The 72,089-nt window shown below is 38.3% G+C and overlaps 1 long non-coding RNA gene across 1 annotated transcript; it reads right to left on the reverse strand.

Moving 5' to 3' along the window:
- Positions 1–6,619: 6,619 nt before the first annotated feature.
- LOC137018921 (uncharacterized) lies at positions 6,620–39,221 on the reverse strand. Its single transcript, XR_010894951.1, has 4 exons — positions 38,949–39,221; positions 27,379–27,489; positions 23,859–23,954; positions 6,620–6,636 (listed from the first exon to the last, which is right to left on the reverse strand). It is a non-coding gene; the product is annotated as an uncharacterized lncRNA (long non-coding RNA).
- Positions 39,222–72,089: the final 32,868 nt, after the last annotated feature.

Raw genomic sequence — 72,089 nt, forward strand, 5'->3', positions numbered from 1 at the left:
AGGAGAGGAGAGGAGAGGAGGAATGCTCATGTACTAATGTTAACTTCTTAGATTTTTAAGATATGAAAATTAATACATGCCCTTGACATGAAGTGCAGGCGATATGGATCTCCCAAACCATTAATGTACTAAAAGCTTAAAGCTTGAAAATCAAGTTTTTAATGTTGTTTACATGTGGTGTTTTTAATATGCTTTAAGACAAACCATGTGTAAATTCATAAGTCGACAGCATTGCTGAGTATTTCCTCCTTAAAACTGCAGTGAACCAAAGACAGTCTCAAAAACACGCTTTGAAATCGCTGGTGTTTCTGACGTCACAAACTACCTTGTAACCAATCATGTCAATGTGCTGGCGGGCTTTAGCATAGCATTACCTGACCGCGCAAGGGAGTCTCAAAAGAAGGTTATCCTGGTATATTTTTCTGTTGATATGAAAAATTGGGTAGATTTAGAAATATGGTGGGTGTATGATACATATTACGATGTTATGATGAACTATATGCTTTTCTCCATTGATTGTTCAAAGGCAGCTGTCTGTCTCGTGAACATGGTTTGTGTAACATTAGCAACACATTATTAACTGTTTGATAACGTAGTCAAGCAAAATGCTAATCATATTAACCTTTATGTGTCCGATATTGTAAAAAGCGATACCATTGTGAAGCGTTTACCTCAGTAAGTTGACCAAGTGTATCTTGTCTGAGCTTGTGCGAGTGAGTGGAGGCGGGGCTAATTATCATATTCATAGATCTTTGTATATTAAATGAGGCGAGGGTCTAGAGTTACATTCAAGCTATTTTAAGGCTTGAAAAAATTTTTTTCACAGGAACAAATGTTTAAATATGTAATTTTGGTGATAAAAGATGAGTTTTAATGGATACAATTATTGAATACAGGGGGACTTTAAACAAAAATTAGAAATGTTGCCTTCGTAACTAACTGAAATAAAATAATTTTAAGTAAAATTACTAAAAAAAATAAATAAATAAAGAGGAGAGGAGAGGAGAGGAGAGGAGGAATGCTCATGTACTAATGTTAACTTCTTAGATTTTTAAGATATGAAAATTAATACATGCCCTTGACATGAGGTGCAGGCGATATGGATCTCCCAAACCATTAATGTACTAAAAGCTTAAAGCTTGAAAATCAAGTTTTTAATGTTGTTTACATGTGGTGTTTTTAAATTAAGACAAACCATGTGCAAATTCATAAGTCAACACCATTGCTGAGTATTTTCTCCTACTAAAATTACTAAAATTACTAAAAAAAATAAATAAATAAAGCTAAACAGAAATATTTTAAAAAGTCACATATACCAAAATTTTACTTAAACTACACTCTAAAAAATGCTAAGTTAAAAACAACCCAAGTTGGGTTGAAAATGGACAAACTCAGCAATTGGGTTATTTTTAACCCAGCAGTTGGGTTAAATGTTTGCCCAACCTGCTGGGTAGTTTTATTTAAAGCAACTATTGCTGTATTGCTTGCTTAAAATTAACCTAAAATATGTTGGAAATTAACATTTTTTAATACAAGTTAAATAAATGAACATTTATTAATAGTAAATTAAACAATTAACAATTATTTAATTGCTTATTAATAAATGTTCACCTTTTAATTATTATTGTTGCCTCTAGTAATTATATGTCTGATTTTTAATTTCCAAACTCTTTTGGGTTCATTTTAAGCCAACCATATAGTAATTTTTAAACAGTTGGGTTAAATAAAACTGCCCATGTTGGACAAGCATTTAACCCAACCGCTTTGTTTGTCCATTTTCAACCCAACTTGGGTTGTTTTTAACCCAGCATTTTTTTTAGAGTGTAAATGAAAAACTGAAAATTTAAAATATAAAAATAAAAGCTAGAAAAGCTGTGCCGAGGCTTCCGGTCTCATCCATTTCCAGTTATTTTAGCTGTACAAAAACAGTCCGTTAGGACAGACTACATGAACCTGGAATTTCCTTAAAAAATCCCTGCAGTTTTTAAAATCTGCTTAGCCTTTTGGTTAGTGAATGATTTGTATAAGTATAAATTATTCAAGAGCCATATAAAGAGAGAATGTATTATGAAGTACAAGTAGTAATTTGCAGTGATACAAATTGTCCAGCTTCCACTTATAAATGCAAATGCGATTTGAATAATCTTTGACGTTAATAAAATCTCTTTTAGAGCATTGTTTAGAGTGAGTTTGATTGTGGCTCTCTCATTAATTTGGGCTGATTAATGAAGAAGTCTTTTGGCTGTAAAGGTGTTGTGGGGGAATTATGTGTTGGGTTGCAGGATGCTGTAAAGCAAGAGCCATTTAATTAAATATTGAGCACACAGATATAGATGTCTGTGTCAGAGACCCAAACTGAAACCAATGCTAATTAAAATTTCAGCTCTGTCTTGGGAGCCGACACTCTCCCATTGAATGTGTATATCCCACAATACCGTGCGGCATACCTACGAACGCATCAATTCTACCAGATCAACAAAAAACGGCAGACTCAGTCATTTTAGCATTATTCTAAATAATTACTTTCCACTACATGCCATGGAAAGTTTATCTGTCACACTGAGATGGGAATATTGAGAGAACATTTTGACCTAGCGAATCATTATATCATCTGGATGTGACTATCCAAGGCAACTATAAATGCTTGCTACTTGATAAATTAAGCTGTTTGTCATGCTCCAAAGATGAAGAACATCACTAAATTAAATGAATTGACATGCATTGCAACATTTGATAAATGTGTTGCCTTGCTTTCAACCAGCTGTGTATCTTCACTTACGTTAGCTCTGTTCCACAACCTAATGAGTTGCCGCCTCGCTAAGGAAGTATCTTAACCATCATGGAACTTCATAAATGACCACTCTACTTAGGCAGTAAGATTGATTGTTTTGAACACACTACAGTTACATGACTTTTTCCTCTCATCCGCCATCTTTATGACCATCAGTGGAACAAAGTATTGGTGGTGAATAAAAAAACACATGGACAGAGATACCAAGAAAAAACATTCATATTTGGATTTGATCCACACCAGGTACTAGAAAACTAAAAGTTAGCATAGACACCATTCAATATCATTTGCAGACATTTATACATATTTAATCTACAATCCATCTCTATATAATGATGGATCTTAGTCACAGTGGTATACTGAATCGAAACACATTAATAAAACACTCTTCAAAATACCTTCTTAGTATTCTGCAGAAGAAAGTAAGTCATACAGGTTTGAAAAGACATAAGGGTGAGTGAAAAAAAACTCATTTTAAGTGAACTATCCTTTAAAAGTCTTTTGGAACAGATCATTTGTATACCTAATATTTCTAAGTAAGAAACTTGTGTTGATGTTTCTTGAATGTTAAAAGCATTTCTGTCATGACAACTCTCTGAGTGTTTGGCACGGTAATGGATATGACAATGTTGATCTGTTTGGTCTTGGCAGAATAGATCTGCTGTTGCTGCAGAGCAAGTACGGGACTTGCTATTGCCAATACATACATATACACCTTGCATGTAAGACATGCTTCTTCTGTACAATAAAGCATGCATGAATTACCCGTAGCAGATCTAAACAGGTGGAGCTGGGGAAGGTGGAGGGTTTCTGAAAGCATGCTGCAACTGCTACTGAAAATGCTGACCAAGTATTTAAAGTTTGAGCAGTGAACTAATTGGCTACTGATTGAGCAGGAACCAATCAGCTGTGCCCTATAGAGAATGATGTGATTGCAAGAAGATTGAGTTAAAGACCTATCAGTCTGCGCCATCTAGAGTTTCATGACAGAACTTTGTATTTTTGGACTGTCAGCAGTAGTTACCTCACATACACACGTGTGCACTTCCACAGACTCACCTGTGGGTAATGAAGATGTCTCAGGACAAAGCTGGAGAATATGAAGTGGGGATAAAAGGAAGAAGAAAAAGCAGGTATTTTATTTTTGACTCAGGGGAGCCAAAGTGACAATCGTTGTCAGGCTGAAAAAATAATGAGTTGCGAATGGAATGTTTTTCAGCAGTGGCTCGTGTGAGGGTGGGAATGAGGGAACTGAGGAACAAGAGGACGGGAACAAGGGATAAGCACGGCATTGGCTAGTTTAGTGACAGCTTCTTAAATAGTAGAACCGAGTAAAAGTTGCTTTCCGTCTCTCTGCCCTCTTGCCTCCTTTCTGTCTATAAGTAAGCAGTACTTCTGCGAGGGATGCAGAAATCAGTTCGCGCAGGAAAAAAAAAATTGTTGGTTAAAATAAACAAACAAAAAAACCTCTGGAGCTGTTTGAACAACTTTGGCTATATTTGCTTGTTACCTTTTGCTAACTCAATGTAGGGAGTCAGTTGTGTTATTGAGCAAGATTCTCCATGAGAGGTATTTGGAAATTTGACACATGTACTCCAATAACAGAAAACAGTGGGTGCGTCTCAATCAGCTTCCTAGTTCAGCAGTAAGGGCACTGATCAGGGAGTCGGCCATTTTAAAGGTGCCATCGAACGTTTTTTTACAAGATGTAATATAAGTCTAAGGTGTCCCCTGAATGTGTCTGTGAAGTTTCAGCTCAAAATACCCCATATATTTTTCTTAATTAATTTTTTAACTGCCTATTTTGGGGCATAATTAGAAATGCGCCGATTCAGGCTGCGGCCCCTTTAATTGCTCACGCTCTCCACCCCCTCCCGAGCTCTCGACTCTATCATTGCATAAACAAAGTTCACACAGCTAATATAACCCTCAAAATTACAAAGTGTTCGTCATGCATGCTGCATGCATGCATCGGATTATGTGAGTATTGTATTTATTTGGATGTTTACATTTGATTCTGAATGAATTTGAGGCTGTGATCCATGGCTAAAGCTAACACTACACTGTTGGAGAGATTTATAAAGAATGAAGTTGTGTTTATGCATTATACAGACTGCAAGTGTTTAATAATGAAAATAACGACAGCTCTTGTCTCTGTGACCGTGAATACAGTAAGAAACAATGGTAACTTTAACCACATTTAACAGTACATTAGCCACATGCTAACGAAACATTTAGAAAGAGTTTACAAATATCACTAAAAATATCATGTTATCATGGATCATGTCAGTTATTATTGCTCCATTTGCCATTTTTCGCTATTGTCCTTGCTTGCTTACCTAGTCTGATGATTCAGCTGTGCACAGATCCAGACATTAATACTGGCTGCCCTTGTCTAATGCCTGGAACATGGGCTGGCGTATGCAAATATTGGGGTCATACATATTAATGATCCCGAGATTCGCCTGTTCTTCTGAGGTCTTTTTAACAAATGAGATTTATATAAGAAGGAGAAAACAATGGAGTTTGAGACTCACTGTATGTCATTTCCATGTACTGAACTCTTGTTATTTAACTATGCCGAGGTAAATTCAATTTTTAATTCTAAGGCACCTTTAAGAGCTTAGAAATCTTACTGAAACGTTCACTCCCTAAAAAAAATCCCACAATGAACAGTGAGGGAGCATCGATGCTAACTATGTTCCCTTATGAACCAACTCAAAACACATGTTTTAAACACGAATAGATTTTTTTAATTTTTTTTTTTATGCAAACCATTATTTAATTATATTTCAGCATAAAGATACATCACTAGACGGGTAATGAACATAATCTAGCTAACATTTATAATTTATTTACGGCTGAAACGTTGCGCGTATATGTAACAAGTCATAATGTACTTTAAATTACATTAAAAAATAATGTCAGAAAGATATCAGTTCTGCATGCTGTTGATCATAAATAGCAGTAGTGATTTTGTACAAAGAGGATGATGTCATGTCGCCGGAAATAGTCATCAGTGTCCCATTTTGTAGTGAGCCAGGTTCCTTACCAGTGCCCAAATTCATGTACTCAAAACTGATGACATAGGAAGCTAGTGAGCTGATTGAGATGTACCCAATGTTCATATATATGAACATATGCAACTGAATGCAAGTCTAGTTGCTTATAGTTACCATGTGTACTGTTTTCCTCCATTAAATTGCACTTTTTTATTCAGATTACAGTGTGTATAATAATTCAATATTAATATAGGGGTTTTCCATCTACGGAAAGGGGGTGTTAGGGATCTGTGGACAAAAAAAAGATTGATAGATAGAGAGAGAGAGATAGTTTAATTAACCTCTTTAATTGATTAGCTGCTACTATTTTGAGATTGTGTTTAACGCATATGCCAAATCAATTGCCCAACACCAGAAATAAAACATGCAAATGCATGCAAGCATTGTTAATAGACCTTAAACAGCTTCCGTTTCTATAACTTTAATGCATCACACAGCCCTGTAAAAGGCCACTTGAGAACACCTCCTCATTCCATATGCAAAAGGCACCAGGGAAACAGATCCTAGATTAATGGCACTTAGGTGTTTGCATAAATTCTTTATTAAGCTTGAGTGCTTCAATTTACAATGTGCCTAGAATAGTCACTTTATTCATGTTCCAAACAGCGAGAGTCACACCTGGACCCGTGGCTCCATCTTAAACTCGGGTGCTGAAGATCTGCTCCTCTGGAACGGGCTGATTAATTCAGTGCGGCGCCGGTAGTTTCCGTGAGAGAAGTCAGAAGCAGAGACGCCTCAGAGTGAAGGGCAGCCTTTGCCCCCAGCAGTCGGCATTGCTAAAGACTGAGATTGAGAGGGAGAACAAGAAAGAGTTGCAGTGGCTTTTCTCAGAATGTCATTCAAGTCTTCACCTTCAAATAAAGTAGAGGTCATTAGTAGAGAATTATCTCATTAACAACCCCGCTTGCCGGTTCTCCAGGGACCAGTTTCAGTAGAGGCCAGGCCTGATATATGGATGGAGTTTTAATGTGCTCTATAAAAACGAAAGGGCCAAGCCGTAGACTGGGCTGTAAAATTCAGTCTGTGACAATGCCACCACGGCTTAGTAGATAAAAGGCGTTGGCAGGCTCTTGGAGCTGATTTAGGATTTGTTTCCTGTATCTAAATCAAGCTGAATCATTAAGGATGAAAGCTCAGGTCACAAAACAGTTAGCAAAGCTGATTGGCGCTTTCTTGGACGGCTCACGGTCCTGAGCAGCTGTTTGAGCGGAGGGGAGTTAACTTCCTCACTGTGGCTCACGACTCAGTGCGAGTAAATAATTAAACATGGATAAACACAATCTAAAAAGCATAATGAATATTTTGTGAGGGAGACAGTTTGTGAGTAAAGCTAGCTGGGAAATGACTACTGAAATGCTTTTTTTTTTTTTCGAGTGGCTACGAAAGTGCAGCCAAATAACTGAGGAATCAACATTCTTATCAAGTAACTTCACTCTAGCAGTTTTTATCCATTCTAGTCACTTTTATTCAGTGCATCTCAGTGGATTTGATTCATTCACTCAAGGCTAAAGTAAATTCAGTCATCGTTTACTCATTATTTCATTACCTGCAGATCCAAAAATTACAAAAGCACAATTAAATGATTGTAAAAGAGGTCCATATGACTCTTTTGCTATATTTCAAGCCTTTTGATGCCATATGATAACATTATGTGAAGAATATTAATTATTTACAACAGTAATCAATTAGATCTTGAACCGATTAATTAGCAGAAGTTATTAGTTCAACACCTGTGTGAAGTCATTAATGACAGTTCCTATATGGTTGAACCAGTGTGGTTCGAATGACTAATAATGGTTATGACGGCTCCAGGGGGTTAATAAAGGTCTTCTGAAGCTAAGTGATGCGTTTTTCTAATAAAAACATCCATATTTAAAACTTTATAAATTAAAAAAACTAGCTTCCGGTGGACGACTTTATGCAAAATGTGCAAATCGATTTGCGGTGGAAGAGTACCTGACACACACCGTAATGACGAACACGGAGGCGCAGAGGATAGAGCAAAACAAATCACCGGTCATGGATTATAAGTCTAAAATGATAATTTTTAAAGAGAAATATTGGAGGATTTCGATATAAGAGAAGAGGAGCTTAAATTTTTTGCACAGCCCTATTTTTTTGAACCGCGAGAGGCGTCTAAGCTTGCAATACTCCTAAATCCTGTGTCATATATCGCGTCAGAGGATTACTCATTTGCCGCAAGTCGACTTGCGCATTCTGTGTGCGGTTGTCCACCAGAAGCTAGTTATCTGAATTTAAAAAGTAGTAAATATGGATATTTTTCTTACAAAAATGCATAATTTAGCTTCAGAAGACCTTTATTGAAGGGTTAGTTCACTTCCAAATAAAATTTTCCTGATAATTTTACTCACCCCCATGTCATCCAAGATGTTCATGCCTTTCTTTCTTCAGTCGAAAAGAAATTAAGGTTTTTGATGAAAACATTCCAGGATTATTCTCTTTATAGTGGACTTCAATGGCCTGCAAACAGTTGAAGGTCAAATTGACAGTTTCAGTGCAGCTTCAAAGGGGTTTAAATGATACCAGACAAGGAATAAGGGTCTTATAGCGAAACAATCGGTCATTTTCTAACAAAATGCAAATGTATATGCTTTATATAAACAAAACCGCACTTTCGTATTCTTCAAAAAGCTTACGCTGCATGTCCTACACCTTTGCTATTCAACTTACGAAACGAACGCTGCGCCAATTCCATTTTTTCCGTAAGTAGAATAGGGAAGTCGTAGGACATACAGCGTAAGCTTTTTGAAGAATATGAAAGTGCGGTTTTGGCGGAAGCACTTGGTCATTTGTTTATATAAAGCATATACATTTACATTTTTTTCCGAAAATGACCGATCGTTTCTCTAGATAAGACTTTTATTCCTCGTCTGGTATCGTTTAAAGCCCTTTGAAGTTGCACTAAAACTGTAATTTTGACCTTCAACCGTTTGGTGCCCATTGAAGTCCACTATATGGAGAATAATCCTGAAATGTTTTCATTAAAAACCTTAATTTCTTTTCGACTGAAGAAAGAAGGACATGGACATCTTGGATGACATGGGGGTGTATAAATTATCAGGAAATTTTTATTTGAAAGTGAACTAATCCTTTAACCCCCTGGAGCCATATGGATTACTGTTTTTATGGATGGATGCATTCTTTTTGGCTTCAAAACGCAGGCCCTCATTCACAACCTTTATAATCCTTGGAGGACTAAGGATATTTTAAAATATATATATTTTTAATATCTCCAATTGTGTTTGTCTGAAAGAAGATAGTCATACACACCTAGGATGGCTTGAGGGTGAGTAAATCATTTATAAAATCATTTTCATCACATTAAAATGGCATGATCATTTAATCATGCCATTTTAAGGGAAATGCATCCTCTGCCTTTGGCCAAGCACTTACATTAGCATTTATGTACTGGTGTAAAATATGTTTCTGGTCTTAAAAATTAAAAAGAAGTGTTCCAAGTTTGATGGTTGTGATGTCAAATGTCATTTGGATTTTCACACTTTCATCTGCTCAAGTAAATAAAAATTCAGCACCTAGAAACAACATACCCACTGACTTGTGCTGTTTATTTTTAACACCTAATCATTTCCATGCTTGAGTTACTGCAATGATAGTGTGAAAAAAGTCTATTTTAAGTGTTGTAAAATCACTGTATTGCACCACCCTGCAAACTCATCACTCCTCACCAGCTGTGGAGGGAACATTTCTGTCGGATTGGACAGCTGTTTAACACAAACACACCATCCCACCATCTGCAGGGAGAAACCTGTTGGCCAATTATACCCGTCGAGTGTGCAGTTATTGGTAGGTTGACAATTAGGAACTGATGCCATTCGTACTTGAGCATTAGGCACAGACAGTGATACTGCAATGCAGCGTGGGAAGCGTGTTGATTACAACCATCAATTAAGAGTTTCTTTTCTTACAGTCACTCATCATGGTTATTCCAGACATGTGCTTTTAGCCTTATAATAGTGAAATGATATTTTAAATAGCATGGCTCGGAAAAGTGCAGACAATTTGGGAAACATGTAGGCTATTTGTCAGCCACTATTTGTCAAAAAAAGGGTTAGCTCCGAGGTAGCAAATATATAATTATTAGTCACCTCTATTATGTTTTGTGTTGAAAATAACAGATAAACATTCCTTTAATTAAAAAGCATGATACCATGCCGCAAGTCCATGTTTTGAGACTAATTGGGCAAGCTGCTCAAAATATGGAGCTGAGCCACAAGCTTCTCTAAAAAAGTATTAGTGTAAGTTCACCCAAAAATGAAAATTCTGTCATTAATTACTCACCTTCATGTCATTCCAAATCCTATTCCAAATCAAATGCTATAAAAAATTATCTGTGGGTTATTTTGAACTAAAACTTCACATACACACTCTGGGGACATCAGAGACTTATTTTACATCTTGTACAAATGGCATAATACCACCCCTTTAAAGTGTTCTTTTGGCATGATTGTTTCAGTATGAGATTGGAGATTTCTCTGTAGAATCATGGGTAATGTAGTTTTTCACCAGGAATTCCACCGTCCAATGTGATTATTTAAAAAAAAATTTGATATTATTTGTGCTGGTGGCTTCAATTAAATACCATCAATTAACAACCTCGTAGCTCACAATAGGTCTGTCTTTAAAGGTTTATAAATTATCGTAAAAAAATAAATACCCCTATGGAGAAAAATAATGGGATTTTTACTTCCAGAACTCAACTGTTGCACTCTATGTGATACTCCACAGCATGTAATCAAGTAAATTGCCTCAGATTAGAATAAGAAAACCTGCTAAACCAAATAAGACCACATGGGGATGTTTATAAAGGAACGTAGACTAAGTGAAGACAACAATGTGCAAGCTGTTTCTGATAACTTCAATGTCTCTCAGAGATACGCTTGTAGTGTTTTACCACAGTGCATGCACAACATATTCACTAAAGCTCCCCGCAGCTCTTTATCCCGATAACATATACCACTAGCAGCACACATTGCTGCTATGAACCTTTTGAAGTCTGGTTTTGGATGCACTAGACAGGCTGAGGTTCACCCTCTCTTTTTTTTTTTTTTCTTCGAACCTTGACTTTGATTCCAAGTTATTTCCTTTTTTTTTTTTAGAGAGGTCAATAGTGGTAGAGGGGTGGAAAAGTTTTTCTATGTCTTTTTATTCAAGGGGTGTACTAGACATGGCTAGAGGGTCCAAATGATAATCAATATACAAACAGCAGGTCTTTTTCAGTAAGAAGACCCTTAAGTAGACCCTTCAATAGTGCAAACCGAGAACATTTGTTCACATAGAAACAACAAAATGGTGTGTAAGAGAAACATGCCCCAATTACAGTAAATACAGGATTTGACAGAGTTACCATTTTGAATTGTTGGAGATGGATCACATGATCTCCACTGTCTTCCCATTGGTAGTCCCTACTTTGCTCCACATTTGCATACAGTCAAACTTTTCTCAACTTTGATGCATCATTGGACACACCCACATCCTGTTGCCAACGGTCACTGTCGCTCATGTTGCTGGAAGTTGCTAGCTTTCATTGAAAATTAATGAGCTTAGCTCATATTGTCACTGCAACTTGGCAGGATCCCGACAGGAAGAGATGCTTTTCTGTTTGAATGTAAGCAGATGGAGGAGATGCCTCAGTATGCTGTCATATTATTGACTACCTTGATTAGTTGTTTTAAAAGTGAAGTCAAGACGTTTGCAACAGGCGCTGTAGGACTGCACATTCAATTCTCCGCCAACCATTACTGACTGTCGTAAAACTCAGAAAACATTTCCATGACAGCAGGGTCTTTATGTGTCATGAAAGTGAGTGGCAAGAAGTGGTTTTATGACATGAACCTCCCACCTTGGGAGTAACACCCAGAGAACTACTTTTACACCACCTTAAAATGTCATGTAGGGTCGCTTGCGCCAAAAATAGTATGAAATAGACATTCTATCAAAGCAGTCTTTAACCCTATATGATACAGTGTATAGTCATCTGACAGCATAATGCATTTTTGAAAATAAAAGGGTGTCTTTATACAGTAACCAGTAATTTATTGTTTTTAAGCCACATTTACTTACACCTAAAGATGAGACACCTGCTGAAGTTCTCCACAAAATGCTTTATTAAAGGTGCCCTCGAATCAAAAATAGAATTTTCCTTAGCATAGTTAAATAACAAGAGTTCAGTGCATGGAAAAGACATGCACTGCGTTTCAAACTCCATTGTTTCCTCCTTCTTATATAAATCTCATTTGTTTAAAATACAGGCGAATCTCAACATAACACCGACTGTTACGTAACAGTCGGGGACTCCGCCCCCAATATTTGCATATGCTCATGATCCAGGCCAGGCGGAACCGCCCAGCGGAATCATCGGAAGTTCTGCAGGCAGAGTGAAGAAACAAGCCAAGCGAGGATAACAGCGAAAATGGCAGATCATGAAAATAAATGTTATGTTCCAGGCTGTGCAGGGGATGTGAAAACTTTTCATAGTCTTCCTCAAGAAAAAAAAAAAAACAGTCAAAAGGCATGGCTGATTTTTATCTATAACCGGATACCGGAACAATTTAACTCAAAGTTGTTAGTTTGCTCTGCCCATTTCACCGCGGACAGCTTTTCTAACCTGGGACAATATCAAGCAGGCTTCGCTCAGCGTTTGACACTGAAGAAAGGGGCAATTCCAACTATATTCCCGCAAGCAGTAAGTAGTGCTTTTATCCACATCTTGGCTGTAGAAACTATTTCTGATTAAATGTAAAGTTTCTTAGTGAACTAACAACATAAACGACCATGTACCCAGTGTTGTCTAGATCCAATGCAAGATGCTAGTACAGTAATTACTATTAACGGTGAGGTTAAAATGTAGTACTGTCTTTGTTATATAAATCTATAACATAACCGTAGATACATATGCCGATTCTCTTTTGTCGGATATAATTATAATTTGACCTATATTTAACCAACAGCACATTACACCGAAGCTAACTATGTTAGTTTATTTGCTTACAGATAGCTACTCGATCCTTCTAGCTAACTTTCTACACCGTTCAAGCTGAAACGATAGTCATTTGACAAGAGATTTAGTCACTTTTTTCAAATATTTTTATTTTTGAGAACTTGTATGACAATTTTGCACGCTTGTATTTCAGACTCAGTGTACATCACCGCGTACAAAGGATGTAGGCTATAATACATAATACATAATGGCACTGTTATTTACAGAAACCTTCCATACTACTGAAGTAGCAGAAATCCCACACATAGGTTTAAAAAATTACTATCCAGTGTGGTTTTAAAATACCTGTGGTATTTCCCTGCAACATATTCTCTCTCTCAAGGGCCATACGTGCACAATTTCCACATGTACACCTGTGGAAAAAGATATTTATAGACGATGTAAGTTTTTGTTACTAATAGCTAAATCGTAATCACACTACAGCAGCTGAGTAGTAAACATGACACTGCTTTTTTTGAATGTCTTCTATGCTTTACTTTGGTTGGCTAAATAAATCAAATTTAAAATCATATCGGTAATGTCAATATATTATAAACAAATTTTTCGCGCTACACAGTTCGTTGTTTAGAGTTGTTATTGCAAAGTGAAGAAGCTATCATTGTAAAACCATACAGCGACACATTATTACAATTATTTTTTTTTACAATGCTAATGCAAATACTGACGTTATGAGTTATAGTGTAAAGTTAACGCTATATGCTAGTTCCATTGACGTAACAGTTACGTTTTGCAGGTTCATACTGAAAATGAAGACTAACTTACCACTCAGAAACGTCCATGGCCAATCGCAACAAAATTGGTTGTTCCTCTACATCTGCATCTTCGTCAGAAACAGGCTCAAACATATAAGGTTGAATACCAAAACTCTCCATCGTTCACGTCGTACAGTACAGATTTGTTCACTATCAGTGTGAGCTACTGGAAGGAGCCGAACAGTGAAACAGCCAATCAGAGCGGAGCACCATATTACTATTCATGAGCCTTCCAAATAAGGCAAAAACAGACCTTTTCATTAGGGATGTCCAGATCCGATCATGTGATCGGAAATCGGGCCCGATCACGTGGTTTCAGACTCGATCGGAATCGGACGTTACCTCCCGATCAGGACTCGGATATATATGTATTAGGGGTGCAACGGTTCTCGGTAAAAAAATCAAACCGTACCGTATGGTTAAAATAGCAACGTGGAAAACAGACAGAGTTCAAATAATGTACGTTTCAGTCGATGGATGCGCAAAACGTTACAACAACGATAATCAAAAAGCGTGGACAAAACTCGTAAACTTAACTGCGAGTGCCGTCTGCTCTCATGTCCAGTCATTTATGCCGTCATCACCCGGGTGTTGATACAGGTGAGACCTGAACAGCACACGTTGTTATCTGTGTTTAAACTAACTCATTTAAGCCTTGCTGATTTAAACCTTCAAGAACAAGACGCGAAAGAGAACTCGCACGCGCTGTGAGAAGATTTGTGTGCGCTCATCCGAAGCGCGCACACGCTTATTCCAGTCAGCGCGCAAATACTGAGTTCTCTTTCACGTATTGCGCTTCAGCGGACAAATTCATACAAAATTATTTAAAAATGCCCGTCCTAGCGAGTATCCTAGCAAACATAGTCGGTTATGTCTTAAGTGAACGTATATTAGTCGAGAAAGACAGCGCATGTGGAACAGTATAGGTATGTAGCCTACTGGATTGTGCATGTCTTAAAGGGAGAAAAACTATTCCTGCTGCCTGTTTTTAATGTTAAATAAAACAACAAATAACAAAGAAATCACTTACTGCTCTTGACGGAATAGTATTTGTAACTTCAATAATTATTCATCTTTATTTATTTTATACAGTAAAGATAATATGCTGTGATATTTTATATTTGATTACTTTATCCATTTTCTGTACGTGAAAACGACTGTTAGATACCTGAAAAACCTGAAAAGCACTGTTCCTGGATCTGTTTTTTCGCTCTTCTTTATTCTTTTTCATGTATAATAGAAGTATCGGATCGGGACTCGGTATCGGTAGATACTCAAAATCAAATGACTCGGACTCGGACTGGAGGGCAAAAAAACGTGATCGGGACATCCCTACTTTTCATTCTAGGGGCTATTTGTGGGGTTATAAATGGAGCTGTAAAACCATATCTGGACAATTTTCGACCATAAAAAAGCCACATACCCTCTATGTAGATATCAGGGAACAATTTAAAATGTTTTTTCAAATCACTCAAGGGCACCTTTAAACACATTTAGCTATTTATTTTTCTTTATCATTATTCTGTTTCTGCAACTTTGGTGAGTTAAAGTAGTTTTTCCAAAACGCTGTTGGACATTGTTGTTATTTGAAATCAACCCAAACAAACCCACACCTCTCTTCATTGCTCTGCCTCCAAAACTCACCCTCCAATCCTAACCTCCCTGCTCCGAGTCGATCTCGAACCCCGGCCCGATTGCTGCTGGCAGGCGAGGCGAGTGCACTAACAATGACGCTAAACACCACATTCTCTAACAGCCGTCACTTTGCAGTGGTTTACCTGAACAACTCTCACTAGCTGGCCTCTCTTACACACTCAATGTGAGAGTGGATGTCTGTTTATCACAGCTGATGTGCAACAAAATAATGCTTCACGAAAAATATAGTGCAGATGATGAATGAACAACAAGGAAGCACAAAAAATGAAGGTACAGTACACGAGGGTAAATACAAATAAGAGTTCGTTTTTAGTCACCAACAGCACAGCAGCTCCAGACCATCAATGACACTCAAACCCAGTGTTACTCACATGTGAAGCGGAATCAAAGCAGCCTCCACATCTATTTTCAGGTTTTCCTGTTTATCTCTCTCCAGCGCTGGGAAGCTTTTCTAATAAAAACGCATGTCCTAAAGCACTTGCCCAGTCATAAACCTTCATTCCAGTGATTTTTTTTTTTGAGCTCTTTTGTAATGTGTCTCATCTCTCTTTCTGCAGTTTTTTTTTTTTCTTTTTCAAATCTCCCTCTTGCTTGTTCTGTCTCTTTGACCGTCATACACCCTCTAATGCTGATTGGTTACACGTTTGTTGTTGGTGTCGGCCCGACTAACTTCCAAACAGTGTTTTTGAAAAACTACTCACCCCACCTTTAATTAGATGTTGTTAACTTATCCACTTTTTCTATAGTTGTACATAAAAGTGAGAAAATATGAATGCTTCCATATGACAACAAAGTACCAAAATGGGGAAAAATGGCGGTGATGCCATATAGAAACTTTTTAATTGCATTAGTCCATGTCCTCATTACCTTTTATTAAATTATTTACTTATGTTTATTATTTGTGTGTTTTCCATCATAAAATTGCATTTATGCATTTTATTTTCAGTTTTTCTTCTCATACAAAAATGAACTAGAAATTTGCAAGATGGAAAGGGCAAGAGTTATGCTTTTATAAACAACATTGAAGAACTCATTATAATGATTTATGAAAAAAAGAAAATATTTAAAGATGCTGCCCATAACTTTTTTGTGTTCAAAATGCACAAAAATTATATAATGAGTGAATACATCATGAATCCAATGCAATTTAATTTTGCTATATTAAAGCAATTTTATGTCAGAAAAAACAAATGTGTAAAATATTCAAGTGCTAGAATATAATGAACATGCAGGGTTAATAAAAAATAAAAAAGTAGGAAAACTAGGAAAATAATAACTTTAAAAAAAAAGCATATGCCTCAAGCAAATAAACCAAAAAAAAAAAAAAAAAAAAGTTAGACCAAATGATAATATTCATAGTTGGCACTGAAACAAATATACTAACAGTAATAAAGAAAGTTTCACAAAATAAAATCAAATAAATAAACTCATTAGCAACAATATAGCTGCCCAGCAGAAAGAAAGAAATCTATCATAGATCCTGCCCCTTTAAGAGATCAGAAACTCTTTGGTAATACATCAGAGTGCATTAGTTTGTTAATATATTCAAAGTACCTGCTATTTTCATAAGCTCACAGAGAAACTTGGCCATGCTGCAACCACAGGACTGTAAAAATGTGCGGGTGCAGGTGCCAATTGGGCAGGGATGAGGCAGTACTAAAATAATTCATCTCTTTAACAGGGCCAGAATTATGACTACCGTCATCAGTGGCTGGCACCCGTTATAACATTTTCAGTGGTGTTATGCATTTAATCGTGTCTTATTGCAGTAAAGCAACACTAAATTTAGAGTTTTCCTTTCCATCTTTTCTCCGGTCATTTTAAGATTCAGCAACCAACTGCATCCTGTTAATTAGTTTATTTTCCATTGCATTTTGGTTCTCCATCACCCTGCCCATGTGAAAAGCTTAACTTTTTGTTTGAGATGAGGCTATTCTCTACCCACTGATCTCTTAGGGAGCAGCTTCATAAATGTATTAAAAAAAATCCATGTTCAACTCCGGCCCGCTATATAGATATCATTTCAGAGAGGCTCTCTCAGCAGGGTTCTGCGGTCCTCTGCGGTCCTCTTCACCTGAAGCTGCTTTTCTACCGCTGAGAGGGAGAGAAGCAATCTCCCAGCTGTCCTTTGGCAGGGTGATTCTGGACTGTGCTATCATAGGTGTCATTGATTCCCTGTGCTTGATGGTGTTGAATAGACAGAGAATGTAGATGGAGTGTGGCTGAGTTGAGAGGGGCCATCTATGTCCTTTTAGTCCCATCCACTCAAGTCTTCACTCATTCCGCTGAATTTAGATTCCTACGGACTGCGGTGAATTTAAAGCACTCCCGGACGGATGTCGTGGTTCTTGTTCTCATGCGCTCACCCCGTCTTTCAGTTGCTTTTTCTCTCACGGCCCTTTGTTTCACCCACTTCTTCCTTTCATTTTCTTTGTGCAATGTCTGTTTCATCTTCCTCTTCTAGTTCTTCTTGTACTTTGTGCTTTTCTTCTCCTTCAGCATACTTCTTCTTTTTTTTTTTTTTAAAGCGATAGTTCACTCAAAATTGAAAATCTGACATTATTTATTCACTCTCTTTTCAATTTAGATTCTGCCGTTTCATTTTTTTATTTTTTTTTCATGTAATGAAGGAAGACAAAAGCATTATAAAAGTGGTCCATATAACTCATTTGTTACATTCTGAAGTCTTACAATAGGTTTGTGTAAGAAATAGACAATCACTGAAGTCAGGGCTTGACATTAACTTTTTTGCTCACCAGCCACTGTGGCTAGTGGTTTTCCAAAGTTACTAGCCACACAGCATTTTCACTGGAAACAGTTTTGATTTGTCAATCAATACCATGGAGAAAACCTGCCATAAAGATATTTTTAATATTATCTCATAATTTGGCAGCAGGTATTATATAGGTTGCTGTCACTTTAAGATCTGTCGCACGGATCCATTACACTGTTACATATGCGTTTTCTTTCTCAATTGTTTATGTCCACTTAAAGGATTAGTTCACTTTATAATGAAAATTACCCCAAGATTTACTCACCCTCAAGCCATCCTAGGTGTATATGACTTTCTACTTTCTGATGAACACAATCTGAGTTATATTAATAATATCCTGACATATCCAAGCTTTATAATGGCAGTGAGCGGGGGCAAGTTTAAAGCTAAAAAAAAAGTGCATCCATTCATCATAAACATACTCCACATTCTGGGGGGTAAATAAAGGCCTTCTGAAGCAAAGTGATACATTTGTGTAAGAAAAATACCCATATTTAAAGGTGCCCTAGATTCAAAAATTGAATTTGAATTGAATTTACGGCATAGTTAAATAACAAGAGTTCAGTACATGGAAATGACATACAGTGAGTCTCAAACTCCATTGTTTCCTCCTTCTTATATAAATCTCATTTGTTTAAAAGACCTCCGAAGAACAGGCGAATCTCAACATAACAATGATAATAAATGTTGCGTAACAGTCGGGGTGTACGCCCCAATATTTGCATATGCCAGCCCATGATCCCAACATTATGAAAGGCATTAGACAAGGGCAGAACGTCTGGATGAGCACAGCTGAATCATCAGACTAGGTAAGCAAGCAAGGACAATAGCGAAAAATGGCAGATGGAGCAATAATAACTGACATGATCCATGATAACATGATATTTTTAGTGATGTTTATAAATTGTCTGTCTAAATGTTTCGTAGCATGTTGCTAATGTACTGTTAAATGTGGTTAAAGTTACTGTGACGAGCAGGGCGGGCAAGAGCCATGAGGGAACGGCGCGAGGCCGGTGACGCGAGTGATAATATGCATCACCTGCGAGGCGCGCCGGCCTCGAGTCTCTCATGGAGGAGCTCCGGAAGCATAAAAGGAGGAGCGATGTCAGTGAAGGAGAGAGAGGACCAGGCCTGGACTTTATTTTATGTTTTATTATGTTTGTGTGGCCGGCAGACTTCCGCGAGGGTCTGCCGGCATTACTTTCGTTTTGTTCTTTGTTCATTTTATATTAAAGTTACATTGAACATTCGCAGGTTCCCGCCTCCTTCTTCCCGTATATACGAACTGTGTTACATTGGTGCCGAAACCTGGGAGGAAGAAGGGACATGCTGTCGGAGAGCTCTCGCTGCTGAGGGGGATCGTGGTGCTGCGGAGTTCGGGCAGCGCGGGAGTGGGAAGACCAGAAGAGGCTGCCTGAGGTGGTGGTACTGGAGCCTAGTGAAAGGTGGGACGGAGACCCGGATGCCATGCTCCTGGGACGAGGTGGGGTGGCTGCCATCCAGAAGGGAGCGGAGGAGTCACCGCCGTCCGCCGTGGGCCGGAGCCTGCTACCGTCCGCCATGAAGGGGAGGAGCAGGGGACGGGGGAGGAGCTGCCGGATGCCCTCAGCCGGAGGGGCCATCGCCGGCCGCCAGGAGGCGGTCGAGGATCAGGCCGTCCACTGAACATCCAGTGCCACCGCATGGCACCGCGAAGAAGAGCCTCTTGGCAAGCTGAGGACCGAGCGGCAGTGTGTCTGGGAACCGGACCAAGAATTTTTTTTTTCTCTTTTTCCTGTCTCCCCTCTCTCGTTCTGTCGCTCCCCTTGCTTTAGTCTCCTTTTTTTTTTTTTTGCTTTAGTCGATGTCAGTGAAGGAGAGAGAGGACCAGGCCTGGACTTTATTTTATGTTTTATTATGTTTGTGTGGCCGGCAGATTTCCGCGAGGGTCTGCCGGCATTACTTTCGTTTTGTTCTTTGTTCATTTTATATTAAAGTTACATTGAACATTCGCAGGTTCCCGCCTCCTTCTTCCCGTATATACGAACTGTGTTACATTGGTGCTGAAACCTGGGAGGAAGAAGGGACATGCTGTCGGAGAGCTCTCGCTGCTGAGGGGGATCGTGGTGCTGCGGAGTTCGGGCAGCGCGGGAGTGGGAAGACCAGAAGAGGCTGCCTGAGGTGGTGGTACTGGAGCCTAGTGAAAGGTGGGACGGAGACCCGGATGCCATGCTCCTGGGACGAGGTGGGGTGGCTGCCGTCCAGAAGGGAGCGGAGGAGTCACCGCCGTCCGCCGTGGGCCGGAGCCTGCTACCGTCCGCCATGAAGGGGAGGAGCAGGGGATGGGGGAGGAGCTGCCGGATGCCCTCAGCCGGAGGGGCCATCGCCGGCTGCCAGGAGGCGGTCGAGGATCAGGCCGTCCACTGAACATCCAGTGCCACCGCATAGCACCGCGAAGAAGAGCCTCTTGGCAAGCTGAGGACCGAGCGGCAGTGTGTCTGGGAACCGGACCAAGAATTTTTTTTTTCTCTTTTTCCTGTCTCCCCTCTCTCGTTCTGTCGCTCCCCTTGCTTTAGTCTCCTTTTTTTTTTTTTTTGCTTTAGTCGACGTCAGTGAAGGAGAGAGAGGACCAGGCCTGGACTTTATTTTATGTTTTATTATGTTTGTGTGGCCGGCAGATTTCCGCGAGGGTCTGCCGGCATTACTTTCGTTTTGTTCTTTGTTCATTTTATATTAAAGTTACATTGAACATTCGCAGGTTCCCGCCTCCTTCTTCCCGTATATACGAACTGTGTTACATTGGTGCCGAAACCTGGGAGGAAGAAGGGACATGCTGTCGGAGAGCTCTCGCTGCTGAGGGGGATCGTGGTGCTGCGGAGTTCGGGCAGCGCGGGAGTGGGAAGACCAGAAGAGGCTGCCTGAGGTGGTGGTACTGGAGCCTAGTGAAAGGTGGGACGGAGACCCGGATGCCATGCTCCTGGGACGAGGTGGGGTGGCTGCCGTCCAGAAGGGAGCGGAGGAGTCACCGCCGTCCGCCGTGGGCCGGAGCCTGCTACCGTCCGCCATGAAGGGGAGGAGCAGGGGACGGGGGAGGAGCTGCCGGATGCCCTCAGCCGGAGGGGCCATCGCCGGCCGCCAGGAGGCGGTCGAGGATCAGGCCGTCCACTGAACATCCAGTGCCACCGCATGGCACCGCGAAGAAGAGCCTCTTGGCAAGCTGAGGACCGAGCGGCAGTGTGTCTGGGAACCGGACCAAGAATTTTTTTTTTTCTCTTTTTCCTGTCTCCCCTCTCTCGTTCTGTCGCTCCCCTTGCTTTAGTCTCCTTTTTTTTTTTTGCTTTAGTCGACGTCAGTAAAGGAGAGAGAGGACCAGGCCTGGACTTTATTTTATGTTTTATTATGTTTGTGTGGCCGGCAGACTTCCGCGAGGGTCTGCCGGCATTACTTTCGTTTTGTTCTTTGTTTATTTTATATTAAAGTTTTGTTGAATGTTCGCCGGTTCCCGCCTCCTTCTTCCTGTATATACGAACTGTGTTACAGTTACCATGATTTCTTACTGTTTTCACGGAGACAAGACTGTCGTTATTTTCATTTATTAAACATTTGCAGTCTGTATAATTCATAAACACCTCTTCATTCTTTATAAATCTCTCCAACAGTGTGTAATGTTAGCTTTAGCCACGGAGCACTATCAAACTCATTCAGAATCAAATGTAAACATCCAAATAAATACTATACGTGATTAGACATGTTGCATGATGAACACTTTGTAAAGATCCATTTTGAGGGTTATATTAGCTGGGTGAAATTTGTTTATGGTGTTGAATCAACACATTTATAATGATAGACAGTTAAAAAAAAATTAATAAAAAAAAAAAAAAAACTATGGGGTATTTTGAGCTGAAACTTCACAGACACATTCAGGGGACACTTAAGACTTATATTACATCTTTTGAAAACATGTTCTTCGACACCTTTAACACGCTATAAAGTAAAATATCTAGCTTCCGCCAGACCGCCTTCCGTATTCAACTTACGAAGAAAGCTATTTTCGTAAGTTGAATACGGAAGGCGGCCTGGCAGCTGTTGTCAACAAAAGAGAAACTTAAAGGACTCCCTGCGGTTTTCCGATTAAATAAAATCTGGTTTAACATTTAACAAAATAAAAATTATATACTTTTTAACCACAAATGCTCACTCTGCGATGTGCCATGCATTAAGTAATCACATTGAAAAGGTCATGCGTGATGTAGGCGGAAGTACCAAGTAAGCATTTACAAAGCGAACATGCAAAGACTCAAACTGCCTTTACAAAAAGAAGGTAAAACAATGATGTCAGGCGATTTTGAAGCTTGATTTTGATGAAAGTTTTTCACCTTACCGCAGTACTTCCGCATATGTCATGTATGACTTTCCAATGTGATTACGTAATGCGTGCCGTATCTCAGAGCTAGTGCAAGATGTGTGTTTGTGTTAAAAAGTATATCATTTTAATTTTTTTTTAGAAAATGACCGATCGTTTCGCTGTATAAGACACTTATTCCTCGGTTGGGATCATGTATTCTTTAACTTTCCACTCCCATCAGCGCTTTTTGGAATTGCACTCTCAAGCTAATTTGCCCTATTTAAAAAATCTGCCCCTAAATTCTCTAGAGCCCCTAAAGGGACATAGAGAAGGAAAACATATGAGATGGCGGAAAAATTATTTGTTAATGCTTTCGCGTTCTCGCAAATGTTTTGCGTTTCGCTTGAGAAACTTTGCATCCACTTGCAAAGAACACAAACGGAACGCAAAGTTTCTCTGGGGAACACAAAGCTTTTGTGAGTGAACGTAAAAGCATATGAAAATATATTTTTTCCTCCCATCTCATATTTTTTCCATCACCATGTCCCTTTAGGGGCTCCGTGCAAAACAGGCCTAGCAGGTTTATGGTGTTTTTTTGTCTGTTCTCTTCAAAATGTAATTTTGTGTTGGACGCATAACAAAGAAAGTGATACTGGTCTGTTACAACATGAGGATGAGTAAATAATGAGATCAATTTAATTTTTGGGTGTACTATCTCTTTAAATATCTTCTCTGGCCTTCATCCAAGTCTTTGCTACTGGACTCCAGCATGTCAGGGTGCAGTTACATATGGTAACCGTGCCATGTGAATTGGTTTAAATAGGTTCTGACAGGTCGACCGCATTGTCCCAGTGGCTGCACAGCTTGGACACGCTCACGTCTGAAACCCAGCGGTACAAATGTGGTCCGAATCTCCCAAGCTTTCCCCCTTCCCAGAATCTAGTAGTTCTGGCCATCTGCTGCCAGCACTGTAATGCTGATGAATAATGTTGCCTTGATAAACTACAACAATATAAAGCACTAACATCATAAGAAAGAAGAATTTCCTCCCAGTTTCCATCTGCTTGTGTGTGTGCATTCATCATTTAGATTCTCATTAGCACCAAATTAACGTTAATTTCCTTATCGCTATGATTTAAATTGAATTTCATAATAGATCCGACAGCAAGCAAATGAACAATGTGATGCAATCAAATTATGCTGCTGTTTCAGTTCCCGTAGTTACGGTGTCCAAGGCCAACACTTCCTGATCCAATCAGAAGTGGGGCGCTGATCATGCACGCTCATTTAGAATGGATGCAGGAGGGAGAAGAATTCAATTGGCTGTCAGCAGGAGGCTGTTGCAGTCTATTTTTGTGAGTAGTATGGGACAAATCATTGTTCTCTTTTGATGAGAGATATTATGGAGAACCGCTGGAAGTTATTGTCAGGGGGCAAATTAATAACACATTTCCGACTGACCTTGACTAGTGGCTCACATTTTGAAACAGGATTAAGCAAGGCCCTGCTGAGGTTATTGTTCGCCATTCTGAAATGTCAGACCACGGTATCCTTTTGCTGGAAAATAATTAAGGGGAAAATTTAATAACGTGTATAGAGCATATTGATGATTAACATGCATTGCCTCTAATGGTAGAAAGCACTTATTTGACTAAAAAAAAAAAATAATACAACAAAGAAAAATCAAGAAGGCAGGTTTTCTAGTAAACCTTCCAATTATTATAGTTATTTTCAAATTCACAAATTAAAGGATTAGTTCACTTCTGGGTTCACTGGGTTGAAGGTCCAAATGTCAGTCAAAGCGCTCTACACTGCTAAGTGTATTACTGCCCCCCACAGGTCAAAGTTTGAACTAATTCTTATATACTTGCACTAGCATATTGTATAGGACAATTTAGTTTAAATTTTGACCTGTGGAGGGCAGTAAAGGCCCCGGTATACTTCAAACAAAGTTCTTTTTCATTCTTCGTTTAGGGGTAAAACGAAGTTCGAAATGCGTCACCAGTGATATACTGTAAACGGACATCTGATGCCACCGATTAGATGAATATGTAAATATGTGCTGTACATTTTCTTCTCAGTAACAAAATAAACACAAAAAAATGAGAAAACAGCAAGCATTATTATAGAAAGCATAAGAAAAGCGTCTGATCATAACAACATGGGTATGTTACATGAGCTCTGCAAATTAGCGCTCCAGTCACGTTTATTTATATAGCACTTTATTCAACAGATTGCTTAAAATCAAGCAGCTTTACAGTATCAAACATGAAAAACAGTGTAAGTGCCTCATTTTTTTTCTACAAGCTCAACTTCATTTTGTACTATAAAGCGGCTTCAGTCGTTAATGAAGTTTTTGAGGAAAACATTCCAGGGTTTTTCTCCATATAATGGACTTCAACGGCTACCAATGGGTTGAAGGTCCAAATTGCAGTTTCAGCGCAGCTTCAAAGCGCTCTACACAATATCAGCTGAGGAATAAGTGTGTTATCTAGCGAAACGATTGGTCATTTTCTAGAAAAAATAAAAATGTATATACTTTTTAACAACGAATGCTCATCTTGCACTAGCTCTATGATGCACCACACGTTACGTAATCACGTTGGAAAGGTGACATAGGCAGAAGTACCAAGCAAGTGTTTACAAAGTGAACGGCAAAGACTAAGTAAAACAACAATGTGTTCATGTTTTCACCCGCGGAGCTCTTACCTCAACAAACTCAAACACACGAAATGAGTCAAAGACGCGGTCCACGCGAGTGAAGGCGGAGCCTCGGCGCACTCCTCCTATTACGTTATCGTCCCTGACCAATGGTAGTACGAAGGTGTTTTGCAGCTGGAGCAAACTTTTCCTGAAAGTTCGCTTTGGCAAGCCGTTTCGAACTTCCAAAACGAACTTCATTTTGGCCTGATTTTGTTCAAAATTATGTCACATCAGTTTGTTCTTCGATTTCGTTTGAAGTATACCGGGGCCTTATTACACTTAGCAGCATCTATACTGCTGGAATTCTACAAGAAGAAGAGTGCAAGAGGTAGTGCAAGATGAGCGTTTGTGATTAAAACATATATAATTTTTCATTTTATTTTAGAAAAAGACCGATCATTTTGCTAGATAAGACCCTTATTCCTCATCTAGTATTGTGTATAGTGCTTTGAAGCTGCACTGAAACTAACATTTGGACCTTCAACCCAGTGAACCCCTCTGAAGTCCACTATACAGACAAAAATCCTGGAATGTTTTCCTCAAAAACCTTAATTTCTTTTCAACTGAAGAAAGAAAGACATGAACATCTTGGATGACATGGGGGTGAGTAAATTATCAGGAAATTTTAATTCAGAAGTGAACTAATCCTTTAAGGGGAATGGCCAAACATGAGAGCTCCAGAATTAAAAAAATAAATAAAATATAATCAAGCACACTGTCTTTGTATTTCAAAATATTGCAGAACTATCACCAGCATATCTATAACATAGGGAAAACCAAAATTATAATTACTAATTACTCAAAGAAAATATTAAAGGATAAGTTCACTTCAGAATTAAAATTTCCTGATAATTTAATCACCCCCATGTCATCCAAGATGTTTATATCTTTCTTTCTTCAGTCGAAATGAAGTTAAGGTTTTTGAGGAAAACATTCCAGGGTTTTTCTCCATATAATGGACTTCAACGGCTACCAATGGGTTGAAGGTCCAAATTGCAGTTTCAGCGCAGCTTCAAAGCGCTCTACACGATATCAGCTGAGGAATAAGTGTGTTATCTAGCGAAACGATTGGTCATTTTCTAGAAAAAATAAAAATTTATATACTTTTTAACCACGAATGCTCATCTTGCACTAGCTCTATATGCACCACATGTTACGTAATCACGTTGGAAAGGTGACATAGGCAAAAGTACAGAGCAAGTGTTTACAAAGTGAACGGCAAAGACTAAGTAAAACAACAATGTTGGATGATTTTGAAGTTGGAGGAGAAAAAAGTTTTTCACCCTTTTCAAAGGAGTTTTTCACCCTACCGTGACACGTGTGACCTTTCCAATGTGATTATATAATGCGTGGCACATCGCAGAACTAGTGCAAAATGAGCATTTGTGGTTAAAAAGTATATTTTTTTAGAAAATGACCAATCGTTTCGCTAGATAAGTCCCTTATTCCTCGGCTTGGATAATGTAGAGCCCTTTGAAGCTGCACTGAAACTGCAGTTTGGACCTTCAACCCATCGCCGTTGAAGTCCACTATATGGAGAAAAATCCTGGAATGTTTTCCTCAAAAACCTTACTTTCTTTTCGACTGAAGAAAGAAAGACATAAACATCTTGGATGACATGGGGGGTGAGTAAATTATCAGGAAATTTTCATTCAGAAGTGAACTAATTCTTAATATTATTCTTTTCTAAGTATTAATCATGTTTTTGTTCTTGTATTTCTTCATATAGTAATACATATCATACTTTAGTGAAATTATAACATAATAGTTTGGCAGTTGCTCAGTAACCTTCTGTGAAACTTTCACTATGAAATTAAAGCAAACTGTTCTTGTGAAACTAAACGCATCCAAGAAAGTATGTCAAAGCTCTCACAGCTTGACTCCAAACCAGATTTAGTTTCAGGCAACATGTGAATTACACACACTGAAAAACAAAGGCAAAATTCAGTGAAGTCTTTGTCTATAACACCATAAAGCAGGGTTCAACGATTCAAAGCTATCACGCCTCTTAGATAAGCTCACAATAGATGTATGACAGTTGACGCTTCTCTTTTTCTCTTCAAACTTGAAAGTGCAAAATGTCAAATATACTCATCAACTTTGCTAAATTAGACAAAGCTAAAGTTTTAAGACTAATGTTTTTCTTAAATTTCATCAGACATTTTGCATGAAACAGAAGTTGTGATAGTATTTTCTTATTGTGACGTATATCTGAGTGAAACTCAAAAAAAGCTTCTTGAATAATAATAATAATAATAAAAAAAAAGTAGGTTAGTACTTGATTTTGTCCATCTGGAATTGATTGGATTGTTGGATCATTGGTTTGCTATTTCTGTGATGTCATTTGAGAGACAGGTTGTCCCATCCTCAGAGAAGAGAAGAGATGTCGCTGCAAGAGTAAGGGAAAGTTTTTTGATTAAAGAATACCATAAAAAAATAATTATGTGCACAAATATATCATTTCTAAATGTGTACTGCAATATTCCATAAAATATAAGACATGAATTTTGATTTTGTGGTGACTTTAAAATGAACTTCTCTCTGTATCTGTCAGACACAAAAAGCTTGAGAAGTTTTGCTGATGTAAATATATATGTTCATATTTTTACCTCACATCATATTGAAATGTAAAACCGAGAGTAGCACTTTGACAGAAAATTACTTCAACCAAGTTGAAATGTAAACAGCTAGACCAGGCGAATGCTTCAGCAACAGGCCCACACACACAAACAAACTCATACTTTTCAGACTGTAACAGCTTAACAAAATTGCCTTTGCAGAGGCGACTGTGGCGGTATATGATGTCGTCCCTCTGCTTATTTGCTTGTGGACTTGTCGCTTAAAATTGCTGAGAACATAAACTTGTCACCAAACAGTCCTAACTCTGAGAGCGGCAGTATGTATATTGGAGATTCACAAACTCATAAACAGGTCTTTTTTATATATAGAAATAACATGCAATTAAGTGACTAAAAAGCCTCCAAAATCTTGCACTGCTGTCTCACCATTAATCCACATCAAGCTGCTGAAAACTAGAGTGACACATACGTTATTGTGTAATAACTGTGAGAAAACACAAGAAAGCAGATTTGATTTATTCGCTCTGGCTGCGGTAGATCGGCACATACAGCATGAGCTCCACAATAAGATCAAGTCAGTCAAAATGAGCATCAGCATCACCGCAATTTACCCTGCCAGAGTCAAAGAAAGAGACTCACAGTTCAGCTGCCATCCTACGGGGGGCGCAATATGCACAAACTGCACGAGGTAAAAAAGCACAGTACATTTATCTAACTTGCACGGTCACCTGTCACCCGGTGCTATTTAGCTGGTTTCACCCCATCTGAGGGGGTCGTAGTTTGGGGTACGTATATGGGGAGATGGAAAATGAAAGGTAAACTAGACCTCAACCCATTAAGTCATTTGCAGGTCTGAAAAAATGGACCAGACGACCATGAGCTAATGACGTCTTTCTGTTATCTCTAAGGGCTGGTGTGTGTTTGCAAGAGTGCGTTTGTGTCGCTTGCAGATTGAGTGAGTGCACGAGAGAGAGAGAGAGAGGGAATGAGAAAGCGTACCTACTGTAGGGATAAATTATGTAAAAAGAGTAAAAACATGTTTGAATGACACAAAGTCAGCCCTTTGCTCGTCAAACCCGCCTTCAACAATTTGCCAATTTGCATAAACCCCTCTAATATTTGACCTAAAAGAGCTGTGGCGGCTCCGCTTGAGTGGTAATGCTGTCTGTGCATCCACACCACTGACCACGTCTGAGGGAACAGAGAGAGCTCTGCCCGCGGCGGTCAACGCGCCTGTCCTTTTTTCACAGGTAATTTGCTTCACATCTCCATATTTGGATTACTGCTGTGGGGCTGTGCTGGTGGCATTTTGCAGGTTTTTATTTGAAATATAGCCACTTCCGTTTCCCCAGCAGGAGGCTTCTCATAGAGCTCCTCGATTACTTATAATTATCAGACAGTTCAAATCTCTCCCTGCAGTCGCAGTTCCAAAAGGAATCGAATTTGTTCTCTCTCTCTCTTTTTTTTTTAGGAGGGGACTGTACTAATTTCATTTGATGTATGTAAAGGTGTATAAATAATAATAGCATTCATTCATCGTTTTTATTTGCCTGTTTACCCTGCTGAAAATTAAGCTAAAATATTAGGTAGCTGTTAAGCTATTAGTTGTATGAATAATCCTTCTTTCTTTCTTTCTTGTTTTTGTTTGCCTGTTTTTGCTGGGAAATTGGGTGTATAAAAAATAATTTCATTATTTAATTTCACTAACTGTTTTTATAAAGGCTAAATGTTAAAGGTGGGGTAAGGGATATTTCAAAAATGCTGTTGGACATTGTTGATGTTTTATGACGCGTTTTTGTAGGCCAATCCAGAAGTTAGCGGTGCATGGGTTCCCTCGATCGAAAGCCTATGCATTTTTCCCATAGACTTTTGGAAAAATCGCAGAAAATAAGCTCTGTGTTTAACAAAGGGTTATGACACTTACACGTTTTGTCTATCAAGATAATCTTTACAAGTTAACACAACATTTATAGATTTTGAAGCCTAAATAAAGTCGTCAGATATAAAAGGCTAACAGTAGGCTATAAACGGACTACAGCACACTCAAGTTATCACCACCAAACTTCCTCAAGCTGTATTTAAAAAACAACTTTATTTAAAAACATGCTCGCTGATTATGATCTGTGCTGTTATGAATACTTATCCACTTTTTTTATGACAAATGCTGTCCAAATGTCCCGTTTTTAATGATGACGTCTAAAGTCCCCGCCAAAGGAAGTAGTCCCTTTTAGCAATTTGTTAGCAACCGCCGATTTTAAGACACAGTAAAAGTTTAAAAAATCACAAGTGGGTTATAACTGGTGTGTTTTATGTCATAGATCAAAACGTGAAAGTATTTTGTTAACCACAGACCTTATTTCAGGCGATTTAGCAAAAACCCATAGTCTTGACGGCGTTGGAACCGGAAGTCCTAAAATGCTAAATCGCTTCCGGATTTTGCCTACAAAAATGCGTCATCCCTGAGGCACTCTATACACCCCTCTTTTCATTGCTCCACCTCCAAAACTCACCCTCCAATCCTAATCACCGAGTCTCGAACCCCGCTTGGCGAGTGCACTGACAATTCCATCCAAAGCTGTGAATTTAACCTATAAATTGCAATATTGCATAAAACATTTGCGAATAAAGCATTGTTTCCATCCAGTAAGTAAAAGAGAACAAAATAGTCACTTTTTGGTTAACTGGCACTAAATATCACTAAGAAACACAGGAGAAGCCACTGTATATAATCATTTTCATATATAATAAATTATTTGGGTCTCACAGCGCGCAGACGAAATGAAATAAACGTGTTATCTTGCTTTCAGAGGAGGGTGGTGCTGTTTAGAAACGTGGTCATGTTAGACAGTTCTGGGAGGAATTATACAGAACCACACTGACGACAGTCTTTTCAGATGCTTTGCAACAATTTTTCCACTGATTAGTACAGTTATGCCGTCCCATAGCGCAAAGTCACATGATTTTTTTTGATGCAGATCGAGGAATTTATTCAGTAAATGTGTTTCCATCGTAGTTTATGCGCATGTTTTCTTATCGGATAGAAAATTTATCCAACTCAAACGAGCGCATACGTTTTTTTATGCACATTTTTAGAATTTATGCGCATCTTGGCATTTCCATCCAGCAGTTTTTGATGCGATATCCCAAATTGCGCATAAAAATAGGTGGATGGAAACATAGCTACTGCATTCTCTAGCAGTTGTCAGTGCACCTCTTGACACATCTCTTATAGCTGGCCTCTCTTCCACAAGCAAGCGAGAGTGGGTGGCTGTGTACAGGGGCGCCACCAGGAATTTTGGGCCCCATGACAAAAAAAATTTAATTGGGCCACCTCTGCGCAGCTGTTGTCACCACATCTCTAGGACCTAACTGTCCCATCAAAAGCTTTACATAACTCTAATCAAAGGCTTGCAACTGTCTTGCTTCTTGTAGTTCAATACTAGTACCAGGGCTGGACTGAGGCTAAAATTCGGCCCTGGAAAAACCCAGCCCATGCGGCCTACGAGTTCCCCTGTGAATGTTTTTGCTGGGGTTAGGGCCTTAAATTGGAGTAAATAAATGAATAAATAAAACAAGGACAGTGACAAATAATGATGGATATTGATTGAATTTACTACAAATGCAGTTAACAAATTTAATATTGCACTTTTGTCACATAGAAATTCACTTTGGCAGTTAAGCACTGATTTTCATGCCGTTAAGTAAATTTAATGCTATTAAATCCTGTCATCATTTACTCACTCTCATGTTGTTCCAAACCTGTATGACTTTCTCTCTTCTGAACACAAAAGAAGATATTCTGAAGAATGCTGTCAACCAAACTATTTTGGTTAAGCTACCCTTGACTCCAATTATTTTATTTTTTATGTTATACAGAAAGTAATTCATGTTTATAATGACATTAGGGTGAGTAATTTAAGACATTTTGGGTTGAACTTCTCCTTTAAAACAATAACATTTTTAAAGAGTTAACACCTAATATAAGTAAGACACTGATATCTATCTTTCATGATGCTCTCATTGAAATAACATTTTACTTCAATTAAAATTCATAAGAACTATTAAAAATGTCATAAAACATATTTAAAGAAATAAAAAATAAAGCTTTGTCCGCTTTAGAGCTGTTTTGTTAATTATCCTTTAATTGCCCTTTACTATGGTTTAACTGTAAGATCATGGTAGACAGAGCACAGGTAAAACCATGGTTCTTATTACCTTGGGTATATGATTTCTAAAATAAATAATAAACTATAGATTGTGTAATAAAGTATTGTAAGCATAGAAAATACGAAAACAGTCTTTATGAAAGAAAGTGATTTATATTCCGCAATATTAAACATAAGTAGGCCTAATAATAGCATAATTTTTAATAAATACATTTCTGCCAAAACGCCATATTTCTTCACTGTTAGTAGCTGCAAGGTAAATTACTATAAAGGTGGTGGTGTTGGATTGACAAGCTTGTAGTTGTGTGTATTAGCGTTTTACAATTTACCTTGTCATGTCTTTACATGTTCGCGGCTGTTTTCAGCTAGATTCATCACCGAACCTATGTTCCCATGATATCACACGACTGTTTTAAACTAAATTCTGAGACAAATCTGAAAGGATCAAGGCATCAAGCGACTTGCGTTGTTTATTACTTCATAGGGCGGCAGTGGTGAGCAGGTATATTTGCCTTTTGCAGTTTCTCATGCGCTCCAATTAAAAACAAAAAAACTGCACGGGAGGGGGAGGTCTCTCTCACTTTTGGCCTCTCAGTTCAGAAGACAAACCAATGGGCCAGTCCTTGGCAAAAAAATAAAAAATAAAATAAATAAATTAATTAAAAAAATATATATAAACTTTTATCGGCCCCAAAGTGCGTCGGCCTACCGGGAAAATGCCTGGTATGCCAGATTACCTGTCCAGCCCTGGTCTCTGTATTTCTTGCGCGCTGTGCATTGATTGACTGTCTGCAACTAGCTAACTAAACACTGTCACTGATGAGTGCGCTAAGGCAGGACCAAACCATTTCATGCAGATACAGGGGGGTGGTCGGTCAATATGGATGTTTTATTTTTTGGTCAATGGTGATATTTAACTTTTATTGCCAAATTAAGTAAAATCAAAGACATCATTCATTTTATTATTATTTGAAATATACTCAATGATGATGGTTTATATAGTGTATAATAAAATAAAAATTTTAAATTAGTTTTTACCTATTTGTTAGGGCCCCTAACTCCAACACCCACCCCCCACCCCCCCATACGGCGCCCATGGCTGTGTATCACAGATGATGTGCAACAAAATAATGCTTCATGAAAAATAAAGCGCAGATGATGAACGAACTACAAGGAAGCACAAAAAATGAATGTACAATACACAATAGTAAATACAAACAAGAGTTTGTTGTTAGTCTCCAACAGCACAGCAGCTCCAGTCAATCGATGACACTCAAACCCAGTGTTACTCACGTGTGAAGCGGAATCAAAGCAGCCTTCGTGTCTGTTTTCAGGCCTTCCCAGTTAGCTCTTTCCAGCGTTGGAAAGCTTTTGTAATATTAACACGGGTCCTAAAGATCTTGCCCAGTCATAACCCTTCATTCCACTAATATTCTTCTGAGCTTTTCTCTTTTGTATTGTGTCTAATCTCTCTTTCTGCAGTCTTTCTTCAGATCTCCCTCTTGCTCGTTCTCTCTCCTCAACCGCCATATGCCCCTAATGCTGATTGGCTACATTTGTTGTTTGCTGGTGTGTTGGTCTGACTAACTTCCAAACAGAGTTTTTCAAATATCGCTTACCCCACCCTTAATTACATTACACCTTTAACCTTTTTTGTTCTTTTGTATGTTTTTGTTTACAACAGGGAAGAGAACGCAGGGAAAAAATTAGGAAAAGAGAGGAGAAACCAGATCAGGAAACGCTGCAAACCAAGCTTAAACCCACATGAAGGCCATGGCTCAATGAGTGAACCATCACGCAACGGCTCTCACCTGAACAGACTTGTATTTCTATGCCACTGAGCGGTTTGAACAGGCAGTAAGATGAAATGATGGTTGGAACGGACCGATACAGTAGCTCCAATGATGTAATGCTGTGAATGACCTTCTGTCAACCCTCAGCCTGTTCCATCAGCCAACAGCATCTTCCCTACAGACAAATATTAAAGGTCTAGACAGGAATGACAGAGACTGAGGAGAACCTTACAGCCAGAGCAGAAAGAAAGGTAATAGAATAGGTAATCAAAAACATGGCCTATCTATCAAATCCCATTCTCTCCAATACAATCACTTTTGTTGGACCTAATCATAAAGAAAAAAGCAGATAAGTCTGATGGTGGAGAAGCAAAGCTTTAAAAAATTTTTTATTCAGGCAGGATTAAAATAAGAGGCGCAAACACTCAACAAGCAGTTATCTTCCTTCAGGGCAAGCCTGCAGTCGTTTCCAAGTATCATTTTGCAAGTTTGAACCGGTAACCAAAGTAGTATAAAGGATAGTTTACCCAAAAGGTAACCATTCGCCTTCATGTAATGTTGTTCCAAACCCATATTTTCTTTTTTAACAGTTCACACTGCTTTGTTCTGTATAATGACTTGGAGCTGTCATGCTTCAAAAATGCTGAAAAAGCTCCATAAAAGTAACATTAAAGTAGTCCATTTGTCTTTGTGTGCTAAATTACAAGTATTCTGAAGTAATTCAACAGGTTTGTTTTCAGAAGAGAGCAAAATTTAAGTTTCTCCCTACACCAGCTCTCAACTATTTAAAAAAAATATATTTTGATATGGTTAATAATGAATAATTAAATAAATTTCTTTGTTTGGGCAATATTTCGTATAATTTACATTTTGACATAAAGTAAACAGACAGAAGTAAAAAGACATGGATGGAGACCCTATAGCAAGCGACCCTTATTTATTTATTTTTTATTCATTTATTTATTTTCAGATTGGTATTATTTTGTGATTGGTATGTATACAGTGTGGTTAGGAAGATCTCTTTCTCCCCTTTTTTTTTGAAAAAACAAACAAACTTGGAATTACATCAAAGTATAGAAGTACAGTAAATAATAACAAAAAAGGGGAAAAAATGTGTCTACGAATACAGAAAGTTATGTGAATTGTTTTGAATTTTAAGACAAGAAAGAGCAAAAAAAAACAGTTTTTATTTCAGTTAAAGCTACAGTTTGTAACTTTTTTTAGGTTAAAAATGATCCAAAATCAATTTTTGAGCAAGTACATAATCAGCTAGTGTTCAAAACTATCTCCTTACCTTAGCCCAATTTACAATGGTGAGCTTGTAATAATGTTTTTTAATCCGAGTGGTACCGGTGGGTTTCCAAAGGAAATTCGAGCATACCGCCATTCATCTTTGCGTCATTACATCACGTCTGTTTACATAAAGGAGTCCCAGCTAATAGGCTATATCGAATGTGAGGATGCTGCAGATGACAAATAATTTATAGCCTTTTCTCACAGCAGCTGAAATAATTAAATGTATAATTTTGATGCCGGATTGTATGGTATGACAAATTAACGTTAGAGATTAGACTGTAGAGACAGCGTTTCCAACAGGTAATGCTAATACCAGCACAGTCTCATTAGAAAAACGTACCTGTGGGAAAATACGTAGCGCCATGTACGTTTCGTGACAGTTTAAATGTGAAATGTCCACTGAGTGGCACTAAAAGCATGTTCAGTTTTTTCTGAAGCAGATGAACGTGAATATGGTACGATTTTATTATGTTGGTTTTATACTTATCACCTCAGTTCTGATTTTAAATGTCCAATGATTGGCACTAATGCTCCATTACATTTAAAAATAACGTACCTAGGGCTGGGGGATATATCGCATGTGTTTGTCACGCACAATTCGTCAGTAAAGCCGGTTCCCTGATTACCGCTAAATCGGCATCACCTGCTTTCAAATGGAGCGACATTTAATAGACAGAGCCGTAGATCACTGACAAGCCACGCAATATCGCGTTCATTATCGAAGGCGATTCATCTGGGATATGAACGCGATATTGCGTGGCTTGTCAATGAACTACGGCTCTGTCTATTAAATGCCGCTCCATTTGAAAGCAGGTGATGGCGATTTAGCGGTAATCAGGGAACCAGCTTTACTGACGAAATGCGCGTGACAATCACATGCGATATATCCCCCAAACGTACCACAAACACTACACCTAAACCTACCCAATAGTGGTAACAAAAGCAAACATGATCCGTTTGATCTCTTATCTTTGAGCTCTTTTACCATGACTCATCTTTCACGGGATTCATACCCAAGCCTTCCGCATCCTAAGTACAACTTCGTATCAGCTGAGCTAGCGAGCAAACTTATTATGTCAGAAAAGTGAAACCTATGGAGCTGGTTAAGCAAAGCGAAGTCCAAAATATATTTGTTTACAAATTGTGCACTTCGGTAAAAGCATTTTGAGATCATAATATAATATTGTGCAAGGAGATGTGAAAACAAGTCTTTATTAATCCATTATCTGACCCTGTAATCATAGCTGTGTATAAAAACGATTTAAATTGCTTGCTGTTTTACTGCCTCTAGTGTTCATTTCTGTTGGAATCTGCAGTGATATGTACATATTGGTATGTGTTTTATGACTTGCAAACATGTTCCCACAAGTACATCTTTCCATGAGACCAGGTTGGCTAATACACACTAAATACACGTAGTTATGCAATGCTGTTGTTGTTAACATTAACTATTTGAGAACAAAGTATAACAATAATAATAATTTGCATGGTTTGATGTGATATGAGCTCGAAGTGATCATTAGATTTAAACTTCATTCGTAGCACAATTTGTTTAATGCTTTTTTTTTTCTCAGTTGGTCAGAAAAAAAGCAGCAGACATGTTACGTACTTGTTCAGATGACATTTTCTGGTGAAAATTCTTATTTTGGTCATACTTCCAAGACTACAATCTGTGATTCTGAAGTACAGTATAAACCAATGACAGCGGTGACTGACAGCAAACATTCTCAAAACATTAGATGCACAACCCACATAAAGATGATAATTCCGCAAATATCTTCAATTGCAGGTTTCAAACAGAGATGGCGACAAAGAGGCAAAACTTACAGACTGCAGCTTTAAATTTCAGCCTGAAAAAAGCAGTATCAACATTCTGCAACAAATCTTTTGATCTGTTGTGTTCCACAGAAGAAAGAACATTCAGATTTGGATTGCATTGAGGGTGAATAAATAATGAGAGCTTTTTCATTTTATGGGTGAACTACAGGCATCCTTTTAAAACTGTGCAAACACAGCCTTGCACAACTGTAATCTGTGAGCTGTAATTCTGTTTTTGCCTTCAATTCTCTCTTAAAAAGCTGTGATCATCTACCACATCCACAACAGATAAGGAAAGGCAGCAAATGTTTGACTGGAATAAATAGCTTTGGACCTCCTGTGAGGAAAAGAGAGCCATTTGAGCCACACGTTCATTTCCGAGAGCAAAAAAAGAAACGGGAATTGCAACTCTTTCAGATGATACACCAGACGAGGTGTATGAGTGGAGCTTTTGTACGGAAACCTGCTTGCGATTATTGGCTGTGGGTGGAAATATGATTAAGTGCACTCAGAGTTCAGAGGCAATAAGCACCCACATTTGTGTTGCTTCAAGAATATGGTCTCACAACCGCTCTGAAGGCAATGTGATTTACTGTATGAAAGGTCAAGTTCAGACTGAAGAGAAGGAATATATTATACAAGTAAAGTAACCTTATTAAGTATGAGTAATGAGCGTACACACACCTACTGACATTCATTCTTTTAAAGGGGCACAGCTATACAGATTGTGGGACCATTAAAAGTCAAATGCACAATTCAGGAAGACTTCAATTCTCTAATTATCTATTATGCATGATTATATCATACTTAGTTCTCATTTATAATGATACTAGTGCATCTAAGCCCTATATATTTATGAATCTTTATGACCATCATGAGGGGATTTAAAAAGCTGGTCACTCAATGTAGAGAATGTGCTTTTGTTTCAGTTGAGGAAAAACAGGATATAATCAGACCAGATGATCTCATTATGTCATTGATTTGGATAAGCCTTGAAATTACACTGCTTGAGAAAAGGGTATTGACACATAGTGTAATTATGAGGGTTTTTAGCTTGATGACCGAATTGATTATCGCATGGATTTTGGCACTGCATTAGCAAGCTCTGGCAAAACTTCATAAACAATTTCCTTTGCTGTCGCACTGGAAGTCAGACTCCAGAATCCCCTTGAAAATAACAGAATATTAAAGTAAACATATCAAATGTCATTACTTTCAAATAAAACGGCATTCAAATTAGATGAATTACCCTTCTTAATTCAAATCTTGCAAAGTTGTGTTCATACTCGGTCAATGTCTGAATCCCTCCTCGCATACTTTGATGCTTTAAACATTGTAATTGATCCTCAAATTGCCCCTTAACTCACAAAATTTGTTCTCCAGGCTTTCAGTTTCATGGGGCTGGTGCTCATATTATTTATTACTGCAGATCTTGGTCTCTGATTAATTCCAAGCTAATTGCAACCTGTGCATGAGCTATTGATTTTTGAGACATAACTTTGCCCCTGGCTGCAATTTAGTAATTGTGCAAAGACAAATGTGCCTAAAACCTAATCTGAAACTCAGAAAAATTATGACCATCATCGCCTAATATTTTAGAGGCTGGTAAACACAGTGACTCTGACAAAAAGCTGCCCTGCTTTCATAATCCATAAACCCACCATTACTGTAAATAAATAAAATGAAATTAATACATAAAATAAAATAGGGCATCAACTGATTTTACAAGCCTGGGGCCTTAGAGATGCGAAGAGATATTAAACAGAAATACTGAAATTCTCACACATAGCCATGCGAAACACTTCCTATCCAGAGAGGAATCAACTGTATATTAAAACACTCCGATGCATATTGGCTGTTACATAAAATCACCTTATATAGGCATGCAAATATGGCTCCTAATGAATTAATGGAATTACGGAATCTAGCTTCCAGCTCTCAAGTTGGTTCTAATAATAATATGTGACAAGGAATATTCACAGCCTCCTTATTAGTGATATATTTGGCTTTAATTAGATGTTGTTTTTGCTCTTCAGAAATGAAGATATGGAAATTGCTAATAAAACAGCAGTGAACATTTTGTGCCTTTCATTTAAGACATAATTTACATCTAATTTTTATACATTTTAACTAGCAAAGAAATAAATAATTAAATAAATGATTTGTGCTTGTTTCTGCACAATATATGCTGCTTACCTGCACACATGGATTTAATGAAGACGTCAGGCAGTAGTCTAAAACTGTCACCGGTCACAATGATCCTGGCAGACCTGATGGATGAATTAATAGGAAGTGTCGTCTTCTTTGACCTGGACCTGGCAACCTCTCCTTACTCCCGTGGGACAAAGCTGGCAGCCTACTTAGTGTCAGGAATGGAGCTGCCAGATATACAGTAATTCTCATTCATTTCCCTGAAAATGTGCCGGCATATGACAGTACAGTCCTGAAACGGAGCCATTCCCATGGAAACATCTTTCGGCTGTGTCTATCAGGCTTGACGTTTGTTTGAGTCTGATGTCATTGTTTGCTATATGCTTGAGTCAGCTACTAGCATGACCTCACCAAAAGAGTGGATCAGATCTCCAAAACATTGCGTCTGGGTAGAATGAAATTAAAAGTAAAAGAAGGGAAGCATTTAGCCCATACATAGACATCTAATCGGATATAAGTTTCTTATTACAGTCAGTAAGCAATGCAACAATGACAAATAAAAAATACAGGAAGCGATGCACACACACACACAAAACATACAGGAAGCGAAAAAGCAAATACATAAAAGGTACAAAAAAAAAAAATCCTATTCCAAATTTTCATTATTTTGACTGGATGTATACAATATGTACGGAAGAGGATTAGGGCCAAGCAATAATAAAAAAATAAAACCATCTCGAGATTAAAGTTGTTAAATTTCGAGAAAAAACTCGTTAAATTTCGAGAAAAAAGTCGAAATAAAATGTTGAGAATAAACTCATTAAATTACGAGAAAAAACTTGTTAAATAAAAAAAAAGTCTAGATAAAATGTTGAGAATAAACTCGTTAAATTTCAAGAAAAAAGTCGAGATAATTAAAAAAAAAAGTCATTAAATTACATTTAATGACTTTATTCTCAACATTTTATCTCGACTTTTTTTCACAAAATTTAACAACTTTTTTCTCATAATTTAACGAATTTGTTCTCATAATTTAACGACTTTTTCTCGTAATTGAATGACTTTATTCTTAACATTTTATTTCGACTTTTTTCTCGAAATTTAACGAGTTTTTTCTCGAAATTTAACACCTTTAATCTCGAGATGGTTTTATTTTTTTATTATTGCTTGGCCCTAATCCTCTTCCGTAAATATATATATAACTTAAAGTGCTGTGAATTTATTGCATTACTTTAGTAAAGAATACAAATGATTACATTGTTACAGTTAGCAGGGATGTGGAGAGGTGAGAATCTGTAGGCAATCAGTGTTTTGTTTGAATAATCCACTTGAACAATAAAAGTCCAAACAGTGAAGATAATAATAATACAAACAGAGAAATATAATCAAAACGAGAAACAGAAAACACAACAGCTTTACAAAGGGATATGTAAAGACAACGACTGATAAACAAGGACTGAAACACAGAGGTATAAATAGAGTAACTACAGAAACTAAGGTTGAGTTCTAAATCGCTCCCTATACCCTCATTCACTGTTACCTACATTAGTCCACTAATATAGTACACTTGAAGGAGTGAATGTTGTTAGGGGCAGTTGTGGCCACAACTGAGGTGCCATTACCCCAATCACTCCTGGGCTCAAAAGCAAAAATGGCTGCACACTGCTTTGGGTGTGTTTTCACTACTCTCTGCTGTGTGTGCACTTGAATGGGTGAGCGAGTGAGCAACTTTGGACACTGAGGGTGTTTTCACACCTATGGATCATTTGTTTTGTTCCAAAACAGGTATAAATTTGTTACAATGTTGCATTTTCTTCTTGGTTCGGTTTGCTTTCACACAGCAACATTTCAAAGCGTACCAAAATGCGTTTATGCAAGTCACATGCGAGTACAGTGTGTCGAGACCATATATAAATGTTAAAATGAAGCAGAGCAAGAAAAAGGCTTTGTCGGGATAGCATTCTCGAACAGAGAAGTGCAATTACACAGCATTTAAGATAAAGAGGCGTTCGTTGGTTTTCAACTATAATAATGTGCTCACTCACAGAATCGGACACTACTGCTTGATATCGTTTGGTTCGTTGGTCCGTTAACTGGGTTGGATTGCTTTCACATCTTCAGCGAACCACTCCAGAGTTCATTTGGAGTTCTTCAAGGAGGTCTCGGTATGCTTGTTTGGTCCCCTTTTGGTGCGCACCCGAGTGCGATTGCTGCTTTCACACCTGCCCAAACGAACCGCTCCAAAGGGGAAAATGAACTCTAGTATGATTCATCTGAACTAAATGAGGCAGGTGTGAAAGCACCCTGAGTGTTAATTTTGCATAGTTTGTGCTGGCTTTTTAATAATAATTTGAAACTGGTAGCAGACTGGTAGCTTCAGTAATAATAAAAACATTTATCTTGAACTCTGTCATGGAAACTATGTACAAATAAAAAGGAATTCATAACTGTATGATATTATGCTGTACCCACATTGGACCAGCAGTTTGTAAAATGGATGGATGGATGATTCAGCTGTGGGCGCCATCTTCTGGCGAGATGGAAGAATCAGTTTGGTGTGACCCTTACATTGCATGAGTATTGAGTGAGTATTCTCTAGCCATTGAGTACATCGATGTACACTCGTTATTGTGGTGCATTGTGGGATTGAATGAGTGCACTCAATAATGGTTTCGGAAACCACTACAAATGGTGGTTCTCTCAAAAAGTTAGGCAATTTAGGGGGTGATACAGTATAGGGGGCTATATTCAATTAAAGCCTAAGAGTAACTATGGGAACAAAGGCTGTGTCTGAAATTGCCCCGATACCATTGAACAGGGGACTATTTGAGGGGATAGCCATTTGTAGTGGTGTCCGAAACCATAATGGACATTAACGAGTGCACTCATTCAATTCCACAATGTACCGCAAAAATGAGTATATAACCAATGTACGCTCAGTGGCTAGAGAATACCCATAATGCACTGTGAGAGTCACGCGCCAAATGAATTCCGGTGTCTCGCCAGAACATTTGCACTCGCAGCTGAATAATCCATCCAATTTTTTAAAACCGCTGGTCCAATGTGACTACAGAGTAATATCATACAGGTATAAATTCCTTTTGAATTGATTATTGAATTGTTTAATTAAGGTTTATACTGTACATAGTTTCCATGATAGAGTTCAAGATAAATCTTTTCATCTTACTACTGGAGCTGCCAGTTTGCTAAGTTTCAAATAATTATTAAATGGTTAGTTCACCCAAATGAAATTTGATCTTTGGAACACAATTAAGATATTTTTGATGAAATCAGAGAGGTATATGACTCGTCCATAGACAGCAATATAATCAATACTTTCAAGGTCCAGAAAGGTAGTAAAGACATAATTAAAACAGTCAACGTGACTGCAGTGGTTCTACCTTAATTTTATGAAGCGGCGAGAATACTTTTTGTGCGCAAAAACAAAAATAATGACTTTATTTAACAATCTCTATGGGGACAACATGAGAGTGAGTAATTAATGACAGAATTTTCATTTTTGGGTGAACTAACCCTTTAAAAAGTAAGCACAAACTATGCAAAAGTGGCAGCCTTTCCAGAGCACTAGTGTCCGAATTCACTCTCTTGTTTTCATTCACTCCTTCAAGTGAACTATATTAGTGGAGTAATGTAGGGAATAGTGAATGAGGGTATAGGGGGTGATTTCGGATATTCGGATATTAGTCCAGATATTAAAACCAAGAAACTCAAAACTAGTGAACATGTAATGGACATGTTTTTTATTTATTTATTTTTATTTGACATACCATACATTTCATACAATTAACTTTTAATTCAATTAACAGCCCTATAAAATGAATAAAATCTTATGTCAAGGTCATGGTATACTGGTTAGTGCATATGTTCAGACACACTGAGCCATGGTGCTCATGTCCCACACTGAAATATATATATCTATATATATCGATTATATATATATATATATTATCGATTGTCCAAAGTAGTCTTATGCCCCCTTAACATATGCAGATAGCAGCATGCATCATCTTCTGTAGGTGCTCTCTCAGCTCTTATTTTCCCCTGACCTTTTGCTGAACTTTCTGCCATTAGTCTGAGTCGAATTTGAGCAGAGTGCATATTTAAAAGTGTATACTCTTCCCTTTTCATCTTGCACTGAAGTTTCCTGACAAGCCAGAGGGAATGCGAATCAACGTGATATCTGGAAAAGTGCATTAAAGTGATAAGTTTATTCTACAGGCATGAAAGGGAATGGCAAAATAAGGCATCTGGCTCAGAGTGCTGCACTACTGGTGAAGCAGGGAGACTAATCAGACGCAAGCCTTCACAGAGAGAGAGAGAACTTGCATCACAGTGCAGACTGCAAAGACGACAAATCATAGACATACTGTGAATCAATATTTCATTTTAACGTGGACTGTAAATTATGAAGGGCTAACAAGGAGTGATAAGTTAATTCTGAGGCTGTGATTATATGTAAAAAGCCACAATGGTAGATATTCTGTGAGTTAATGTTGAGACAAACAGTTTGGGCCTGACAATCATAGTTATCTATACGTACCGTAAATACCCCATTTGATTGCTCCAGACACATCAGTGTGCCTGGCATCTTGGAACGGTCCACATTTCTGCTTATCACCTACACTTAAAAGTCAAATGGATTTTCTCTGAAAATGCCACAACATTGTGCATCATGGAAGAAAAAAATTACAGACAAAATTGTATAATCTTTCAAGTAGATAATAATGTTCTGTTTTTGTGTGTAATATACATATGATTTTAATTATTAACTGAAAAAACTATAGATTTTTATAATCAGTTCACTGCTCAAGTTTATGAAATTAAAAAAAATATATGGATTTTATAAATTTGTAGACATTTAATGACACATTTGTATAATTAAAAGAAAGAGTTGTAGTTAAAAGTCTCATATTGGTCTGATTAACCAATCTCTACATAAAACAAATAAAAGAAGCCCTACAAAATCAATAAAAATAACAGATTGCCTATTATAAAGATGCTAAATATATGGTATTTAATGGTTAAAGGGATAGGGTTTTTTTTTATTTATTTTTTTTTTATTTCTCTGTTCTGCTGAATACAAAGGAAGATATTCTGAAGAATGTCAGATCTCGCCCCCCATTGACTACCATAGTATTTCTTTTTCCCTACTATGGTAGGAAATGGAGGGCGAGATCTGTTTGGTTACTGACATTCTTCCAAATATCTTCCTTCATGAAATTAAGCATACACCATTTATCTTGTTTAACACATCCATTTTGACATTATTGCCTATATTCAGCAAAGTAAACCATCAGATTGAAGTGTGATTTTCACAAAACTGTATTTTTCAGCTTTTTTTAAAGGTAAATTTAGGTGTCTTTCCAAAAAAGCACACTTGCAGACTCCAAAAGGACACCAAATAACCAAATGATATGAGTTCATAAAATTCATACATTTATGTACACCAAAGCCACGGTCCCTAAAACAGGACTGACAACCATATTCTTCACCTGTGTGAACCTGGCCATGGTTGTCAGATTACTTAGGTTGCACATAAGTATCACATAAAAAGCTGCAACTCAAAAAAACAAAAAAAAACAATAAGCTAATGCAGACACGTTACCCCACTATACTAAGCAGTGAAGAAGAATAACATCTTGTTTACCTTCTAAAACCACCTTGATTGCTTTAATAATTCTGTTTGCAGCTTAAACCATGTATTGAGTGTACTAACTGGAAGTTTTGTGAGTTTCTTTGTGTGTGGTATTTTTGTGGTATGAAGATGAGATGTGTATCGATTGTTTTGAATCCGAAATATGTAGAGCGGATGCACTCTGTGATCCCCCATCGTGTTTTTAAGATCAGCTTTTCTCTGATGAGGATCCAACACAGCCACAGGCACACCAAGAGCTGCTCTCTCACTCTCTAAATGGAACAGTACACCATCACGCTAAAGCCAGTAAGTTTACTCCCCTCTGAGCAATTGACTAGATACACTTCCTCTCTTCTGCCATCATTTGTAACAATGTTCACAATTTTGCACTTTACCATGCTACTAGATGCAATTACGATGTGATGTTTGGTCAATAGAAGCTCTAACACAATTGTTTTGACAAATAGGAACGAATGTTTACGACAAACTGTGATCAAAATGAGCTACTGAACAAATTTTGGATCAGTGGAGTTGTATTTACCTCTAAACACCCTGAGAATCCACCTAAGGATCAGCAAGAGGTCCATTTTATAATCTTTAGTGGTCGTGGTGATTGTGCATTAGCCTGAGGCTGATTAAATTTAAGGGATTTGCGAATCAGGAGCTGATTTGGCTGAAAGGGCAGGCTATAGCATGATTAATGGCCTTATCCAGAGCTGATTCTTGCCCATCGGTGATTAGATAATCAGTCATCTCTGTGTCACACTTGACTGCAGAAATGAGAGGATAAGGGAAGGAAGAGGTGTCATAGAATATGAAAATGAGGTGACACAGGGCCATTATGAGCTGTAAAACCAAGAAGAGCGTTTCACAGACATGAACCAAATGTGATCAGACCTATCAAGGTTCTTTAAAACTCTCCAGAGCGTTCAGTATACTGATTTTCTCTAATGTAAGCATTAGTTAATGCAGTAATGTGGTTATTCATTAGTTACTGACCTTGATTGTGATTGGTCAATTATAGATATGTTTTATTACCAATACCTGCATTCAGATTTAGCATTTTCCTTCAGGTCAGTCATATGTTCGTAATAAAAAATCTGTTTAAATGTCTGATGTATTATCTTGTCCTTTTAACAATTAAGGGGTTTTCCCATGACTGACAGCGCTGGTCAAAGCATTTGTCAGTTGCATCTTGTTCCGTGTTCACAACAATATAAGTCTTCGCTACTGACTGACACACTCATCTGCCATCTAAATAATGTAACTTATGTTGCTATTCACAGTCAGGGACTATTTTTTCTGGTGGAAGGAAGGGTTTTAGTAAGAGTTTACTTCATGAAAGTTGCATTGTTACATATTTTTGGCTTTAATATTGTGCTGTTCTATTAACATTTTGCATTCAGTCTATTAACAAGCTGTAGTACAGTGACCCCTTCTGTTCAAAGTAAGTCCTTATGGGTACGTTCACACTTGTCATGTTTGGTTCGATTAAAATGAACCCTGGTGCGATTGCTCGGTTAGTGCGGTTCATTTGAACATATGTGAACACTGCCATCCGGACCCTGGTGCGCACCAAACAAACGGACCGAGACCGTTAAGGGTGCTTTCACACCTGCTTCATTTAGTTCGGTTGAATCGTACCAGAGTTCGTTTGCCCCTTTGGTGCGGTTCGTTTGGGCAGGTGGGAAAGCAGCAATCGCACTCGGGTGCGCACCAAATGAGGACCAAACAAGCGTACCGAGACCAGCTTGAAGAGGTGGTCTCGGTCCGCTTCCAAACGAACTCTGGTGCGGTTCGAATGATATATGAACTCAACATGGACCAAAGACATGTAAACAAACCAAAAACAGGAAGACGAGACCCTAAAAAGGACAGAATCCTCATGCATGTCGGTTTTTCTTGTCATAGTCGCGAGTTTGCCCATTATAGGCATCAGACGCGCATCTCCACGCAGCAGATTGTTTGTGTGTGTGACGGATGGATTCCCGCCGCACTTTTGACTACTTTACACATTTTATAAGCTCTTCACGAGTTCCCATCTGGCCAAAATACAATCATATGCAGGCTACACACACACAACAAGCGCATTTAACTCAGCACACAGCATTGTTTTGGATGTTCGGTAAGTTCCGTCTCAAAACAGGCTATACATCATAAAATCCAACCAATCACGTTATGAATGTTTCCCTTATGCCTTAAGGCTCGGTATCTTTTGGTTCGGTGATAAAATTGCCAATCTGAATGCTAATCGGACCAGAACTAAATGTTTTTTTTTTTCTTCTTCTTTGGTCCGGACCAAATCAACCAAACGAACCAAACTACAAGTGTGAACGCACTGCTATGATGGCATTACAAATGTGAGCCTAGTTTCAGCAGCAGCAGGGAAGAGCATGTGGTCATGGCTATTGCTCCTTACTTTAAGTTTATTTGAAGGCACTTTCGGTATATAAATATTGCTACATTATAATTCCTGTGCATATTTACTTTAAATTGTTATTTCTTATATGCCAGATGTTAATTTATTTTCCCTTTACTTTGTGAACTGCCCAATCTATTTCTGATATAGTTGATGCTAACTATATGGAATGTAAAGAGCCTTTGTTGTGCTTAATGTGAACATGTTATTGATTCTTTACACTTATCTTGAAAACCATTCCTGCGTCTGTTGTCTTTGGGAGGTGTTATCTGACTGCATACTCATGCAAGGCGTTTGAGATAAAGAGCAGAACAAATATTTGTATTGTGTGGTAACCGTTTTATAAAAGCAATAAGGTACTCGAGGCTAGTGCTGGATCGTGAATAAGTCACAGCTGAAGGGGTTGCAGACAACGCCCTTCAGCCGTAACTTATTTACGATACATCACAGCCTCGAGTACCTTATTGCTTACATATATGTGTGTGTGTTTTCATATACTTTTCATATAAATGTACATTTGGAATAAAATTAAATATTAATTTGACATTATATTTCTATCATGACAACTACTGGAAGATTTTAGCATGTTAATGGATATGACAATGTTAATGTATTTGGTCTTGGCGGATTAGATCTGCTGAATTGCTGCTGCTGTGTTGTATATTATTGCTCTTGCTGCTGCAGAGCAAGTACAAGAACTTGCTACTGCCAATACTTACGCAGATACACTGCTGCGAGTAAGACATACTGCTGCTGCACAAATAGCATATATCCATTACCAATAGCAGATCTATACAGGTGGAGCTGGGGAAGGTGGAGGGATTTAGACGAACTCTAAAAGTGCGCTGCAAACTGCTGTAGTGAATGATAACCAGCCATTTAAATGTTGTGAGCCGTGAGCTTATTGGCTGCAGATGTGACATGAACCAATCAGGTTGTGCCAGTACTTAATGCTGTAATCATTAGCTTGCATTAAGGACCCGTCAGCCTGCGCCATCTAGAGTTTCATGACAGAACTCGGCATATGTCTTTTTTACATTTATGTAATTATATTTAAAATCTACACTGTTTTTAACTTTACCAGCTTTGGCCAGGATTGGACTTTGTGCAATGTCACTTCTGTTTAGCAGGTGCTGGTACTGGGCTGCATAAGTGACAGTGCTCCAGGAGAGAAGCGTGATAAAGATAAATAACTGCTACTCGGGAACATTTTTTGCATCATTAAACATGGCAAACATATTAGCTTGCATAGAGTGAAGGAGAATCCCTGAGGAGGTAGGGCTGAATCATGCAGCCCACGGTGATCATAAAGAGGTATAGACTCTTGCCAATCCCTGTAACATCAAAGACAAGTGAGGAATTCGCTTCACGCCATCTGAATAACTAAACAGAGAGGAGTTCTTTGCATATAGGCAGAGAACTGAGGAACAGCACTTGTTGAAAATCCCTTTGAAATTCCTCAGATCACCTTGAGCTGACCTAAGTGCTAAATGATAACTGTTTTAAAAGTACTTTATGAACAGTGAGACATTTTGTCTCATTGGCACGTAATCTGTATAGGGGCAATTTGGCAAAATCATAACTTCATCAATAATCCGATTAAGCACTTCATACTGATATGTGCAGAGAGTAACGTCCTCAGGCCATATTTTTATATTAATTATGTGACTTGCTGCATATTTTATAGGATTTGATATACTTTACAATTTAATTTGGGTGCAAAATAATATGTCTATACTGGGCATTTGGACTTGCACATTGAACATTATTCTGATTTATTATAATATGTTTCAATTTTGCAAGGTAAAATCAACAACAGAACATGTCTTGAGTCTACTGCATCTGCAAATTGAAATACCAGGTATATAGGATAATTTTACTATACTAAAATTTACTGAAATAATAATTAATAATGTTAAACTAATATAGTAATTTTAGTCATTTTTATATTATATGGATGGATGTATAAAATAATACTGAGTAAACTAAGTTTTCAGTTGAATTTGTTCAATAATATAATCACATTTCATAATAGTAACAAAATTCCAAAGATATTTCAGGTAAAATATGGGGTTATTATTGAAAAAACATCACTGGAGATGTGGAGCATCATTCTCACATGCACACATGACCACCCAGTATGTATAACACACAGAAGTTGATTTGTTCCTATACATCAAGAAAATCTAAAACCAATTTGTTCAGTATACTAGAATGAGGAAGTAAAACAGGCATTATGTTAATGATCGGTGAAAAAGTTAATGAAAGGTCATTGTAGGTGTTATGTCTGAAATATATGTCCACAACCGATAACCGCACATGAATTTCAGCAGCCCTTAAGGTCTCACCTCTGCCCTGCTGCCCTTCTGAATCTCTGCCTTTAATAAACAGGACTGTTAGCACTTTCATCAGCCAGGTCAAGCGTCACCCAGAACCTGTTCATCTGGGACTGCACTGACAGAAACTCACCTCATTGTGAGCCAATATGGCCACTTAGGTCTTCCTTCAGAGCTTATATCTCTCAAAGATAGAAAACAGGTGCCCAAAACAACAAAAGTAATGGGATTTAAGCTGCACTTTTTTTTTTTTTTTTTTTTACGCCATAGTTTCTGCACTGGATGGGAGACCACCCAGGCCTGGTCGTGCAGCTGAATACCATTGTTTTGAGTATATATTGACATTTCACAGGCTGGTAAATGAGGGAGACCTGGCCCCTGGACCTCAGTGTGAGTTCAATGCCACCAAGCAAATTAAACGCTGGACTGGGGGGTTGATGGGAAATTGATGTTCCTGTGTGTCCCTCAGCACTGTTTGTTTTTTCAGCAAAGGCAATAAGTAGGTATATGGTGGGTGCAAACTCACTCTTTATACACATTGTGTAAAACAGGTGGACATTGTCCTGACCATTTACAAAAAATAAATATATAAATAAATAAATAAATATAAATATATATATAAATATATATATATATATATATATATATATATATATATATATATAATGAAATATCATTTTACATTTTTTTTTTACATTTTGTCATAAAAGGTCAAATTGTTAATTAAAATGATTAATATTTTACTTCTTGTCTGACCTTGACATTGGTCTGCGGGTATCCTCTCTATGATATAATTTATGTTGGTCACACACCACATGACTAATTGGTAGACACAAATTTCTTTTATATATTAATAAGTAAAATGTTTTATTTTATTTTTTCTAAGAAATAATGCACGATTATTGCAAACTACATATGTTTTTTAAGAATTTACAATTTTTATTAATGTGGCTTTTTCTTCATTTTGTTATCAAGACAGTTGTAACACTGACAGTTTTTACTTTATGCACTAAAAAATATCAAAATGAATTTTGAATTCAAAAATTAAAGCTGCAAGCAACAATGAAAGGGCCCTCGCACCCGGGTTCACCACCACTGCCACCCATCGGTCTTATGAAAACGGTGAAAAGTGGGCGACATGCATGTAAGCCAGTAAATACAGGAGAATTATTGCAAAGTTATTTCGACGTGTCACACTTGACTGTGACTGAATATTTCCATGTAGATGTCTTTAGGCTATGATTTTTATCAAACGTGAAGTTTGGAGCAGATCGTACATTGTATGCCTGAGTTACAACAACTACCTGTTTCGTGGCGTTAATCTCATAACTTAGCACTTAGCCAAGTGTTGTATGATTTAATGTTTTTCTAACATGTTTGTTACTTCATGGCATATTTAAATGTGTTTCTGGGAGTGAATTACAGTGTAAAGCATGCCATTTCCTGCTGCCAGCAGGTGGCACTATGACTAACTGAATATTGGCATATAGATGTCTTTAGGCCAGGACTCTTATCACACATGTGAAGTTTGGGGCAGATTGGACACTGTATGCCTGTATGAGTTACAACAGCTTTTTCTTTCATGGCAAAACATCAGACTTTGTCAGGCTGCCACGGACACGTCCTTCAACGAAAACTCAAGACGAAAAACTCACCTACAAAAATTCAATCAAGCGGCCTTCGTGCCACGTTTCACATACAAGTAAGAAATTTAGCAATTTAACACCTTCACGATGTTAAATTGCAAAATTTCATACCTGTATGTGAAACGTGGCGCGAAGGCCGCTTAATTGAAATTTTGTAGGTGGCGCTATCGAGCCATTTTGCCACACCTAATTCTGAATCCCATATCACCACTTATGACACGTGTGCCAAGTTTCATGAGTTTTCAAGCATGTTTAAGCCCTCAAAAATGCAATTCATTTTGGAGAAGAAGAATAATTGGCTGAGCAATTACAATAGGGTCCTCACACTATCGATGCTCAGGCCCTAACAAGCTCATAATTGAAAATGTGGATTTAAAGGGTTAGTTCATCCAAAAATTAGACTAATCAACAGGGAAAAACTACAAAGGGCTACAAACATGGCACACAAGACAGGAAATATAACAAAAGTCCCAAAACACGCACAAGGAGTATATGACAGTAGTGTAACTTTTTTTAATTAAATTATTTAATATATTTTTGAATAAATTAATAGATCTGAACCAAAAAGATGAATGTCATGTCATTGACCCTAATGCCATTCCTCTCAATAAAAATTACATTTTATAAATCTAAGTAGAGATGAAATATAATTTGCGAACATATTGCAATCACATTGAGGCAGGACCGGAGCCAAGAGAATGTGATTTATCTCACCTCTGAGTGAAAGAAAATTGGAGAGTTGTACTGTGTCTTTGTCTCGTGTGATTGGGTTTCCTGGAGCATGAAGTGTGTAGGTACGTATGACGTGTTAGAGTAGCTGATGTTATTGTAGGTGTCAGGAAGATGGAAGTTGGCAGACACATACAGGAGTTGGGCAGAGTTTATGAATCGGAGCTTGTGATCTACAGCTCTTTTGTCCTTGAGAAGTCAAAGTGCGTGTTTGCGCTTGAGCGTGCACGTACATGTCTGTTTGTGAGCGCGAAAGTGGGTGAATATACTCGTTCTTTGATAGAAAGGCAGTGCGGTGTCTGCCCAGTTCTTTATTGTCTCAATCTATTAAATGCACTGTCAGTTATCTTAAGTCTGCATCTCTCTCCAGGACAAAAAGTTGTAAAAGTGAGTCAATGGAGAGGTTGCTTCAAAGACACACTCCTATAAAACACTATGTAACCAGACATCATCAACAGCAACCAAACATAACAGCAATTCTAACTAAATGAGTGATGACCGTTAAGTATTTTGAAATAGTTCTGCAGTCCCTCTTTTCTCCACCGAAGTACCATTTATTATACAACACCTGCATAGCTGTAAAATCATCTACGGCAAACAGCTTTAAGGCAAGTGAAGAACAATGAGAGCAATTAATCAGCTAACTGAGCACTTCGAGCTGTCTGGGTCACTAGGTGGGCCACCACACCTGTGCTGCCGACATGCTTGATGTCTTTCTACAGTCTAATGAGCAATTTGATGAGTGAAACCCATCACAATTCCAAATGTGGCATATAAAGGTGCAAGGTCCAATCTGTCACAGGTCCACCACTCAAACAGAGGTGAAACCAGCCCAAGTCAGATTTTCAGCCATGTCTTAAACACAATTCACTGCTGTTACTGGCTGAAATGAGCACTAGTGGCACAAAAAATGCCAACAACTTGTAACGATCAGCCAAATTGTTTGGTTTACAAGATTTAAAATGGGGTCAGATTTTACTGTGTGAGATCTTTAGGTGTTAAAAGAATGAGACATAAAACAAAAATAAGTTTAATTAGAAATGATGTATTTACAATGCTCACACGAGACTTAAAAACAACACAATAAAACCAGGAAAACTCAGGCTGTTAAAAGCATAGAGTCCACTCAAAGAGTATAGAACGTCTGACAATTCCACCAAGTGGTTAAAATGTATAATTTGTATTCATTACAATGACTTTGTTTAACATTTAAAAAGACACATGTTCAAATTCCAAAGCTTGTTTCTTCCTGTTGGTAAGACTGACAAGCTTTGTAATTTGAACATGTCTGTTTTTAAATGTTAAAAGTAATTTTAATGGATACAGATTATAGGTTTTAACCACTTGGTGGAATTGTCAGACGTTTCCTTCATCATTCACCGTGGTAGCGTGTCAAATCATTCACAGGTATAAATATGAAGCTATTGTGCACTCAAGTGATTTTGAATTAATATTTCATGTATACAGTGGTTATATACTGTTGAAACTAATCGTGGTATTCATATCACTGCCAACTCTATAAAACACTGGTAAGGAATACTAACAATACCGAACTCTGAGAGCTCCCTAGTGGTCGGGAGCATTTACGTTGTGTTGTGGCTTTATTCCGTTGTGTTGTGGCTTTATTCCGTTGTGTTGTGGCTTTATTCCGTTGTGTTGTGGCTTTATTCCATTGTGTTGTGGCTTTATTCCGTTGTGTTGTGGCTTTATTCCGTTGTGTTGTGGCTTTATCCCATTGTGTTGTGGCTTTATTCTGTTGTGTTGTAGCTTTATTCCGTTGTGTTGTGGCTTTATTCCGTTGTGTTGTGGCTTTATTCCGTTGCGTTGTGACTTTATTCCGTTGTGTTGTGGCTTTATTCCATTGTGTTGTGGCTTTATTCCGTTGTGTTGTGGCTTTATCCCATTGTGTTGTGACTTTATTCCTTTGTGTTGTGGCTTTATTCCGTTGTGTTGTGGCTTTATTCCGTTGTGTTGTGGCTTTATTCCGTTGTGTTGTGGCTTTATTCCGTTGCGTTGTGGCTTTATTCCGTTGTGTTGTGGCTTTATTCCGTTGCGTTGTGACTTTATTCCGTTGCGTTGTGGCTTTATTCCATTGTGTTGTGGCTTTATTCCGTTGTGTTGTGGCTTTATTCCGTTGTGTTGTGGCTTTATTCCGTTGTGTTGTGGCTTTATCCCATTGTGTTGTGGCTTTATTTCTTTGTGTTGTGGCTTTATTCCGTTGTGTTGTGGCTTTATTCTGTTGCGTTGTGGCTTTATTCCGTTGTGTTGTGGCTTTATTCCGTTGCGTTGTGGCTTTATTCCGTTGCGTTGTGGCTTTATTCCGTTGCGTTGTGGCTTTATTCCTTTGTGTTGTGGCTTTATTCCGTTGTGTTGTGGCTTTATTCTGTTGTGTTGTGGCTTTATTCCGTTGTGTTGTGGCTTTATTCCATTGTGTTGTGGCTTTATTCCATTGTGTTGTGGCTTTATTCCGTTGTGTTGTGGCTTTATTCCGTTGTGTTGTGGCTTTATCCCATTGTGTTGTGGCTTTATTTCGTTGTGTTGTGGCTTTATTCCGTTGTGTTGTGGCTTTATCCCATTGTGTTGTGGCTTTATCCCATTGTGTTGTGGCTTTATTCCGTTGTGTTGTGGCTTTATTCTGTTGTGTTGTGGCTTTATTCTGTTGTGTTGTGGCTTTATTCCGTTGTGTTGTGGCTTTATTCTGTTGCGTTGTGGCTTTATTCCGTTGCGTTGTGGCTTTATTCCGTTGCGTTGTGGCTTTATTCCTTTGTGTTGTGGCTTTATTCTGTTGTGTTGTGGCTTTATTCCGTTGTGTTGTGGCTTTATTCCGTTGCGTTGTGGCTTTATTCCATTGTGTTGTGGCTTTATTCCGTTGTGTTGTGGCTTTATTCCGTTGTGTTGTGGCTTTATCCCATTGTGTTGTGGCTTTATTTCGTTGTGTTGTGGCTTTATTCCGTTGTGTTGTGGCTTTATTCCGTTGTGTTGTGGCTTTATTCCGTTGCGTTGTGGCTTTATTCCGTTGCGTTGTGGCTTTATTCCGTTGCGTTGTGGCTTTATTCCTTTGTGTTGTGGCTTTATTCCGTTGTGTTGTGGCTTTATTCTGTTGTGTTGTGGCTTTATTCCGTTGTGTTGTGGCTTTATTCCATTGTGTTGTGGCTTTATTCCATTGTGTTGTGGCTTTATTCCGTTGTGTTGTGGCTTTATTCCGTTGTGTTGTGGCTTTATCCCATTGTGTTGTGGCTTTATTTCGTTGTGTTGTGGCTTTATTCCGTTGTGTTGTGGCTTTATCCCATTGTGTTGTGGCTTTATTCCGTTGTGTTGTGGCTTTATTCTGTTGTGTTGTGGCTTTATTCCATTGTGTTGTGGCTTTATTCCGTTGCGTTGTGGCTTTATTCCGTTGTGTTGTGGCTTTATTCCATTGTGTTGTGGCTTTATTCCGTTGTGTTGTGGCTTTATTCCGTTGTGTTGTGGCTTTATTCCTTTGTGTTGTGGCTTTATTCCGTTGTGTTGTGGCTTTATTCCGTTGTGTTGTGGCTTTATTCCGTTGTGTTGTGGCTTTATTCCGTTGTGTTGTGGCTTTATTCCGTTGTGTTGTGGCTTTATTCCTTTGTGTTGTGGCTTTATTCCGTTGTGTTGTGGCTTTATTTCGTTGTGTTGTGGCTTTATTCCGTTGTGTTGTGGCTTTATTCCGTTGTGTTGTGGCTTTATTCCGTTGTGTTGTGGCTTTATTCCTTTGTGTTGTGGCTTTATTCCGTTGTGTTGTGGCTTTATTTCGTTGTGTTGTGGCTTTATTCCGTTGTGTTGTGGCTTTATTCCGTTGTGTTGTGAACTCATGTTTGCTTTTTTAATTTTGTTGTGTTGTGCACTACTGGGCCACCGTATTAATGTTTTTTTTTTTTTTTTTCAAACAAAGCAGCTGATATTACCATAGCGACAGGGACAGCAAGAAGCTGGTGGACTGCCGAGTCGCTTTCACCCCAAAATGGCGGAAGTGTAGGGCTGCTGCTATGGTACTGGTGTCGCAATGGAACGTTCTATTGGCTTTCACTTCTTGTTAATATAAATTCTTTGGTCCAATGCATCATACCCTAAAACAGTCCAAGAATCCTAGTGTGCTGATAAGTCCTAAAATCAGACCTTCAATCATCTAATTCAACCATACTAATAAGCAAAAAGGACTTTAGATTAGATTTAGAAATAAGAGTGTTGAACTTCCTTCTCCTGTATCCTATTCTACTGTACAGGCATAAATATGCAGTTCCTTCAGCCTGAGGCTTATTCGTTTCACTATTGGTGTGAAAGGGCCTTAACATTTACCAAAAACTTTTTTTGTTGTTATTAAAAATTCACTTTGAGCATTCAAGTAAAACATGTAAGAACGCATTTCAGAGACAAACTTTTATTTTTCTTTAAGATGCTGGCAGTGTTTACGCAATCAGATTGCGATGTTCACAACAATTTTCAATCAGTCAAGCATATAAATGGACGCAAGGTCACATACCAACTACTTTGTAAGTAATTTTCTATCATCATTTCTCTCTCATTTCTCTTATTTGCAGTATACAGCAGTGCACACTGGATGAGATATGTCCCATAATGAAATTTGATTTGACCTTCTATTTCCTGCTTGATTCATCATTTGATTGGACTGCCAAAAGGTAAGACAGTTTTATTCAAAATTGGATTTTTTTTGAGCATTTCAGAAGAGCCTTTTAGTTTTTAGTCCTAAAACCTGTAATGTGAAATTTGCTAAAAGTAGCTAATTAAGGACTACAACTACCACAAGGATGTAAGTTGTTCTAGTAATTTATGTTAGCAACATGTGTTTTTAAAGCACTCAGTGGTTTCAAAGCTCATATTTGACTGTGTGAGATTTATGTTGTAGAACAAAACAGGAAATTCTCTTGAAGTAATATCAACCACAGATCAGAAATCACTCATCATAAATTCTAAAACCAATTAGCTTCTCCTGAGGGAGTCCATGGTGAATTAGCATTTCGGGTTAGCCTACAAATTGACATCATGACTGAACAGCTCTATTAGACATGCAGCATAATGAGGTCATATGACAATGCAATGTTTCTCATTGCATAATATGTACTGTCTGATATTTTTAATAAATAAATCAACAGTAAGCAGTGCGCTAGTATTCAATTCCGCACAGCAACGTTGAGTCAGTGGCTTAAACTGTGACTCTCTGGTTGTGAGTGAAAAAGAGGAGGCACAAATCCTCCTGAACATGTAAACATCCCTCTTATCTCCTTTAGCGACGCTTCTAATGACAAAAGCTGAACTTGTGACTGTCTGAAAATTATAATCATAAAGTAAACAACCAGCATCAAGAGCATGGAACAGGCTTTACTCCTACTGAATTCGGAAGCCTGCATTCATACCAGCCCAATTTATGAGTGAAAAACGCTAATCTTCAATAGCATTTTAGTTCGGTTTAGCTGCTTTTGTGGTGCAAAGATAATTTATGCATTTTTTTTTATTTATTTTTTTATTTATCATGATTCACAAACGTTGAAACTCTAGAGACCAGGTTTACATCTTCTAAAGAAGGTGAACAAAAGATGAGAGCGAAAGCGCTGAGGGAACCCTGTCATCCACACAGACTCTCTCAGCACCAACACCAATCACACAATTCACCCAAATGTGTTTATTAACAAAGGGTACCCATGGCGTTCATATTTGCTCTCCCTGCATGTCTGGTTGGTCTGGTGAGGAAAAAGGCAGCAGCTTCTTCCATTAACCAAGCATTGTAATCGGATTAGAGCTTAAAGAAATGTAAGATGGCAGACCATCTTCCTTTAGACTCCTCTGGCTATGGAGATTGACGCTGGTGAGCGGATTATGGTTTGTAGAAGATGAAAGCAATTATTTAATGTCTGCGGGAGTCAAAAGTGTAATGGGAACAAGTTAGTGCAATGCGTTGGAATGCCTGCGCTGTAAGCATCGTTGTTAGCTTAGTAAAGACTGTGACAGGTTTGCATATATAACCCTTTACAAGTAACTAATGAAGTATATATTTCATTATTTAATTTAAGTGATTGCTGAGAAATTTGCATTTCCATTCCTCAAAGCAGACAACAACTAAAAAGCAGTTGTAACACAGCTAGTTTGTGTTCAGTGATGAAATCAGGATTATACATGACCACTACCACCCTAAGGTGACCGTAGACTCAATTCTGAGGGTGGACACTTCACTCTTCTTCAAAGCTTTATCAATCTTTTGTTTCAAATCAGTGGTTGGGAGCACTTATCAAACTGCCAAAGTCACGTGATTTCAGTAAACAAGGCTTCGTTACGTCATAAGTGTTTCAAAATTTCAGTGGTTCACCTCTGGGGGGCGTGACTTTGGCAGTTTGATACGCGCTCCGAACCACTGATTCTAAACAAAAGATTTGTAAATCTTCGAAGCTTCATGAAGCAGTTTTGAAATTGCCCTTCATTAGATATTGTTGAATAAAGTCGTTATTTAGTTTTTTTGGCGCACAAAAAGAATTCTCGTCGCTTCATAGAGTACCTCAGAGATGACGCGTTTTTGTAGGCCAACCCTGAAGTTAGTGGCGCACGGGTTCTCTCGATCGAAAGCCTATGCATTTTTTCCCATAGACTTTTGGACAATCACAAAAAATAAGCTCTGTGTTTAACAAAGGGTTATGACACTTACACATTTTGTCTATCAAGAAAATCTTTACAAGTTAACACAACATTTATACATTTTGAAGACTAAATTAAGTCGTCAGATATAAAAGGCTAACAGTAGGCTATAAACGGACTACAGCATACCATGGTCACGGAACAACGTCACCACCACCAAGCTTCCTCAAACTTTATTTAAAAAACAACGTTATTTAAAAACATGCTCGCTGATTATGATCTGCACTGTGTATTATCCACTTTTTTATGAGAAATGCTGTCCAAATGTCCCGTTTTTAATGATGACGTCTAAAGTCCCAGCCAAAGGAAGTAGTTTTAGCAATTTGTTAGCAACCACCATTTTTAAGACACAATAAAGGTTTAAAAAAAATCACAAGCGGGTTATAACTGGTGTGTTTTATGTCATAGATCAAAACGTAAAAATATTTAGAGGCTTGGTTAACCGCAGACCTTATTTCAGGCGATTTAGCAAAAACCCATAGATGGAACCGGAAGTCCTAAAATTGTAAAATGGATAACTATATTGTATGGCGAATACCACAGCAAGTGCTCGGGACTTTGCACTTTGACTTGGCGCAGTAATATCTTCACTCGTGAAAAGTCCTCTCACCGGCCCCCGCTCTCTCTCCTCCTCCCTCTCATTTCCGTCAATAGAACCAACGTGACATTTACAGGAGAGGGAGCGGGGTGAAGATATTACTGCGCCAAGTCAAAGTGTTAAGGGAATAACATAGTTTAATATGAAAAAACGGTGGAGTATCCCTTTAAGGTTGAACCAGGTTGAACCACATGAACTGTTTAAATACGTCTGTAGTACCTTTCTGGGCATTGAAAGTGTTAATTGTCTTGCTGGAAATGCAGGCCTCACTGAGCCATCGGATTTTATGAAAAATATCTTAGTTTTACTTTTTAAGGAAAGGTTTAGTTGCAGATTTCAAAACAGCTTCAAATTGTAACAAATACATGTTGTGAAGTTTGAGATATACTGTAGTGCAAAAAACAAACAAACAAAAAAACACTAAGATACAGAGATTAAAGCAAAACGTGTTACAGCCATCCTCGGTCACTTCTATTCTTTGAGAAAGTAATGTAAGATTTTATAGACCGTTTGTCATGATTGATACTGACGGGAAACAATATCACATGATGACAAACTTTCAAGAGATAAGATGATATCTTGCAGTAAATTTATTGGTAATTACGAAAAAACACGCATGGAAATTCCAAATGTGGCAGGACATAAATTCCAGTGCATTTCTGGATGGGATCCCAGGGTCCGCTTTTAATCTCACATTTGATTTATATTTTGTGATGAATTGGTACAGTAGAAAGCACCTGAGAACAAAAAAGCATTGGTTCTCCAGAAAGATGTCAGCAATAAGCCCCAACTCATCTGGAAAAGCTTGTTCTGGCAATGTATATCAGATTTAAAGATGTTAAAAAAAAAAGATGTTATCAAATTCACATCAGAGCAGCCTGTGCATGGTCTTGTCATGGGAGAGTGAAACGCAAGAACAATGAGCCCATCAATTCTCTTAATTAATCTAAACTGGGGATTAGTCAAAAGCACTGCATTTTCAACCCATAAACCTCCCGTCTCCTGAAGCTTTTGCAACCAGAGTTTTTCACCTTCTCACAACATATGTAATCTCATCTTTTCATTTGCCTTTTTTTTTTTTTTTTTAGAATTGCATGATGAACTTGAGGAACCACATCAGCTTTCTGCTTATGTCCTCTTGTCCTTCCGCAATAATGAGCCCCTCCAAGTGAAAAACATGTCCCTAGTGTCATTGAAGTCGCCTAAACTTTAGTTCCTGATGATTCGTGGTGTTACTCCCTTGCTGCACTTTGCCAAGGTTGCACTATATCTGGTGCCGAATGACAAATCGCTGGCCTTCTCTGCGCCTCCTCTCCTCAGGGGAGAGGGACTCAGTGTGATTCGTTCTCTGCTTTTAGCTCTCTGGGACATTGTTTCAAATTAAAGTGGTACAGAATAGGGGTTCTTCATGTAGAGGCAGAATATGTCACCACTGCCAACCAGTTTTCGTCGCTACTACTTGGGTGCCTTAACAGTTCACCCAAAAATCAAGATAATGTCATTATTTACTCACCTTCATGAGATTCAGAGAAACAAACAGTATTTAATAATAAATACACAAGGCTTAAATACACAAGGAATGCTAATCAACAGAAACTGACACAGGTGTGTAACTCAATCAGTAACCAAGAAAACTAACTAGTGGCAGGAAAATGAAAACAGGTACAGGAACTAAAACTAAACCAAAACAGAACATACACAAGGAGGGAGGGGGTTCACGTAGAGGACATGGTGCTGGAGAGGGATGTAACCAAGGATGGGCAGGCACAACAGTCCATGGGGGAGTCGAGGGAGAGGAGAGCCAGGGAGTAGAAGATGGAGGGATGGGCCAGGTATGGATCCAGAGCACAGCCAGGACAAATGCCCAATGCGTCGAGGGAGGGAAGAGCCATGGTGGAGACTTGGAAGGCAGAACCAGGGGGATGATAGACTGAGACGTAGCTGATGGAGGTGGCCACCCAGGTGGAGCCGGTGAGACTGGATGATACTGTAGGTCCTGGAGGACAAGCTGGAGCCATGGTGACAAGCGGCCAAGGTGGAACCAGGGTGGTAGAGGACTGAGTCAGAGCCAGTGGGACTGAGCACCAAGGCGGAGCCGGAGAGAATGCGGAGCCCAACAGAACCGAAGGGGTGTAGGAACGAAGAGCAGGCAGAGCCAAGGCAAAGCTGGATAGACGGGGAAGCCCGGTGGAGCTATAAGGACAACTGCCCCAGATGGAGCAGAGGGAGGGAGGAGCCAAGACGGAACCGACTGGTTGACATGCTGAGGTGGAGTGACGGACTCAGCAGCCCGATGCGGAGACAGGGGATCCTCGTCCCAAGGTGGAGCTGGAGACTGGAAGACCCTAGGCAGATCCGAGCTGCAGGTTGGAGCTAACCGAGGAGGAGCCGAGGGACTGAAGGAAACTAGTGGAGATGGGGCCGGTAGACTGGCTTGCTTAGGTAGAGGAGGTGCGAAAGGGAGGCTGGGCAGGGCCATCAGAAATAAATTAACTAAAGACTAAATTTGTTACAATGTTGCATTTTCTACTTGGTTCGGTTTGCTTTCAAAGGCAATATTTCAAAGTGAACCAAAATGTGTTTATGCAAGTCACATGTGTACAACTGTCCCCTTATTGGTCAGAGTTTTCTCAGCATCATCCATTAAAATGATTGACAAGTTTGCTTCATGAGCATATTGGCTTTTTTTTTTTTTTTTTTTTTTGTACTGTCAAGACACACGCAAACACTATACGAATGTAGCCATCTGTTAAATTATATACTGCATTCATATTAATTCAAGCAAGCTCTCTCTGTATCTCCCAGCGCTGTCTAATAGGCTAAAAGTGTCATGACACATGGAAACACTATGTGAATGTTATAATGCAGCAAGAGCAGGAATCAAGGCTTCGTCAGGACAGTGTTCTTGCATGGATAAGCGTGATTAGGACATTTTAAGATGATGAGGTGCTCTTTGGTTTTTTTAACTGTAGTAACTAATGTGCTCACTCACAGAATCGAACACTGCTGCATTTTATATAACACATTTCCCACTATGAAATATGATATTATTTGGGTCGTTGGTTCATTGGGTCAGATTTCTTTCACACCACAAGCGAACAACTCCAGAGTTCGTTTGCCATCGAGCCGAGACCACATTGTTCAAGTGGTTTCAGAGCGATTGTTTTGGTGCGGGTCCGAGCGCGATTTCCGTGTTCACATATGCCTAAACGAACCAAGCCAAGGGAGAAAACGCACCAGGTTCTGAAGCAAAAGCTCAGGTGTGAAAGCACCCTTAGGTTCAATGTTCTGTCAGCACTGTGGCTATAGTGAATTGCAAGACAAAGGAGTAGCAAAACAGTCTATAATAAACAAAGTCCAAAAAGGAACATGCAAAAGATAATCTCGGAGATGACAACAAAGAACTGAAATGAACTAAGGGCTTGAAGAGATAGTTCACCCAAAAATTAAGATAATCATATATACCTATAAGACAGCTTGAGGGTGAGTAAATCATGGGATAATTTTAATTTTTTGGGTGAACTATCCCTTTAAATACACAATGGAGGCTAATCAACAGAAACTGAAACAGGTGCATAACTTAATCAGTAACCGAGGAAACTAACTAGTAGCGGGAAAAAGAGAACCAAGTGAACACATACAGGAACTAGAACCAAACCAAAATAGAACATACATGTGACAAATACTTCTGTTGAGTCAATTAGTTATTAAAATTTTAAAAATAAATATGAAAAATGGCTTAAATCACTTTTTTGCATATATGAGGTTTCATACGAAACGTTCATCATAATTTTATTATAATTCTAGAATAATTTAAAATGCAAACTTGTAGATTAATCATGAACTGTTGGGGGACAAAAAACAGTAGATTCTTCGTTTCTTCAAAAAAAAAAAAAAAAAAAAAAAGATCTTCATGAGTTTTCATTTTGGTGTACTGCTCCTTTAATAAGCTCATGTAAACATCTCCAGGTATAGTGTTTTTAATTTGTGTTGTTTCAAGTAACACATCGCACTGTCAACGTACAATATACCTTTGTAGCTGTCAAATAATTTGATTGGCACACAGTACACATTCTCATTGAAGCTAGTTAACTGAAGGGCCATTAAATGCAAATGAAGTGACTAGATAATCTGAGGACATTTGTTCTGTTGATTGTTTGCGGGGGAAAAACAACAGACCTCATCATGACTTGTTTATAAAAGCAATAATGCAACTGAATGAGGACGAAGAGAATGTGACCCAGCAAACAAAATTAGGATAATTACAAACCAAACAGAATGAAGAATGACTATGGCTCCCATGCATAATCCTTCATAAATTCAGTTGGGGAAAAAAAGAATTAGTAGTCAGTCCTCATTATTGCTTCAGAAAGACATTCAAGATGAGCTAAGCTATTCATTAGAATCGTAAGGTATCTTTATGGCGGTGGAAAATTGTGCTATAGATCCATTTATTTGGCTTCTATTTATCCTGGCCATTGAGTAATGCATAATATAATTAGTTCCTCCTGTACCATAGTCATTATTGGCAGAACATTACGAGACGCATGGACTACCTCAGCTGTGCGGTCTCTAAAGTCTGAGATTCATCTTACTGATAGCGTGATTACATCAGGAAATGATTTACAATTCACAGTCTGTGCTGCTTATTTTCTGCCAATTAACGGTGAGGGAATATCAAAATGCGAGAGGGCGAGCCTGAGAGGAGATTAACAGCACTACTCTGATTTTCACACAGGAGAGAGGAGCAGATTGGGGGAAGCTGTGAAAAGACAAAGTGAAAGTAATGTTCGGCTCCTCAACTTTCAGTCCTCTGAAAACTCTAAAACAGACGTTGGCTGGAAGACAATAAAGTTTTGTCGAGATGCTTAAAGTTTAATGCGGCGGTGGCATGTGGCACCATCTATATGCATCGAGCCTCTCCCGACGGCTCCCAGGGCGTCTGGGCCGAGCCGCTTGGCACCACACTGAAAGAGCATAAGAAAATATAGCTGCAATTACAAAAAAGTGGCCGCTGAAGATATCATCACTCCTCAGGAATTCTGTCTCATTCCCCCATCTAGTGAACACGGCCTCTCTGCAGTAATCCTGTATTAATGCGGTCGAGTTCACCCAGAGTATCAGAGCTGGCTAAGTACGGAGGATTTTCACACTCCCAAACTCTCTGTAACAACAGCGTCATGATAATGAAGCTTATGGGATGAACTTATAAAAAAAGACAAAAAAGGGATGAACCAGCATGCCATTTTATAATTGGCCTTGTGGGTTTGTCCTGTTTCATCTCTGTGTGATGTGGCACTGGCTAAACGAGTATGATATTCCACAATTAGGAACATCACAAGCTGTTTATCTTTTCACTTGTGGGCTGACTTGTCATCCATTTCATCATTTAGGGTTTGTTACTTTTTCCAGTCTTTTCAATTTTTTATTTCTCATATCTGCTGCTCAAAAGACCCTTAGGGCATCATATTTTCAGTTGTTAATTTGGCACAGATGAATTAGAAATCGGTGTGAAAAGGTGTGTGTGTGTGTGTGAGTGTGTTAGCGGAGGAGAAAAAGGAGAAGCGAATAATACATTGTCCATCTTCTCCCAAACAGGCGCGTAACAATTATGTCGTGGAATTAATCACTTTGCGCACAGCGGGAAACCTTTGATAATTTGTGTATGAAAAGTCAGAAATGAGGATTCGCAAAAATAAATTAACACTGTTTGACCTCAATCTTCTTAACTTCAATCTAGTTAGTCAGTGCTTTAATCACTGTAATTAATTGGCTGCCTGGTTTATTCATAGCAAGGATAATGCTAAAATTTTTTTAGCCAGTCAGCTCCTTTTAACCGTATATCTCTCATTTTAGTGACACCGAGCAAGGCTGTGAAAGCTTCGCAGGAGTGAGTGAATAATACTAGCAGATAATACAAGCGAAACTCTTTTGTGATTATGGAGGAAGGGGTGAGTGACCTCGGTGGTGGTGGCCGCCATTTTCTGTCCTGGTCATGGATACTGCTAAAATGAGAGGTTTAAAGCATTCATTTAAAAACGAAATGAAATTAAATCTTATCAACATATTTACCTGAATAAGTAGAGAGTTAAAAGGGTGAAATAGAGCAGTGAAATGAATGAAAGTGAGCTTGCATTTTTTTTTTTTAAATTATTATTATAGTTAACAGTACAGTTCAGTATGATTTAGGACTGTAAACCCTGATCTGGCTTGCGTTTCCACCGCCAACCCTTACTTGATAGGCATGGTGTATGCCGAAAAGTAGCGATCAACGTCATTCTCGCGCATCGAAGAAAGTGACACAATGGAAACAACAATGGAGGACACAGCAGATCTTGTTCTTGCTTCTTGGCATATACAATGGTACATTGTGTTTCATTGTGTATTGTGTTTCAACTGTATATTTAAAAAAAAAATGCCGCCTCTTGTGTTTCCATTCCCCTTGTAGCATGTGCAAGTGACGATTCTCTGTCAACCAATCAATGTTCTGCAGTGAGTCTAGCTCCACCCTTTAGGTAGGCTACCGTGCTAGGTACCCACATGACTGGGACAACCAATGGGGAAGTGACACAAGGAACAAGAAAACCAATGACATGAACATGAAACCCACATGACCATAAACACCCAATGAGAACATGACACATGGACTAAGGGAGAACATGAGGATCAAGGGAAGCAAGACACAAACAAGCAACATGAATCAACTACAAAATAAAAGACATGGAATCATAAACGTAAACACCAAAACACCCGTGACAGTTCCAAAGATGAACGAAGATCTTACAGGTGTGGAACGACAAGAGGGTGAGTAATTAATGACAGAATTTTCATTTTTGGGTGAACTATTCCTTAAATGTTTAAATGAATATTTGCATATTTTTATGAATATATTTAATAAATTTTTAAAGTCACAATTCTTATTTTTTTTTAAAGAATGTTGCAGTGCTTATTATAAATGATTTATCTGTGCACATCAATATATATATATATATATATATATATATATATATATATATATATATATATATATATATATATATATATATATATATATATATATTTATTTTATTTTTTTTAATTAAACTTTAAAAAAACAACTAAAGTTAAAGTAGCCACTTCATGGCTCCTCTGACATTTGATCTTTTGCAATAGCACATCCAAGGTCAAAGAAGGGTTTGCCCAACTTTAGCTGTGAACTCTGCTTAGGTTTTGGGCCAGACCATTGATCGGAGCATTTCTTTATTGATGAGTGGATGATCTGGTGCATCTATGCTCTTTTACCCTGAGCGCTATGATTGATTTTACCTGTATTCTCTCATAGGCAGCGATCAATGCTCACAGCTGATGAGGCTGGGATTACAGGACTGCCCCAGAAAAGCTGCACATTCCGTTTCCTCTCTTTCATTTTCGACCCTCTTACTAGTTTTGTGCATTTTGTCCACTTTTCTTTTGCTGCATGTGACACTCTGGACCTCGTAGGAAAAAATGAAGTGTTGGTGAAGGAGAAAATTACTTTGCAGAGATTGCTTATTGTCTTCCTTTGAATTGACAAAGTGCAATGTCAAATGGGAGGACAAGTCTCTCAAGAGAAGGGAATCTGTCATTGCAGCTGGACAAGTTGAAAGACTACATCATGTCTAGCCAAAACACAATATGTGGAACAAGCTCAGACATCCATAAAAGTCTTGAAAATAGGCGACACAAATTTATATTTATGGTCTGCCTATACATGGGGCCATTTTTCACTTCATAAATGCCATTGTAAAACACAAAGACTATCCAAATTATAAATATGACCTTGCAAGTGCTCTAATAAACAATAAGCTGTTTAATTTTCATCCTCAATGCCAAAGGAAAGAGGTTTTCCATCTTCTTCCTGTTCTGTTTGTAATATGGCATTTGACCGTTTAGTGTCAAGCTGAGAAGCATGCAGAAAGGGAGCACATATCACTGTTGCATATGTCCTGTAAAAGCTCTTAAGCTAGCGTGACGTTGAAACTCTGAGCTATTTGAGAGTTAATCCTGCTCTGAATGCCTACTACTGTTATATCCCTGTGTCCCATGAAAGGTTTTTTTTTTTTTTTTTTTTCATCAGGGGAATGTGAAGAGTCAGCAAAGTACATTTTTCAATTAGTCGATTATTACACAATTACATCAGCGTTCTTTATCAAATCAGAGACTCTCAGAGACAAGCAAGTGTAACAATAGCAGGGTGTGTGTGTGTATATATATTAGGGCTGTCAAAATAACGTGTTGATTTTGATTAATTAATCAGAGAAAAAAATAACGTGTAAAAAAAAAAAATAACGCAGATTAATCCATTCCGTATTGACCTTTGAACCTGGAGCCGTTCTAGCCACCATTCGACTTCAAAATTAAGGAGTGAGAAGACTGCTGCGCTGACGGGCAGAACGAGCAGAGCTCCTCCCTTGTGCGCGCGAGCTCTCTCTGTCTTCAAAGTAAGCACCGTCTTTGCACTCTCTCTACCTCACACATAATAATCTAAATCAACTGACACAATGCTAAAAGTTCATAAGACTGAATCCATGTTTCACGAGGCGCATTCGGAGAATGTTTTTCCTGAATAACCGTTGGGTGTGAATAGTGCTCAAAAGAACGTCACCTCATCTTCTCTGACAGGCACCCTGCTGATATAAACCACACTTTCAGTAAACAAAAAGAAAATCCTATCCAGTGGTGAAGTGTTTTCTGTGTTGACAAATCTTTTGCGATGTCCTAATAACAGTCGCGATTCGCACGCAACGCGTCAACGTCCGCTAATGTCCAATTCGCGACCTAATGACTCATTGGAACAGATTCATTTTAATGAATCATGACAACAACTGATCTGTCCACACAGTCTATAATGAATCATTTACAACTCTGAAATGAGAACATAAGTGTGCTTACCCCATTTAGCAAGAGTGGTTACTAAAATTAGCCTTAATAATCCACAATATTTTCAGGTTATTTAAATGACAATGTGTAGTAAATTATGCCTACCTATAAAATCAGTTAGTTTAGACTGGAGAGAGGTGAAACCAGAACAAAGCAAGTTGTTGTTAGCTAGGTGCATTCAATTGTATATGGTAGAAAATTATATTATTAGTTAATATAACTTCTAAATGCTTTTCAGGTTTAGTAAAAAAGCATCTTCTCTTACAAAGCTATAAAATCACTTTTTTTTTTTTTTTTTTTTTGCAAAGAGGGCAAGAAAGAATTACAGTGAGAGTGACGGGTACTTTATTGTCAGTATTAGGCTTGCAGATCACGTGGGTAGAGCACTTTTTACTGTTTGTGTGGATGACCATGTCTGTCACCACCGAAGACCATTTTTGACCCAGGAAAAACCCTGCATTGATTCATTTGAATTGAAATATGTAATACTTTCACAGCAAAAAGTATGTATGCGATTAATTTAGATTAATTATTCACAGAGTATGTAAATAATTAGATTAAAATTTTTAATCGATTGACAGCCCTAATATATATATATATATATATATTTTTTTTTTCACTGCTTATTTTCCCCTATAAATACTAATAAAATGTATTAATCTTTTCTTCCAGAGAATTTCATTCTTTAATGAGGCTTTTTTCCTCATTCCCTGATCACCAAAATGAATGTTCAATGTAAAAGTGAATTACATGTATTTTTGACCAATTTAATAGATCTGCACAAAAAATGTTGACCCAGCTATGTTCCCACAGATCATAGCTTTGACTTTATGTGAATGAATAATTAGCCTTTCCACAGAATCATTTTATGCACAAAATTAGCCATTTTGTCTAAATGAGCTATTTTGCACAACTGAATCAGTGAGGAAATATGGTGCAATAAACATTAATATCTCATGTTTTCTCTTTCGGCAGAAATCCTTGTTGACCACAGAGAGTTCCCTGGAGTTAGGGCAAGAGATGCCCATAAGAGATAGTTTGTCACCGTGAGGAATAGGCTAGCTAATGAGCCTTCTCATAATCCTTTGGCTTGGGACTAATGGGGCATTTAAGGGGAGACAATGCATCTTGCCGCATACAGCCCAGCCTTTCTGTCTCATCCTCATTTGTGGGAAGTCATGTAAAAGTCACTGTGCAATTAGCAGCCTTAACAATGAGCAGTGGTGCTCCGTTAAGGTATTTACTAGCTTCAGTGGACATGGAAATTTAACAGTCAGGCTGTCAGAGAGAAGAACGACAAGGGCCTTTAATTTTTCCAAAGATGTGCTTTGTTTCATGAAAGTCCTTAAATGCATGAATTTTTCATTTCTTTTACTTTACATATTGTGACAGTTTTGTTTTATTCATATCAAGATTATGAGCTCAATGTCGACTAATTTAAACCTCCTTTCTTCATAATGTACATTATGGAGGGAACATGGAAAAGTAATCAGTCTCAGGAATCCATTACACCGAAGCCCGCTAATCTCACAGTCATAACCTAACAATAATGCCATTTGAATTCGAAGTGAGAGACGATTCGTTCCCCTGGTGGAATTCCAACGTGACCTTTCAGCATTTCTCATCCCGACTCTTCTCTTGTGACTTCGCCATAAAATTTGCTCTCTTCAAACCTAACTAATAATGGTAGTCCAGAAGTCATGCTTCATCCAACTACATTTGTCTTGTCTAGAGAGCTTTGGGTTCCAGTGGGCCTCGTTTTTGGCCAGTGGCCCAGAAAAATCATATCCATCCTCATAGACTATCAAAGATGGAAGAAACTCTTACACTGTAGAGAATCTTCTACCCCCTGCTGTTAAAAGCAGCGATACTCTCCACTTTTTGGTGCAATACCGTGACCTCATCAAGACGGTTCGCTCCTGTATGTGTGTTTAATGAATATTTATGCCTGGCTACAATCACATCGTGAGAATTGCTGTGGGCTCTGCCACCGCTAAGCTTGGTTGATCACGTAGACCACAAGCCATCATTTTCATACCTTTTGTCTCGCACCTGCTGTGCTCGCGAGTGCCAACTATTCAGTCTCCTCGCTGTGTCATGTGAAAGTCACTTGAAACTGACATCGGGTTCAACAGTAAATGTGTTCGTAATCAAGGTGGATTGCTTTTGTTTGTCGTCCACGAGGTTGATTGATTTCGGTCTCCTGTGTTTCTATCGTAAGATTTGATTCACATACTCCCTGGTGTGATGGTTTCAAAATTACACTGAATTCTTTTAACACATACATCGGCACATGTAGTTTATGCATAGTGCTGTTAGATTGTGTCAAATGCGTAATTCCAGCAGGGGCTGGTGTAAAAGAAATTATGTTTAATTAGATATATTGCTGGCACAGTCTGGGAGGTGAGACCTCTGGTGGATAGTCCCTCTGTCTCTTTCGTCATGTTGGGTGATAATGAGACCCATGGTATTTCATGTTCCATAAAGGTCATTGAAGTTTAATTTGGACATTTCACCAGAAATTCAGTGGTGAGTCAGGGGGTCTGAAAGACACTCAATTTCAGCTCCCCCATTCCCATGAAAATGAACTAAATGTAATACCTGAAGAAAGAGATTCCAGCAGGGGGTCGTTTTTGCAATTATCTGTGCAACTGATGTGAGAGATCTTCAAATATCTCGATGTATATTTTAGAGGTCTTCAAAATGGGGAGTTCAGGGTATACTGTGACTAACTAGTACCTCATATGTGGCTAACAATCAGAAATTAAAGACATTTTAATCTTTTAATGTGAAGATGTCGATCTGCATTGTCAGTCTCTTCTAGAAGCAGATCAGAAAGCTGCACTTTCCTCCAGAAAGCTGTGGTGTAACGTAAGTTCTGTCAGGACCATTGTCTTCAAAGATGATTGACAATTAGCATACAGTTTGGATTGGTGGTACAGAACCAATATAAATGAATTGCAGATATCATTAATGTTCAATAATTTAAAAAAATCTAGAAAAATGAGTCTGATTCGAAGAGGAATATCGGAAGGCCAAGTTCTGAATGTGGACGAGAGGAGGAGCTGGGGATGGAGTAGGGTAATTAGTTCCTCAGCAACGTGATAAAGCTGCTGATAATACTGAATGGACCTTATATATAAGTATGCTGTGATAGGTGTCATATTCCTATAGGTAGACATGGATCAGCTGAGAGTCAGCTGATGCGAGTTTGACTGATGTGACCTAATGCTACACTTGATTAGTGACAGATCTTTTCTTCCTTATTGTGATCAGAGTAAAATGGATTATCGGGGAAAAAAAGTAGGGTGGAGACTTGGTTCTATCTATTGGTTATTGATTGGATGGAGCATATGGTCAATTGTAAGAAAGAGGCGGGGTTTAAGCAGACTAAATGGCTTAAGAAATCTGGACTATGTCACCAGAGAGTGGTAGATAGATAAGATCTTTCTCTTTGTTCTCTCTCATGGTTTCTTTACTGGCAATTATTCTTAAAGTGCCCCTATTATGGCATTTGAAAAGTTCCTATTTTTGTTTTGAGAGATTTAAAAGCATGCAAGGTCAAAAACACTTTAATTGTCTTATAATATGCATTTATTTTTACCTTAGTTGCTAAACGACTCCCAAACGATTCACTCAACGATTCATTTTGCCGAACCCCTTGTTTGCGTGACGCTAATCTGCGGTGATTGGTCGGATGACTTCTGCTGGTTAACACGGAGTACAGTATATAGTGCTTGCATCTCTTACATTATATTATAATAATGATGGTGCTCCGCGCAAAACCTGATATTGCTGAGTTCAACATATTCCTGGGTCAACATTTTTGTTGATCCTGGAACAACATTCAAATCAACCAATCAGATTTAAGGGACAAGTTTACAGATTATGTCAAGTTTAGACTTAAAATCATGAATTAGTGCTTCTACATCAGTGTTAGTCATCTATCATTTCCCTCTGATTTTGGGGATAACTTATGGGTAGGGTTAGGTTTGGGGGTAGGAACCGGGTTGAGACTAAATTTTCAGACTGGAATGTTGTTCCAGGATCAACAAAATATGTTCACCCAGGAACACATCTAACTTAGCAAAATCAGGACGTGCAGTGCTCCGCTCTGTTCTAAAAATACTAGAAAGACTCCAAGAGGAATTAAGTTGTTTTTTGTTTGTTAGCGAACCTAGCCCACAGCTCGGTGGTAAACACACAAACAGTCATGGTATATTAGCCCAATGCAGAAACATTGA

The sequence above is a fragment of the Chanodichthys erythropterus genome, chromosome 4 (genome assembly GCF_024489055.1).
Source record: "Chanodichthys erythropterus isolate Z2021 chromosome 4, ASM2448905v1, whole genome shotgun sequence".
NCBI classification, from domain to species: Eukaryota; Metazoa; Chordata; class Actinopteri; order Cypriniformes; family Xenocyprididae; genus Chanodichthys; species Chanodichthys erythropterus.